Consider the following 72,089-nt stretch of genomic DNA (forward strand, 5'->3'; position numbering starts at 1 on the left):
CAAGCATCTCAAGCACCTTAGTCATCAGGCATGACAAGCACCTCAAGATTGGGCCGGGTTCCCACCTCAAGCATAGCCATAGCTTACCTAAGGTCAAAGGACTTTTAACACTAACTATTGGAGGTCTTCAATGAAGCTAACCCTAAGGTCTTTATGCTCCATTGGTTAGCCTTGCTCTTTGATAGACCATATCTCATTTGGGCCCCTTTACCATTGACCCTGTGTTGAGATAGATCTATAAGCACATGTCTATATCCTAACCCTTATTCCCGTTTATTATCCCACATTACATGATCAGTTTAATATGAGAAAATCATTTGGTTTGGTTAGATATTAGATTTTATGACATGGCGTATCTGTATGTTAGGACTTTACTTCTCCGCTCAATTGTAGGTCCAATTTTGTCGCTTCACTGTCGATCACTTGGTCTTTGATCCCTAGGCTCTTATTCTTCTGTTGCGAGGTGTGGATGATGAACCTCCTACGACTTGGACTGTGTGTTTGGCTTTGTGTAAAAGATCTAACTGCGACTCCGCCGATGGTAGTTGGTTGATCATCCCTAGGGCTTGCTATGATATTCTTGTTAGCACATGCCCTACATTCATGTAGGTCTTGTTCCTCTCGCTGCTCTTGAGATTTGCTTTGATAAGATTTTTCAGTAAGTATTCCCCAAGTCACAGCGGACTAGCCTTTGCTTAGCAAGCCCCATTGCCATGACAACTGCAATGTGCAGGTTGGACTCAATGTACCTTGGTGGCTTTTATACTTTCACGTGCTAATAAATGAGCCACAATGGCAGCTTCGTCTCTAAGTAGACAAGATCCTTATAAGTAAACTTGTGTCCCTGCTGCTTGACGAAGGCCTTATCGTTATTTATTGCTTATGTCTTCAACGGTAGGTTGTGATTGCCTAGAGGTAGATGGAAGGCTTGGTTGATTAGGTCGGTGGTGATTCTAAACTTTAGTGTCTATCCATCTTTATTTGTCAGGGTTGCCTCACCGTTGTATTGTATGGAACTAATGAGCACATGAGCCCTCTGGAAATCTGTGCCCCATGGAGGTAACCTTAAAAAATATCTATCTAAAGGTGCCTTGATCCCTCGAGGACTTCTCGTTGTTGATGCAAGGTCCATAGCTCTTTTCGAAATATTATTGTCTTGACCTTTGAACCATCAAACGCTTGGAAATTTCCAATAAAGATGTTGTCCGATATTTGGCAAGCTCTTCTTCTGAGATATGAACTTTCTTGCTGGAGGAGATCTCTACCACTTGATAGGGGGCAGCCGCCCACTGCTTTTTGGGTCTTCTGCGAGGCATTTTGGCATTAAAAAATCATCCAATTAGCTCCTAAATTTGGCCAAAAAATTGTCAAGAAAGTTAAAAAAACGCAAAGTTGACCATAAAATGAAAAATGAGCATAACTTGATCAAAATAAGTCCAAACTTGACCAGACTTCACCAATGCCTTTAGGACAACTACAGGCACTAGGTCACGTGGTTACAGGTCAGATTTGCCTCTGGGAGACATGGATTGCGATCCATGTTGGAGCACATCTTGGAATTCTGGTGGTACTATCTGATAAAGCGTGCTTTGGGGATGCCATGGTTCAATTCTTTTTGAATTTGGATCACTAGTTGGAAATTTATGCCACTTTTTTGAAAAGTTTTCTCAAACTTGGAGAAATTTGGCATTTTGGCTAGGGTTTTGAAGTTCAAATGACTTGCAACTTTAGGGTTAGGTTTTTCTTGGCATTTGAGACGATGGTATGACTTTGGCTTGGAAATCTCAAAAGGGGACATGGACCGTGATCCATGTTTGACATCCCTTTTGGGTGAAACTTGGGGTAGTGTTCCTATAACCTATCCTAACAAGCTAGTGAAAATATTTTCAAATTTGGACAAGTTTTTCTCAACTTTTTCCAATTTCCTAAGTTATGGCCCAATTTGGTCCGACTTTGCTATATTTGGATTTGGTTGGCATCTTTGATCTTTGATGGTGATCAATCTGCTTGACATTTTGACTATATAATGGTTTGAAGTTGAAGAAGTACCCCAATCCCAGCTGTCTGTTGAATTTCATCCTCCCAATTGGAGTTTGTTTGGGCCCTCTAGGCCCTCTGGCAAGTTTGGCTCTTTTTCGAGGAATTTTTGCTTCCATTGATAAACTTTAAACTTACTAACTCTTTTTGGCATCAAAACTTTGTCCAAGACCACAGTTTTTCCCATAGAAACTCAGAAACTGCTAAACTTAACAAATGAAGCACTTGACATGTCCAAACACAAAAAAATTGCCACATTCATATTTATTGACTTGTGTAAACAATTGGCATCCACTTTTTGGCAAATCTGCTTCAGGGGGACATGGATCGCGATCCATGTTTGGAACCCAATTTTGACCAAACTTTGTGATAGCATCTGGACATGATCCTTAAGCCATTTTTTCCTAGATTTGGGTCAAATTTTACAACTATGGGTGAAAATGACCATTTGGAGACTGAAATTCTAATATTCCTTGGTTTTTGGTGATTTCAAGGTCCATTTCACCCCAAATTTGTAGGGCACATTCCCCAAGGCATGGCCAAGCTATTGGGACAAAAATTGCTCTGTTCTAACATGTTGGGGCACGGCACGATCCATGTCCATCAACATTTTAAACATGTGATTATACCAGTGTATAAGCGCTTTCAAGGACAATCTTTGGCACAACTTATTTTTGCAAACTGAGGTTGGGTGACATGGATCACGATCCATGTTCCACCCCCTTTGGCAAAACTGTTTTTGCATGGCATAATTCTGCCCAGTGAATGGAGCTTTCCTATGAACTTATAAGTAAATTTGGACTTGATTTGCCTTCCCAAAAGTCCTCTGATAGTTTAGAGATTTCTGGGACTTGATTTGATTGATTCAATTTTTGTGATTGTTTTTGTGCACATTTGACCATACATAACTGTTCTTGCACTGATAAGGAGCATACTTGTGAAATCTACTGTGGTATAAGTGTCCAGGGTGACTGTAGCAGGTAAAAGTCCATCAGGGAGCTCTAGGTCAACAAGCTCTCTCTCTTTCTGTGTGTGTGTGTATGTATGTGTGTGTGTGTGTATGTGTGTGTGTGTGTGTGTGTGTGTGTGTGTGTGTGTGTGTGTGTGTGTGTGTGTGTGTGTGTGTGTGTGTGTGTGGCTGACTGCAAATGAAGTCTAATTTGCTCATTGTTGCCTATATGTGCCCGACTTACCCTAAGTGCAATGCATACTTACTTTACTTGCCCACATTTTTTGTGTCATACCACCTGCGGCCCAGACGTCTCGTCATTCGGACACCTGGTCGTTAATTGCCCTTCATTTTACAATTTTGGTCCATTGTAAGTTGACCCAAAATGTGACGTATGTCAAATCCTTTCACATTTGACATGCTCAAAGCTCTTGCTTAGTAGATTCGGTGTTTGCTTTCAGAACTTGAATCCAAATTTCCTGGCTCTGTTTATTATTATTTTATCATTATTATGTTAAAAAGAAAGAAAATTACTAAAAAATATTATTAATTGGCCAAAATTATTCCTCACACACATGTGCATACTTTCACACACATGTACATACTCTCACTCTAGGAATCTCGCCCATTTGTCAATATGGCTCACTATTATGCCTGATAAGAGAAAAATCTTGCTAAAAAGTCATTTAAAAGGTAAAAATTAAACAAAAAACACACACTTTATACATTGTACACATAATCTCTCATCATCTTGTAGCTTAAGATGTTGCAATATGCGGCTCCAATTTTTGTTACTTTGTTACTCTCCCCTTCCCATTCTGAGTTATCCCGGACGGAGGTTTGTGCAATGTGCATGGGCGCGAACAATGTGTCTAAGCAAGGCCGTGGAATGTGGCCTTATTATGCTTATGGAAGAGATGCATTGGGTAATATTATGATGTGCAAGATGTGGAGACTGAACAAATTGTTCAATGGTTTATGTTGATGAGGTTTCATCTAAACTGCATTTTCAAACAAAAATCTTTGAAGATGAATCGCCCATTCTTTGATGGTTGGTTTAGTGAGTATGATTGACCAGTTGATGATTTGACTTGACTTGGTTTTGGGTACCCACTTGAAGATTGGTTGTTGAGATTGTGGAGATGGTTGGCGGTTTGATTGTTTTGGTCTCCATTGCCATGATGATTCTTTGGTTGTTGTTGTCTTCTTCAACGCGAACTTGGGAATCCACTTGTACTTTGGTGAACTTGTTGAAGCTTTGGTTTCCTTTTTGGATCCCGTCCTTGGTTGAGGCTTTGTTAAAGGGTTTCTGGTGGCTTAGAAGCTTGGTTTTGCTAAGTTGGAAGATAGATTGAAAAGAGTGTCTTTGGGTAGCCATATCTGCTGTGTGGTCTTCTTAACCCAAACTTGCTTAACCTTTCTCCCATGGATGTCTGTAGTCCGTTGCAATCGGATGATTGGCTTTGTCTCCTTTGGTTTCGATTCTCCTGACTGACACTATACATTCCAAATGTGATATGTTTGTGCCCAGAGTGTAACATACGATGTACCCTTGAGGTTATACCTTAAAGTTTGTAGGGAGGGGTTGTAGCAAGACGTAATCGCAACCCACACAAAATTATCAAATCCGTGGGTCCGACAACCCGGCTAGGGCATGGAAGCACGAGCATCAGATGAATGGAATAGAGGATTCAAGAGATCAACTCTCCAATGTGAGTATAGATTAGCCATTGTAAGACTAACACTAAACCTACTCTAATCACTAACCAATTAATCTCCTACACACATCAAGCCCACCGAAGTCCGACTTGCCATAGACTAGAAACCCCAAGCACACTAATGATAAGCACACACTAATTACCACATGTCAATTAAGGCACTTCATCAATAGCTTACAGACACGAGGTGAATGGTGCTAGAGCTTCATAAAACCTATCTACACACACAAGCAAAGAATAGGGCACACACACAAATTATAAGATTAAGACCCAACTTAATCAACCTAATTTGTGATGCTAAATATCACAAATCAATTGCTTGCGAAGAGATAAGAGTGGCTACTAGCAAGAAGTACATACATCTCTCAAATCTAGAATAATGAAAGTGTAATACTATTTCATGACAAGATGAAATGTAGAGAAGAAGAGACTAATGAGAAAATAAGAATTAAATCAATCAAGAAGAGCTTACTCTAATTACAATGGTTAGCACTAGCCTCTCAAGCATAGACATTACGCTCAAGAGTCAAGGCTAGGCCATAGAGTGAACACTCTAGAGAGAGGGAGCTCTCAAAAGTGGATCCTCAAGAGTGGATACTCAAGAATGAAGCCTCCTTAACTACAGGTTTCCTTTTAAGGGCTTTCATCACAATCCCTTCTACTATGGGTTTAAGCTTGAGCCCTCAAACTACCAAAGACAACTTTGGAACTCCAAGTGAGCCCAAGACTTATACAAAGTGAGTGGAAATATTATGCACAACCATAGATCTCTCTCGCTTGATGCATATTCAGTGTAGCCTGTGTTAGCCGCTACTAACATTCCCCCCTTCTTAATTTGGCGCACGTTCTTGTGGGCCGGTGAAGCAAGACACGGTGACATGGTGGAAAGCAAGTCCATGGAAGAAATGTTGAGCTGTAAAACATAAGAACAAGTAATGAGCATCAAAGGCCAACAAGGATACAAAACATGAAGTACAATGAATAACATGCAAAGTGAAATTTTTTGCTTCTAAAAGATGGGTGAATCATAGTAAAAAACTAGACAACATAAAGCAAAAAAGATACCTATACTATTGTGAAGATTAAACCACTTGAAATTACAGTTTTTTGCATGAAACACAAGCAATCAATTATGACCCTAGGTTAATGCAAGTTCATAAACTTGCTAGCCTAAAAACTATGTGAACAGTCTTAATAAATCATTCAAGCCTATCATGTCTATGGGCTATAACAAAGCTCCTAATCTATTAGTACATTGTCAAAGATTTTTGAAGCACAATCACAAGGCTACCACCCCAAGGCAAGTCTAGGTGCGACTCTCGGCTCCTTGAACCCTCAAGAAGGTGTTCCAAAAGCCTACTAGCCTACCAAAGCGACGGCTAACCCCTATCAACCCAGGGCATCGGTTTAGGGCCTTGACCAAGCCGCGAGCCGAGGTTGATTCCCCTCGCCTGCCAAGTGCCAATAAGGTGCTAGGCCTCACATAGACACAATATAACATATAGATTTTGACTTTCATGTGTCTAGTAGCATTTTTGGTACTTTTTCTTGACACTTTTTTGCTTCATTGATTCATTTTTAGCACATTTTTATTGCTTCCAACATAAGATGTTTATGGCAATTGGACTAAAGGACTAAAGCCTAATCATAGCCCTAGGTCATGTTAAAAAATGAATAGAGTATTAAGAATATTACTAAGAGTTTAGGACTAATGAGAAATGAACCTAAATTAACCTAAGGTCAGGACCAATTACCTATGATTAGCACACATAAAACCTAATTTTTTGATGAGTTAATTTTCACAAAGCAAAGTGTTGAAACTTTAAAATGCCTAGCTTTTGAACATGAAAAAACCATAGCTTAGAAGCAAAATTTCACTTAAGCCAAGCAAGAGAATGAAGAGATGAACAAAAGAGCAGAAACATGGAAGGATTACACCTATTCATGCTCTTTTCAGCATCCTTGAGCAAGCATCCCCTTTGTAGAGAAGTCTCTTGACCTTTTTATTTGCAAAAGAAGCTAATTTGAAGCTAAGTGTAAACACAAGCTCCAAAATCCAATTATTGAAAAGCCGCACAAAAAAACATTAATGAATACCTAAAGCTAGGGTCTTGCATACCCGAATTTACCAAAGGGAAAAAACCCAAGGAAAACATGTTGAGATGTCGAGCTCTACACCTTGAGCTGGCATCCACTACGGGTCTTGGCCGCTTACGGCATTTACTCACTGGCGCGTTAGGTGACCGACACGGAGGATCTCTGCCAGTGATTCTACAGCTGGACTACACTTATAGTGCCAGCCTAGTACGCTTCTAGCGAGTTCACACTTAGTGACCGCATGTACATATGTGCTACTTTTCAGCTTTAGCACTTAGTCATTTTGTACTCTCTTTTCTGTGAAGAAGAAGAAGAAGCTTTCCATCTCTGTGTGCTTTGTGCTTGTCTTGTGTAGCTCTCTTGCATCCTCATTCTTTACATGGTATCAGAGCCTGGTGCGGGCAAGAGAGGCTAAGAGAGCAAGAGCATCACAATCCCTTCGTTCGCAATCCATGACCAGATGCCGAAGGCGCCTCGCGCAGCGAAAAAATTTTAGGGGTTTTTCACACAAGTTTCTGAACAGGTCTCCAAAGTGCAGTATACAGAGATTTACTGTACAAGTACAGTGGTTGTGAAACGCTTGATTGTGGACACTCGTTGAGTGTAGAAAGCGTTACAGGAACCACGATAGCAGGCTCAACAGATTTGCAGGTTTTTGCAGATTGCAGCTATTTTGTCTTAGTGCTTCAAGATGTCTGACGGTTTCAGTCAGATTGTTACTGAGAAGCTTGAGAAAAATAACTACCCTGCATGGAAGTTCAGAATAACAAATTTCCTAAAAGGAAAAGGTTATTGGGACTATGTAGAAGGAGACAATGAAAAGGAACCAGAGATTCCCGAGGCAAATGCTACAGCAGAACAAAGGAAAGCTTTGAGGGACTGGCAACAAGGCCAGAGCAAAGTGATGTATTGGCTGTCTATGAGCATCACAGATGGCATGATGGGCTATCTATAGGATGCTGAAACCCCCGCCATTGCATGGAGAAACTTAGGCAGAGTGTTCGAGGTGAACACCAAGGCCAGGAAGCTTCAACTAAAGTCGGAGCTAAATCAGGTTAAGAGGAACAACCTCTCCATCAATGATTATGCTTTGAAGATCAAGAGTATCATTGAGGCTCTTGGATCTATTAAAGTCTCAGTGGAAGACGATGACATTGTCCGTGCATGCTTGGATGGTCTAGGAGATGAGTATGTACATTTTAGGTCTTCCATGAATACAAGAGACGACATCCCCGTGTTCCAAGATTTGATTTCTATGCTTATTCTTGAGGAGAAGAACCTTGACACATCTTCTTCTCATGGCAGAAATAATTCTGAACAGGCCTTCTATTCTAACTCCAACAGAGGTAGAGGTAGAGGTCGTGGTCGAGGCCCAAGGGGTTGCAGGGGCCAATTTCTGGAAGGTCAATCAAATCAAAACAATACAGGTGGCAGGGGAAACCAGTCTCAAGGCAGGGGGAGTCAAAGAGGTCGTGGTGCAGGATCAAGCAGGCAGCAACATACTCCAGATAGTAGAGAATGTTGGACTTGTGGTGAAAGAGGTCACATGTCACGTGACTGTCCAAAGGGAAAAGCAAGTAGAAAGAGAGAACAGGGCAACTATGCATCTACTAGCAGAGATGCAGATGACAGCAAAAACGAGCGCATGTTTGTTATGCAGCATGTAATGAATACAATGACTGCAGAGAATTCCACCCAAGATGATGTTTGGTATGTGGATTCAGGTGCCTCTAATCACATGACGTCTCGTGGAGAGTGGTTTAGAGATATGCGCAAACCAGATGTGTCAGGCTATGTGCAGACAGGAGATGACACAGCTCACCCCATTGCTCATGTAGGGGACATACCTCTAAATACGAAGAGTGGGAAATCAAAGTACTTAGCAGATGTACTTCATGTCCCAAACATTACAAAGAATCTTGTTTCTGTTGGACAAATGGTTGAGCAGGGTTTGCAGGTTCGCTTCAATCCAAATGACTGTTATGTAGAAGATTTCCAGAATGGCTGTAAGCTGATCACAGAGGGCAAATGTGTGGGCAGAATATTTACGTTGAATGTAGACATGCCTGAGGTAAAAGCTGCATTATTTGCACAGGGCACAGGTGTTGTGGCTGATGTTGACATTTGGCACAAACGCATTGGCCATGTCAATGAGCAGAGATTGCGCAGCATGCAATCAAAACAGATTGTAAAAGGTTTGCCCAAATTCAAGGTGGATGGTATGCATAAAGTGTGTGCAGCATGCCAGTTTGGAAAACAGTCAAAGGGGTCATTTCCACATGAGTGCAATGTATGTAAAAAGCCACTTGAGGTGGTGCACACAGATGTTTGGGGTCCAACCGATACTGCAAGTATACATGGTTGCAGGTATTATGTCTCTTTCATTGATGACCATACAAGGAAAGTATGGGTCTACTTCATGCGTAACAAAAGTGAAGTGTTTGGTCACTTTCAAGACTTCAAAGTCATGATTGAGAAGGAGACAGATATGCAAATCAAGACATTGAGGTCAGATGGAGGGGGAGAGTACTTCTCCAATGATTTTTCAGATTTTCTGCGAATGCATGGTATACACAGGCAGTTTACATGCAGATATACTCCACAGCAGAATGGGGTCGCAGAAAGGAAAAACAGGCACATTGCAGAGGTTGCACGTGCATTGATGAATGAGAAGAACATGCCTCATCATTTCTGGGCTGAAATCGTAAATACAGCTGTGTACATTATGAACAGGACACCTACAGCTGCGGTGCATGATGTAACACCTGGGGAAAAGTTTACAGGTACAAAGCCTGATTTGGCACACTTGAAAGTGTTTGGCTGCATAGCTTACGTGCATGTACCAGATGAGTTGCGTAGGAAATTGGATCCTAAAGCAGAGAAATGTATTCTTGTGGGATATTCCCTTGAACAAAAGGGGTACAGGTGCTACAATCCTACTACACGAGAATTACGAGTGAGCAGAGATGTAGTCTTTGATGAGATGAGTAGCTGGTACAGTAATGCACATGGCACTATTGGGGCTGATGTAAAAGATGATGTGGTTGTACAAAATGTGAGGCCACAGTCACAGGTTTTGAGTGGACCACAAGAGTCCTCTTCTCGTGGCTCTGTTGAGAAACCATGGAATGGTAGACTACGTACGCAGGTTACTCCACCAACAGGTACAGGGAATGTATCACGAAAAGGAAAGGAAAAGGTTGATGAACCTCCCTTTATGGTTGATGCATCATCAGGTTTTTCACATATAGACATGGATTCAGATGGTTTTGAACAAAGTCTTGATGAGGAATTTGGAATTCCGGCTGTCAGGACACCTGGTGTAAGGAAAGTACAAGAAGATGCTAGAGGGCAAAGGAGTGACCCAGGACCGCGCAGATCTAATAGAGTCAGAAATCCAGTTCAGAAATTGACTTATGATGGGTATCTAGCGCATCACCAAGCCTACATGGCTAAGGTGATACAGGATGTGGAGCCCACATGTTTTGAGGATGCAGTTGGAAATGTGCATTGGGATGATGCAATGAATGAAGAGATGGCTGCATTGGAAGCAAACAACACATGGGAGTTGGTGCCATTGCCAAGTGGCAAGAAAGCTATTGGCTGTAAATGGGTGTATAAAACCAAGCATAAGGCTGATGGTAACATTGAGCGTCACAAGGCAAAGCTGGTCGCAAAGAGTTATGCACAGACGTATGGCATAGACTATGAGGAGACCTTTGCTCCAGTGGCAAAGATGACGACTGTGAGAGCTGTCATAGCAGTGGCTGCATCTAGAGGATGGATTATGCATCAAATGGATGTAAAGAATGCCTTCTTGAATGGTGAGTTGCAAGAGGAAGTGTATATGGATCAGCCACCTGGTTATGTCGATCCAGGTTACCCAGATTATGTATGCAAACTTCTCAAAGCTTTGTATGGTTTGAAGCAGGGCTCTAGAGCATGGTATGACAGGATTGCCAAGTATCTTGTCAGTATTGGTTTTAGGAGAGCTCATGCTGATCATTCACTCTATGTACGTGAGAGTGATGTGGAGATTGTGGTCATTACCATATATGTAGATGACCTTATTATTGTTGGTGACAATGCTATGGAGATTGACCATGTGAAGGGTCTTCTCAAACAGGAGTTTGAAATGAAAGATTTAGGCGAGTTGCGCTACTTTCTTGGCATTGAGGTGATCAGGACTCCAGAGGGTGTATGGCTATCACAGAGACAGTATGCTTTGGACATGTTGTCAAAGTATGGTATGGCTGATTGTAAGCCAATTTCTATTCCCTTGGATGTGAATGCAAAGCTGAGTGCAGAGAAGGGTGATGTTGTTGAGGATGTCAACATGTACAGGAAGATTGTGGGTAGTCTAATCTACTTGACTATCACAAGGCCAGACTTGAGCTACACAGTAGGCTTGGAGAGTCAGTTCATGCAGCTTCCGAGGAAGCCACATTTGGATGGAGTACGACGCACACTTAGGTATGTGCAAGGGACTCTTGACTACGCATTGTTCTATGCAGCTGATGCACCATTAGCATTGTATGGGTATACAGATGCAGATTGGGCAGGTAGCATTGTTGATAGGAGATCTACAAGTGGCTTCATGTTCTCTTTTGGGAGTGCTGCTGTTACTTGGAGCAGCAAAAAGCAGCCTACGGTTGCTTTATCGAGCACAGAGGCCGAGTACAGAGGTGCAGCAGTTGCGGCGTGCGAGGTAGCTTGGCTACGCACATTACTTGAGGACTTGGGAGTGCAGGTGGACCAGCAGATTTTCATCCATTGTGACAACCTCAGCAGCATGCAGTTGGCTAGGAACCCAGTGTTCCATGCTAGGACCAAACACATAGAGGTCCATTACCACTCCGTTCGAGAGCGAGTGTTGGCGGGCGACATCGACTTGGTCTACGTCAGCACAGAGGAGCAGATAGCGGATATCTTTACCAAGGCCCTCGGAGCTGAGAAGCTTCGACGTTTCCGGACTATGCTTGGACTCTGCGACATGCAGAGCTCGAGGGGGAGTGTTGAGATGTCGAGCTCTACACCTTGAGCTGGCATCCACTACGGGTCTTGGCCGCTTACGGCATTTACTCACTGGCGCGTTAGGTGACCGACACGGAGGATCTCTGCCAGTGATTCTACAGCTGGACTACACTTATAGTGCCAGCCTAGTACGCTTCTAGCGAGTTCACACTTAGTGACCGCATGTACATATGTGCTACTTTTCAGCTTTACCACTTAGTCATTTTGTACTCTCTTTTCTGTGAAGAAGAAGAAGAAGCTTTCCATCTCTGTGTGCTTTGTGCTTGTCTTGTGTAGCTCTCTTGCATCCTCATTCTTTACAAAACAGTGCCTTTGGTTATGCACATGGTGCTCTTTGATAGCAAATTTATGCATACATATCAACAATGAAAGAGATAAAATGCTTCTACATAAGAAAATTTTACAATTTTACCATCTCTCATGGACGATTCAAAGTAGATTAATTTCTAGCTCACTTGAAGTACGGAATTTAAAACAAGCCAAGAGCTGAAAATAATGCAACTTTGAATGAAATGAAGTGGCTCTCAATAGCTAATTTTACAATTTAAAGCTTTTAAAAAAGTTGGCTAACAACTAGCTCACATGAAATTTTTAATTTAAGAGCAATCTATGAGCTAGAGATGACTGCAACTCTTAAAGGAATGAAAGTGAATGGCTCTCAATAGCCAAATTATGTACTTGAAAGCTCAGAAAAGTTGGGTAAATACTAGCTCAAAATGAAAAAATTAACTTTTGACAAGGCTATGAGCTAGCATATACACAACTTTTAATCCAATCAATTGGAATGGCTCTAATTATCCAAATTTTGCAATATTGCAATGATGACCCCTTCTTGGATCATTTGAAATCACACTCCTGCCACACCCTTCAAAATGAGTCTCAATTGTTAGTGCTTTTTAGCATTTGAACATCCAATACAAGCATTAAAAATGCATGCTCAATCACGAGGCCAATATTTTTAATGCTATCTTATGGTCATCCAAACTAGCCCGATGGTTAGCATTTGTTAGTGCTTTTTAGCATTTGAACATCCAATACAAGCATTAAAAATGCATGCTCAATCACGAGGCCAATATTTTTAATGCTATCTTATGGTCATCCAAACTAGCCCGATGGTTAGTGCTATGCAAGAATTTTTCTTTGGAATTAAGCACTAAAAATTTATCAAGCAATGCACACTCGAGACCAAGTATTAATGCATCATTTGGTCAAAAGTGAAGCTTACATGCATGTAAAAATGAACTTGTCTTTTAGTGTAAAAAGCTCTTGATCAAACCAAACACCACATCATGCTCAATCATAATTCACTAGTCCCTTGAGCAATTTCAATGGTTAGTGTTATGTAGTGTTTTTTGCATTCAAATCAGACACTAACACGCAACAAGCTAATTAAGTCCAAGCACAAAGTTTCGATCAAACATGAACGTATCATTAGTGTAACTTTCGAATGATTTCATAGTGCATGCCAAAAAGCATTTGTCTTTTAGTGCAACAATAATGCCAATGAAACCAATCACTAAACCATTCACAAGCCAAAAATTTTGTGCAATGGAAGTTCATGTATGTATGGAAATGATTACAAAATCATAGCACACATTTGACGCCTACCTACTTGCTCTTACGTAGCAAATATGACATACATATCAGAGAAACGAGTTTAAAAAGCTCCCTCGAGTGCGCCCAATTAGTGATGTTTTTTGCTATTTCAAGCGTTTGTCACAAGATCCAAAAATTATTTTCTCTCCCTTGTCGACTCTCGAGGTTTGTTTCCCCACTTAAACTGCTGCATATATTTTTATTTTATTTTTTTGGTTTTCTTTTTTTTTAAAAATTTACTCAGTCCCAACGGGCTCGTGGCGAAGACAGGGTGGGAACCTAGTCTTCTTTGTTAAGCCAATTATATTTATTTGATCTGACGGTAGCTTAAAGTGAGCTGAGGGAGAGAAAAGAGGATAAGGCACATGGGATACATTTCAAGGGCCGCCAAGTCTGCAAGCCATTGAGAAGAGTCGGAGTCGGAGTGGGACCAGGAGTCAGAGTCGGAGTTAGGAAAAAACGGGGATTCGGTGTATTGATCGGCTGAAGTCACAGAACCTTGGTTTGATTTGGACTCTGATGAGTGTGAAGCCATGATGAGGTCAAGCACGTCAAGCACCAGGATGCAAATAATTAAAGCCGGCAATTTGGTAGTGCCATTGACTCTGTGTGTGAAATTTGTAGCATAAGTGGCACTTGTTGAGAATGCTCGGTAAAGGCGCATGTGAGGAATTAGGATCTACGCAACAGAAGCGGGCTTTCAAAGTTCAATTAGATCCGGCTATTATGCAAAAAACCAAGCAAGTGGGCAGTCCGTGTGTCTAGCTGAGAGCGACGGTCATGAGTGGGTGGGGTTGCTCTGTTTCAGCAATGCGCGTTGGCAAAATTAACATGAGTTGTGGACTGTAGAAAATACAAAGATTGTGTGTGTTTGTGATGACGACAGCTGGTGCGTATAAAGACTCACGAGGGCCTGCGTCGTGTGTATGAGAGTTTGGTTGGTGAGCGGCACCAGGCAGCAGTCGAGCAGTAATTGAGACCTCAGGCACTACAAGATCATGTTTGCGTGTGTGTGTTGATGCGCGCCATTCCAGGTAGCCCTTGTGTGTGTGTGTGTGTGTGTGTGTGTGTGTGTGTGTGTGTTTTGCTCAGTCAACGGGGTGGGCCAACGACTACATGTGAGTGAGTGAGTGTGTGTGTGTGTGTGTCTGTGTGAGGATGCGCCATATTCGCCAGCACTTGTAGAGCATCATGGGTGGTGTGTGAGAGGCGTTAGGGAGCTACGAGCAAGTGCATTCATGGTAGCAGGACGGGTTCTCTAGCCTCCAGGGCCCAGGCTCCAACGAAAAGGCCGACAAATTTTTTTTATTTTGTATTTTTATTTTTTGTTGAAAAATTTCCTCTAGAGGACATTCCCATGCACAATAACGATGGAAAGTATGAGAGATATTGGCGAGAGGTACGGCAAAGCTCGGTGTGTGTACGTGCGGTTGTGTGTGTGTGTAGTGCTCATATGCAAGAGAAAAAAGTAGTGTATGTGCTCATGTGTTCATACGACCCCATTTGAGCACATTGTCCTCAAAAAATCAAATCATCACTCAAAGTAACCACAATTTGAAATTTTTCTTCCTTGCACATTATTGAGCAATTGCATATAGTTCATTTTAAAGTTCGTGATTGCACTCATGACTCACATCCTTAAAAGTATGCAGGGTATTACTCAATTTATCGCTATTCTTCTTCAATACTGTTGGGGTATACAGCCCAATGTGGTCGCCCAGGTAAGTGGGCGGGCCGCCAAGTATGTACACACATTCTTTTGTTAAAACCTAATAAGAGCTCACTATGCTCTATACATTACAGTAGAGCGAGTTCACCATATCGTCGTGCTCTTCTTCTCACACTCTCTCTCGCGTCGCACTTTCGCTCGTACTCCTTCAAATATGTACTCAAAATTGGTGCTCATTTTCAACTTTATAATGTCATCTTGACGATGCTTGTTTGTGCATGCACAAAACACATGATCCAAAAGATTGACACACAACATCGATAATACAAATGAAACATTTCCTATGTATTTCCATATTCAATTGACATTAGCAGGAATCACAATGGAAACACACAATAGTTCTTTCATTTCAACTTAATGAAGCACTTGTTTCTCAATTTCGATTTAATGCATGGTGCACAAACAACTTAATTAGAACCTACATATGTCCAATCAACCTCTCCCATCAAATCATAATGTAAGTTCCAATGACATTAAAGGTGGTTGTGGCTCAAGCATTACTTACACACATTACATAGTATGCCGATTCTCTCCTTTGCATAACCAAATTTTCAATCATTGCAACTTATGAGTTTCTAATTAGGCTTGTCATCACATGGCTACACACTTTTGATTTTTATGGTATTCACCAATTACCATACCCCATTGGCATACATAGCAATAGTAATTCATAAAATCATTTTCAATTGCGTCAATTGAATCATCTAAAATCAATCAATCAAATACACACCGATCTTTAAGGCCAAATTAATCATCATAATTGGTAAAAAATACCAACTATTCATTCAAGCACCGGGTTGCACATGCCATTGAGTAGGCACACACACCCAAATTTAGGCCAAAATTTTGTAGAAATTACATCAATTCCACATTGGAATGCACAAGCTGCAAAATCAATCAAGTATAAGTGAATGCATGCATGCGCAATTTCTAAAAAATTAGCGCTATTTTTACCCAATCAAGCAATGCACACACTAAAAAATTAAGCACAAATGATCGAATTTTTCTCAATTGGCAATGAATTTAGGCTTATACCTAAGGATTGCACACACTTTTCATGCAAATTTCATAATAAAAAATCCTTTAGGTGCCCTAATTGACCATCAATCATAGAAAATCAAGTGGTCTTAGATAGGTACACACACTCAATCTTTGCCCAGTTTTTTGGCAATTAGGCTTATCCAATGATTGAATTAGCCTAACATACACATCATTTATATGACTGCATACCCATGTATCATCAATTCCATCACTTTATATGCATGCACATACTAAATATTAGGTGCACACACACTTGAAATTTTTTACAGTTTTTTTCCTCTTTTGCACACACACAATGATTTTTATGCACACACATGATTCTTGATGAGAATTAAGCATTATTTGGATACACACAAAGTTCATTAGTCACAATTTGACTATCAATTTTATTCCAAATGTATCAAATTAGGTGCAAAGTGTAGGTCAATTTGTGTTACACACTTAATTTTAGAAAATAATTAGCAACATTGAACCTCATTAATCAATCAAGAATTAACATAACAAGTGAGTGCACTTACATCGTAATTACACTCCAAGCTATTCCTTTGCTCCACGTGAAGTCGTATCATTGCACACACAAGTGTGTGCACCATCAATTCGGCTCCAAAATTGACCATTTGTAGGTCAAAATCAAACACTCAAATCATCAAATTAGGCATAAATTAGCACGATTAACTTTGATTAGAGTGATGATTCCACCTCTTGCAAGGGGAATTCACATACTTTACACTTCAAAGGTTAGTGGTTAGGTTAGAAAGGTTAGTCAAAATTAGTAGAAATTAGCATGAAAAGAAGTGAATTACCAAGGATTAGCATGAAATTAGTGAAATTGGGGGTTTGGGGTATTCATAACTCAACATTAATATCAATTTCTTGTACTACATCATCAAATCAAACCAAAAAATGAGTTACCCACTCTCAAAAAACCAACAAAATTAGTAGTGAAATTACTCTATTCTACACATCTTAAGCTCAACACCTTAGGTTATCGATCCCTGGCAACGACGCCAAATGTAGGGAGGCATTGTAGCACGACCTAATCGCAACCCACACAAAATTATCAAATCTGTGGATGCGGCAACCCGGCTAGGACATGGAAGCACGAGCATCAAATGAATGGAATAGATGATTCAAGAGATCAACTCTCCAATGTAAGTAGAGATTAGCCATTGCAAGACTAACTCTAAACCTACTCTAATCACTAATCAATTAATCTCCTACACACACCAAGCCCACCGAAGTCCGACTTGCCATAGACTAGAAACCCCAAGTACACTAATAATAAGCACACACTAATTACCACATGTCAATTAAGGCACTTCATCAATAGCTTACACACACGAGGTGAATGGTGCTAGAGCTTCATAAAACCTATCTACACACACAAGCAAAGAATAGGGCACACACACAAATTACAAGATTAAGACCCAACTTAATAACCTAATTTGTGATGCTAAATATCGCAAATCAATTGCTCGTAGAGAGATAAGAGTGGTTACTAGCAAGAAGTACATACATCTCTCAAATCTAGAATAATGAAAGTGTAATACTACTTCATGACAAGATGAAATGTAGAGAAGAAGAAACTAATGAGAAAATAAGAATTAAATCAATCAAGAAGAGCTTACTCTAATTTCAAAGGTTAGAACTAGCCTCTCAAGCATAAACATTAAGCTCAAGGCTAGGCCAAAGAGTGAACACTCTAGAGAGAGGGAGCTCTCAAAAGTGGATCCTCAAGAGTGGATACTCAAGAATGACGCCTCCTTGACTAAAGGCTTCCTTTTAAGGGCTTTCATCACAATCCCTTCTACTATAGGTTTAAGCTTGAGCCCTCAAACTACCAAAGACAACTTTGGAACTCCAAGTTAGCCCAAGACTTATACAAAGTGAGTGGAAATATTATGCACAACCATAGATATCTCCCGCTTGATGCATATTCGGTGTAACCTGTGTTAGACGCTGATAACAAAGTTTCATTGTGTCACTCTGGAATTTCTTTATAAGTACGCATCTAGGAAACTCCCAAGATGATTTCTTCATTGAGACCTGCATCTGCCATGATCTGGAATCGATGCGGCAGTGGCTACCATTGATGTTGATTGAGACATTGGCTTGGCCTAAATTGACCATGGTTCCTCTATTAGCTACCCTGAGATCAATCTTGGTGGGTTCTATCATGGAGTTTGATAGTTTGAGGTATGTAGAATACCACATGGCATTAACTTGTGTGCCAGTATCCACAAATGCTCTTTTTGTTGTTCCATCGGTGAGTTAGACATTGATGTTACGTACATCCATACCTTCAAGTCAATTCTGCTCAATGTGTATTAATGTGTTATTCAGTCATTATTTTCACTTTAAAATATGTGTCTCCTTTGCTTGTACTTGTATTGCTTGAGCTTTCTGCTTCCTTTCCTTTACTTCATACATCTTCTCCGATATTTTCGCGGTTTAGTATTTCTCTAGTGTGCAACCATTGATCCAATTAGGCATCTCCTCTCCCTCTAATGTTACAAGCTGTATGATGCCACTTGGTGATATGTCATTGATCAAAATGGTCCATTACTACGCTTTTTCAGTTTCTAAGAGTGTTGCTTCAAGGTATATACTAAGACATAGTCTTGCTTTTGAAACTCCTCATTGATCACGTGTTCATCTTGAAATTCTTTCATTTGTCATTTTTGCACATAGGTGGCTGTAACAGATCTGAGCCGCATTTCATCTAACTTGGTTATCTGTTCAAGTCTGCTAGACAACTTGTGTTCAGTCCATCCTAATTCTTGTGCAACTCGTAGTGTAAGAATCAAGAATTCCACGAGCAGTATGGCATTTATCCCAAACACCAAATTGAAAGGTGTCATATTCAGTGGCGTTTTGTATACTACCCTATATACCCATAGAGTTGAGTGTAATTTCATATCCCAATTAGCTCTTGATTTATTTATAATTTTTGTGAGCACTGTGGATAGAATTTGTTTGTGCTCTCGGATTGCCTATTTGCTTGAGGGTGATATAGCGCTGAATTTTAATGAAGCACCATAAACTCTTGCAATAGATAGTCAACCATATCTTGATGAAGTGACTCCCTCTTATCAATGACTATCTCAATCGGTAACCCATATCTAGTGAAACTGTTCTCATACAAGAACTATGCGGTTGTTTTGGCATTGCTCTTTTGTGTCACCTTAGCTTCTACCCATTTGGTCAAATAATATGTGGCCACTATGATGTATTGAGCATGCATGTGAGATGTCGGTGGTAAGATAGGTCCAACAAAGTCTATCCCCTATTTGGCAAAATCCTTTGCACCCATCATTGGTCTTAATGGCATTTCATCATGTCGCATAGGTACTTTTGTTCCTTGGAAACCATCATATCATTTGACATATTGCTCTCCATTCATGTACAGAGTAGGCCGCCTCTCCTACAAGAAGTATCATTTTTGTGATTTTGTCGGCCAAAAAGTGGACCTCTACTGGTTCGGCATGTGGACTTGTACCTCTCTAACTTTGGTGGGTCTTGGAAGAGTGACAATAACTTGTATCTCCTCAAGATCTATGGAAATGCCGTTTTTAGACACAATGTGTCCTAAAATCTTGCCTTGTCTTACCATGAAGACACAGTTTTTTGGGTTTAGGTAGATGTAATAAGTTTTGCACTTCTCAAAGATCTTCTTCAAGTGTTTGACATGTTCGTTTCTTTGTAGAGAATGCACACACAAGTCATTCGTATAAATCTCCAAGAAGTGTCTTAGATATTCCTTGAATATGTGACTCATTAGCCTCTAGAATGTGGCAGGTACATTGGTTAAGCCAAAGGGCATCACCCTATAAGAAAATAAATCCCATTCTATTGCAAAGATTGTTTTGTGCTGATCCTTTGGCTTTATCGTGAGTTGATTGTAGCTTGAAAATCCATCAAGCAAAATGTAAGCTTCCTTGCCCATGACACTCTTAATCACATGATCTGTCATGGGTAAAAGATAGTTATCACTTATCATGGCAGCATTTACTTGCTTGAGATTCATACACACTCATTTACCATTCTTTTTGGGTACTACCACGATTGGTGACACTCACTCCGTGTGTTCGATCTCATAGATAAGCTTCATCTCTCTAAAATAATCTATCTCCTCTTTGTTTTCTTTGCAAATGTTTCATTGTATGTATAGGGACGTTGTCTCACGGCTTAGCATCATCCTTAAGGGTTATAAATGTTGACATATGCTCAGATACACTCCCTTAAGATCTTTGTACGACCAAGCAAACACATCTCTATATTGCTTGAGAGTAGCAATCAGTAGCTACTCTTCCTCTTCCGTGAGATCCATGGCTATGTAAGCCAATCGTGGTTCTTTCCCTGGTTTAACTTGCTCAATTCTCTTTGCGCTCTCAGGCCCATCATATGATGTTTCCGGTTCTTTAGGTTCTCTCATTAGTTTCTCAATCACAATATGTTGGTCCTGAATGGTGTACTTCTTGTAGTGAGAGGGTGCGTCGAGTTTTTCCATGTTGGAATCCCCTTCACTTTCCGTTTCAGTTATTCAAACCTCTTTCAATGTTTGTTTTAGCTTTTGGTACTTGCTCTTTTGTACAGTTTGGACATTTTGGTTGATGTTTTTACTGTGTCCGTGGGTTTCTTTTTTCTTTGCTTCTTTGGATTTGCTCAAAAAGTCGTCAATTTAATGGTTTTCTAGTGATTTTGTCTAGAACAACACAATCATCTATTTCTGCGAGCATGAGATACTGTGTTTTAGTCAGCAATATAGGCATTGGTTTCTCAAATCAGTTTTGTTGCTTCATCACTCGTCTCATTTGATATCTATTTTGTCACCTCAATTTTTGGTTAGGAAACTTGTAGAAGATTGGCTCATCTTGTTTTGGCGCAGTTTTGTTTTCTTAGCCACTGGAGAGATCCTTTAGCATCATTCTTGACGTCATCACTCCGCAAATCATGGAATTCGTCCTCGTCATCGTCGCGCTAAGATCTCAAACAGAAACTTCGTCCACTACTCGTTTGCAATCGATTGTCTTGTTGGCTTCCATTGTTTCAATCTCCTCTTCTGGTTCCAAGATATCACTTACCATCGAGAAGGGCATAATGTCATAACCATCTTTGTCGAAAAATGCGGTGGGGATTATCTTATTCACACAAACATCAAGAGTTGCCAGTATCTGCTCCCAGCCAAAGGGTTCAAACAAATCCTCTGGAAATGGATCCTTTACATAGTAATTGTCTTCTATCGATCGCTCGAGGATACAATCTTCCTTTTTCAGACTTCCACACTCTGACGCTCTGCACATCCAAAAATGTGTCCCCTTCATCAACCAAGCAGGAAATTGTGTTCCGAAATCTGTAGTTACAACAAAATCTTTCACTGGGGTTTGATTTATGTCTCTATAACTATGGTCCTTTGTGTTGATCTTGGTTGTGATACCCTTATGTCGTAAGTAGAGATGGTCATAGCTCCAATCTTGAACCATTTTGAGTTGACACATGAATGGCCATCCCAAAATAACCTCAGTTGTTGCCTTTTCCAAAGTCAACTACAGTAAAAGCGTGCTCGTACTCTATTTTGCAAGAGGATATAATAATTTGTTCCAGCATTCCTAAGGGTAGGGTCTCTCATCATATCCGTCTACTAGTTGCAACTTCATATATGTTTTCTTAAGAGCTGGTCTTCCCCATTTCTCCCAAATCTCCTTTGTAGCAATGGCTACTCCAACCCCACTGTCTAGTATTGGATCATGTTTTCTCACTTGTACTCTAACGATAAGGTTGTGTTCCATTCTTTTCCTTCACAATAGTCACCCACCTTATTTATTGGTACACGCTTTGCTTTTGATCTCTCCAATTGATTTGTTTCCATGATTTCATTTACAAGTTTATCCTGTGGATGGATTTTTAGTCCCATTTTTTTCAGGGTTTTGCTCATTTGTCCCCACAGATGTGGTTTGATTTTTAGAATTTTGACGAGAGTAATGGTGCCTCTTATAGGGGATGACATCAAATCATGTAGGCTTTTTGTGTCCGTCATCTTTAAAATTGGATCCCATAGAGATGTCCCAACCCTCACCTCGAATTTTGTCTCATGTTCCCCTACAAAGAAGGGTAATGTCCTTAAAGTCACTAGTTTACTCTCTACGCATACTTTTGTCCCTGCATCTCCGTACAATGACTGTATATCCCCCATCTAAACTCAGAATGGCATTGAATATCAAGACAACTGATGATTGCCACATCACAAACAACCTTAGCTAGTCAAGACTCAACTACATTAAGCTCCTCGATTTTCACACTGCTCTTAGGAGGGTCAGAATTGACAATGGATTTACCCTTTTCACGTTACAAAGTGTGACAATCTTTCTTCAAATGGCCTTTCTTGTGGCAATGATATCATTCTACATTACGCAGGTCATGTCCACGACTCTTGTTATAAGCATTCTTTTTTAGCGTAAGCCAACATGTGGCACCACATAGGAAAGATCCCTTGTCTACTATGATAGATGAGAAGTGTTAAGTATGGAGCCTAATTTACCCTTGTAATTTTCTGTGGTAAAAGCGCACATTTGTAAGGCCCCAATTATGAGGAGAAGCCATCGTGCGTGAAGGAAAATCACTCGCCGGAAACCAAAATTTTCACGGCCACTTTTATTTCCCTCGCCGAAATATTCCTTTTCGCCGAAATATTATGGCCGGACGGCGGCCGGAAAGTGGTTGGAAAAAAATCGGTTGGTTGGCCGGTGGCCGGTAGTCAATGGCCGGTGGTCAGAAGTCAATGGCCGGTGGGTCGGTGGCCGAATTCAATGGCCGGTGGCCGAATTCAAAAGCGGACTTGTCTTCTCAAGGATGGCCACACATGGGCGGATTGGAGGGTCCGATTTGGACTTATCTACACAAGGGCGGCTACACATGGCTGCCTCTCATGAGAGAGGACAGCCCTTTTGGCCTATAAAAGGAGGCCATTTCTACACACATTTCATAGTGTGAAGTCGATGCAACAAGGTGACTGTGAGGTGGTGAGAGTGAAGCAAGGCGGGAGCTCCATTAAGGGTATAATCCCTTTGTAAACTACTTCTTGTTTTGAAGTACTAAAGCCATTGAGTGGCTGCTTTTCCGTGGACATAGCCCACATTGGGTGAACCACGTATATCGTGTGTACTTTCTCTCTCTCTCTCTACTCTATAATCTCTTGTGTGTGAAATCTATCTCTCTCCATTAAGTAATCTACTCAAATATCTATTTAGCTACGTCTTATTTCCTAACAACTGGTATCAGAGCAAGGTTTGCTCGTAGCTAAATTATCTCAAGGAAAGGATTCCTTGAATTGAGTGGGAGTTATGGCAGAGGAAGGGAAGCTCAAGATTGAAAAGTTCAACGGCAAAAACTACCAACATTGGAAGATGTAGATTGAAGACTATCTCTACCACAAGGACCTCTATTTGCCACTAGGCGGTCTTGCGAAGAAGCCCACAACAATGGAAGATGAAGCATGGATTGTCCTTGATCGAAAGGCACTGGGAACAATCCGGTTAAGCTTGGAGTCAACGGTGGCCTTCAATGTTTCGAAGATGAAGACCACGGAGGACTTGATGAAGTCACTTGACGACTTCTACGAGAAACCATCGGCATCCAATAAGGTATTTCTTATGAAGCGCTTGTTCAATCTAAAGATGGCAGAGAATGGTTCAGTTGTAGAACACCTAAATGAATTTAACACAAACATAAGTCAACTTCGATCGGTGAAAATCAATTTCGATGACGAAGTGCGAGCTCTCCTTATACTATCATCTCTACCGGATAGTTGGGACATCTTTGTGATGGCTGTAAGTAATTCTATCTCTGGTACAAATACTCTTAAGTTTGATGATGTTGTGGGTGTTCTCCTAAGAGAGGAAATACGAAGGAGAAGCATAGGAGAATCATCAAGTGTTGCATTGTTAGTGGAAACAAGAGGAAGGCCTAAGGAGAGGTTCAAAAGCCAAAAGGGCCGTGATCACTCAAGACGGAGCAAGTCAGGCACAAGGTCAGTTCTTGAATGTTGGAACTGCGGCAAGAAGGGCCACGTCAAGAAGGATTGCTGGTCCAAGAAGAAGAAGGAGACTGAGTCTCAAGACAACAAGCCAACATCGGAGGCCAATGTGGCAGGTAAAGTAGAGCAAGATGCTCTAATTCTCTCATTAGACAATGTGTCTAATTCCTGGATAGTAGATTCCGGGGCTTCATTCCATGCGACACCACACAAGCAACATTTCCAAGACTACACCAAAGGTAATTTTGGGTATGTATACTTGGGAGATGATGAAGCTTGTGAGATTGTCGGCAAAGGTACAGTTTCTCTCAAAACTGATAACGCAAATGAATGGAAGCTTAAAGATGTTAGGCATGTTCCTTCTCTTCGCAAAAATTTGATCTCTACAGGACAATTGGACGATGAAGGTCACAACATTGCATTCAGAAACAAACGGTGGAAGATCTCAAAGGGATCTTTGGTGGTTGCCAAGGGAGAAAAGGTTGGTACACTTCACTTGTATACTGTTAACACGCAACCTTCAGCTTGTGCAACAACTACAGAAGTTGACAGTGCGGTGTGGCACTACCGACTTGGGCATATGAGTGTCAAAGGAATGCAAATCCTTCAAACAAAGAAGCTTCTACCTGGTTTGAAAGAAGTAGATTTAGAGTTCTGTGAAGATTGTGTTTATGGTAAACAAAAGAGGGTAAAATTTCAAAAATCAGGAAATGAAAGAAAACATAAAAAACTTGAGTTGGTTCATTCTGATGTTTGGGGTCCTGCAAGTACACCATCACTTGGTGGCTCATTGTACTATGTAACATTCATAGACGATGCGACTAGAAAAACATGGGTTTATGTCATGAAGAATAAATCCGAAGTATTTTCCATATTTCAAAGGTGGAAAGCCTTTGTGGAGAATGAAACAGGTACCAAGGTTAAATGCCTCAGATCCGACAATGGAGGCGAATATTGCAGCCAAGCTTTTGAAAGCTTTGTGCTAGCAATGGCATTCGGAGGCAAAGGACAACCCCAAGGACACCTCAACAAAATGGGATTTCGGAAAGGATGAACATGACAATCATGGAGCGAGAACGAAGCATGCAGCTACATGCAGGACTACCGCTTGAGCTTTGGACGAAAGTTGTAAGTACGTCTGTGTACTTAATCAATCGGTCACCCTCAATGGCATTGGATGGGGTAGTTCCAGAAGAGGCATGGACATGTAAACCGGTGAATTATGCATTTCTCAAAGTATTTGGGTATGAGGCTTTTATGCACATAGATAGAAGCCTAAGAGCAAAGCTAGATGCAAAGTCCAAAAAGTGTTTCTTCATTGGCTATGGAGAAGGTGACTTTGGGTATCGCCTATGGAATCCTGAAGATGGTAAAATCTTAAGGAGTAGGAATGTAACTTTTTAACGAACAAAATATGTACAAAGATTACTTGGAAAGAAAACAAACAAAAGAAACAAGTGATGAGTACATGGAGCTTGAGGATGGTGAAGACTCAAGGACTGCAAACGGAGACAATGTGCAACAACATCAACCAAATGAGGAGCCTCAACCTATTCCCCGAAGATCTACAAGAGCAAGTAGACCTCCAAAAAGGTTTGTTCCTTCCTTCAACCATCTCTTGATCTCAGATTCTGGAGAGCCGGAATCATACGAAGAAGCTATGCAACATGAATCCAAAGAAGAATGGACGAAGAGTATGCAAGTGGAGATGGACTCACTACATCGCAACCAAACATGGGAGTTGGTTGAGTTGCCTAAAGGTAAGCGGGAACTTCAAAACAAATGGGTGTACAAGGTGAAGGAAGAAGAAGGTGGGAAGAAAAGGTACAAGTCTAGGCTTGTGGTAAAAGGGTTTTCTCAAAAGAAAGGTATTGACTTCAATGAAATATTTTCTCCCGTTGTAAAAATGAACTCAATTAGGCTTGTCTTAAGCCTTGTGGCTACTCATGATCTAAATCTCGAGCAAATGGATGTAAATATGGCATTCCCTCACGGTGACTTAGAGGAGGAAATCTACATGCTTCAACCAAAGGGGTATGAAGTAAAAGGTAAGGAGAAAATGGTTTGCAGATTAAAGAAGAGCTTGTATGGTTTAAAGCAAGCATCAAGACAATGGTACTTGAAGTTTGATCGATGGATGTTGGATCATGGATTCACAAGATGCAACTTGGATCACTGTGTCTACACGAAGAATTTGGGAGATGGGAAATTCATCATCATAATGTTGTATGTTGATGACATGTTGATTGCAAGTGCTAACATGCAGGACATCAAAGACCTAAAAGAGGAGCTGTCTAAATCTTTTTCAATGAAAGATTTAGGTGCTGCAAAGAGGATACTTGGTATGAAAATATCAAGGGACAGGACGAAGAAGACAATAAAGCTATCTCAAGAAGATTACATCAAGAAGGTACTAGAAAGGTTTGCAATGCAAAATGCAAAACCAGTTTCTACACCTTTGGCTGGTCATTTTAAACTAACGAAGGATATGTGTCCAAAGACACAAAAGGAGATAGCATATATGTCTAAAGTTCCATATGCTGCAGCGGTAGGTTCTCTAATGTATGCTATGGTCTGGACAAGGCCAGACATTGCACATGCAGTGGGATTTGTGAGTAGGTTCATGGACAACCCAGGTAAAGAGCATTGGCAAGCTGTGAAGTGGATACTTAGTATCTAAAAGGAACAACAACAAATGCTTTGTGTTTTGGAGGAACTGATATTTTTCTAGAAGGGTATGCTGATGCAGATATGGCAGGTGACAAAGATACTCGAAGGAGCACTACTGGCTATGTGTTCACGGTTGGAGGCACAACAGTAAGCTGGGCTTCAAAGCTGCAGAAAGTGGTTTCACTTTCTACCATGGAAGGAGAGTATGTAGCAATGACGGAGGCAAGCAAAGAAATTCTGTGGCTTCACTGATTCTTAGAAGAGCTTGGATTCAAACAAAACAATTGTGTCTTGTACAGTGATAGCCAAAGCGCTATCCATCTTGTGAAGAACTCAGCCTTTCATTCAAGGACAAAGCACATTGAGGTGAGATATCACTTCATACGCACTCTTTTGGAAGAGGGACAGCTAAAGCTAGGAAAGGTGCATACAAGTGAAAATCCTGTAGACATGTTTACAAAGGTGGTCAACAAGGATAAGTTGAGCTTTTGCTCATCTTCAATCGGCATTCAAGGATAATAAGCCAGGATGGAAAGCAGTCATAGGTTTGGTTTGGAGATCAGTCTCCAAGTGGGAGATTGTTAAGTATGGAGCTTGATTTACCCTTGTAATTTTCAGTGGTAAAAGCGCACATTTGTAAAGCCCCAATTATGAGGAGAAGCCATCGTGAGTGAAGGAAAATCATTCATCGGAAACCAAAATTTTCACGGCCACTTTTATTTTCCCCGTCGGAATATTCATTTTCGTCGGAATATTATGGCCGGACGGCGGCCGGAAAGTGGTCGGAAAACAACCGGTCGGTTGGCCGGTGGCCGGTAGTCAATGGCCGGTGGTCGGTGGTCGGAAGTCAATGGCCGGTGGCCGGTGGCCGAATTCAAAAGCGGACTTGTCTTCTCAAGGATGGCCACACATGGGCGGATTGGAGGGTCCGATTTGGACTTATCTACACAAGGGCGGCTACACATGGCTGCCTCTCATGAGAGAGGGCAGCCCTTTTGGCCTATAAAAGGAGGCCATTTCTACACACATTTCATAGTGTGAAGTTGATACAACAAGGTGAGTGTGAGGTGGTGAGAGTGAAGCAAGGCGGGAGCTCCATTAAGGGTATAATCCCTTTGTAAACTACTTCCTGTTTTGAAGTACTAAAGCCATTGAGTGGCTGCTTTCCCGTGGACGTAGCCCACACGGGTGAACCACGTATATCGTGTGTACTCTCTCTCTCTCTCTCTCTCTCTCTCTCTCTCTCTCTCTACTCTATAATCTCTTGTGTGTGAAATCTATCGTTCTCCATTAAGTAATCTACTCAAATATTTATTTAGCTACGTCTTATTTCCTAACAAGAAGATGACATGGTCCAATAGGAAAAAGGATGAAACCTCTCTAGCCAATGGATGTAAAATACCAAGCCTATTTGAGAGGCTCTTTTCTAATCAATCTTTGCACTTTGAGCATTATCATTGTGTCTATACTTTCTACCAACAAGAGCTATTCAAGTCCACTGCTTATTGCTACCATGCCAGGGCTTGCGGCTCTGTCAACGAAAGGGAACGATTGGTACAAAGATCTCTAATCTTCCATGTTGCTCAAGCCTCATTAGTGCACCATCACCATCATCCAGCTCTACCTGCGCTCAATTACACTTGTGCAGTTCAACCCCGCCGGGGCCCGGCCACTGCATATCAATCACCTGCTTGTTGTTGCAATTTTGCAACAAGCCAATAAACCTTGCACACTCTCTACTGCCCCTTGCGCGCTGGTGGTGATCATCCTTCCTCTCAGCCCTGACTCCAATCCCCGCCTTGGCCCATCTCCTGCTCGACAACAACTGGCCACATCACTGACTGCCAATTTGTAGGCCCTTTTCTCATGAGAGTTGTTCTCCAAAAGCCTCCAACACCCAAATGTTCTAGAGGCCCTTGACACCAAATATTTCCAAACCCTCACCATAACACTGGGTGTCATGTGCATTGGGTGTATTCCCATGAGCTCGAGCACTAGAGATTCTTTCCATGGTTTCACCTTTTGCCTAAAAGGCTTAAAGCCCTTTTTCAAATCAGCTCCAAAGCTGTCAAATGTTAGCATTATTTCCAACAAGGCAGCATGTCACACACAACAAGAGAGATTATGTAGTCCTTTTTTTTATCTCAGGCAAAAAGACTAGCTCATCAGAGTTAAGGGGGTGTGAATTTGCACTCATCTTAATGGCAACACATGCCATGATTGAAATGTATGCTATATTTGTGATCAATAGCACCATGCAAAAAATTACAGGTAGGATTTTTTTAGATCGTGAAATTTGTGCCATCAAACTTCTTGATATAATAATTCTTCTTTCTAAGAAGTTCCATCCATAATTGACAAGATAAAATACAAGAGAGTGAGACTAGGACTTTATGGAAGATCTGTTGTGTCAATAGAACCTATGATTGTCCCTATGTGTGTAATGTTGTATATGAGAGCTAGCTCTGAGAAGCTGCATAAGCAATCAGAGAAAATTGGTCTCTGAAACCACAAAGAACATACATCATGGCCAAGAACGCATATGGCAATCCAAAGCTCCTCTCAAAAATGCATAGAAATACTAATAATGGCAAGATGTAACTTGCCTCCCACTATCGACAACAAGGTCTCTCCATGTCTCGCTCCCTACGATGCTAGAGAGCATGTCTGATCCAAAGAAGACGATGTTGAGAAGAAGATGTCGAAGGTAAGCTGTGCAAGACCGTTGATGGCAAATATGTGATACGAATGTCATTGTCGGAGATGCCGAGTGGATGTCAATGTTTGACAAAACGATGTGAGTCGATGTTGAGATCGGAGAATATGTGTGTGTGTGTGTGTGTGTGTGTGTGTGTGTGTCCGATGCCAAAAAAGGGGTCGCGCAATATCGAGTGTGTGTGTGTGTGGGGATTGTGTGTGTGTGTGTGTGTGTGTTTTTGGGGGGGGCGGGGGGGGGGGGGGGGGGGGGGGGGGGGGGGGAACACATCTCTGTCTATATTCTCTCTTCACCTCTCTCTCGCTCTACCAAGGTGGAATCACCAATGCTTGGTGTGTAGGCCACGAGTTTCCTTCCCTCTCTTCTCCCAGTTGCGTTGTGTGTGTGTGTGTGTGAGACACACACACACACACACACACACACACACACACACACACACACAATTTATTTCTATTGATCATTGTCATGTGTGTGTGTATAGAGCATTGCACACACTCTCTCCCTGTTGCGCTTTAGAGAGTAAAACTCACCAACGCTACTGTTTATTCTTCATAGTTTTTTCTATATACAACGCTACTTGATTGAATTATTCAATGCTATCTCTTTGCTGGCACTACTATAAGATCTTCACAGCATTAGCCTTTAATTTGCACAGCTGCACTATCCAAGGCCAACCAGCGCTTCCTCTTGTTTCTGAAAACGCTGCCTTAAAGGTTTCCAAGCTCGTCAAAAAACATTCTGCAGACTGACGAGCTCCTTAGCATATCAAAGCTTTGCAAGACCTTATGCTCTTCTTGAGCCCTGTGCAGGCAAGATGAAGGAGACTATGTCAATGCGCCTCTGGCCTGGGCTCTGATACCACTTTTGAAGTGTGTGTGCGCGGATGCATGCGTGCTCGGAGCGTTGTGCGAGAATGGACAGCGTAGAGTTAATTCAGTGAGGATAATACTCCTCTAGCTCCTTATTCTATTGACCGTAAAGAATAAGGTTATTAATGGGTTAGAGCACTTATTTAGTTAAAATATTTAGTCAACTGGCCGAACGCCCATTAATAAAATATTTAGTTAAAATTATTTTAAATGTTTCTCAATCTTATTTAATAAAATCATCCTCTTGTACATACCAAGCAGTGCTAATCCTTCCAAAATTGTGCACACTTTCGATATTTTTCAAGAGCTATCCCAGTTGTGATAGGTAACCATATTCTCAAAATAGTATAGCCAAAACGACTTTGGATGAACACGATTATCATGACCTGTTGTGTTTGCATTTTTTTATTTTCGATAAAAGTTCATAAGCATTTGATTTCTTTATTGAGTTGTTCAATCAAATTTTGCAATAAATTTTTCTTACACTTGGGATCGTTGTCGGCACAACATCCATAAATTTGACAGGCAAGTACTCGTCACTCATGTCTTCAGGACTGTTGGAGAACAAAAATATGTACCCGGTTATGACTCCCTTCGTAAGGGGCTCGCCCTTATCCAATCTTTCCTTGCTAACTTCTGGCATCGGTCTTTTGGAGCCTGTCATCTCCATGAAGATTTCACTTGTGTAAAATGCCCCTTCTTTCAGATTCTTAACCTTAGTGTGAGAGCCTCAACACTAAGTAACACCTATATTTAATGTGGGGAGAGTAATGGGATCGACGGCGGGGAACTTCACGCACGAAGATCGAAAAGATCGCAGCCACAGATGTCTGCTCAAAAACTAAACCTGGATACGCACTAAACTTGGATTGCTCAAAAACTAAACCTGGACAATGTGTGCAATGCACCCCGAACTCATAATATTACAGCGTCCATTTGGGATACACAATGTGCGCGCGGGTGAGGTGGTTAGCCCATGTGATCCTAAATGTGGACCTCGAATTCACAGTTCAAATCTCGACAGTGCGCCTCGTTTTTCGCGTTGGTTAAGTTTAATGCCGTCTATTTTTTCGACGACGCGCCTCGTTTTTCGCGTTGGCCAGGTTTAGTGCGCCTCGAGATCCCGCCCCCCCAAACCCCACCGTCGATCCCATTACTCTCCCTCGCATTAAATATAGGTGTTACTTAGTGCCAAGGGTGTGCGAGCCTCAACTATGCTTGACACGCACAAATAAAGGGATCGATGGCAAAAAACGATGCCATGTTGCACCCGTTATTGGGAAACAAAAATTAGTTGTCCAAATGGTACGGTCGGCCCTCTGAACTATCCGAGGCTGACACCCCTCCCCTTTAAATGCCACGAGGTCCCAACCATGGCATCAATGGTCCCAAGTGAAAGATCAATCTGGACCATCGATCTGCTAAAACTAAACTCGAGATCCCGAGTTTAAATTTTTCAAAACTAATCTCGGGATCTTGAGTTTAGTTTCTATAGGCCATGAGGGGACTAATCTCGAGATGCCCGTGCTTCCCCAGCCGAGATTTGAACCCTCACCACTAGTTTGAGAGTCCGGGTCCTTAACCAACACACGCGCATGCGCTTGCTTGAAATAGATGTGTTTTTTCATAAACTTAAACTCAAAACAATAGATTTCGACAAAAAAAACTAAACTCAGGATCTCGAGTTTAGTTTTTACACATCGACGGTCGAGATCTGCAAACGCCCTTGATTTTGCACACTTAAAGCTGAGAGAGAGAGAGAGGGAGAGAGAGAGAGAGAGAGAGAGAGAGAGAGAGAGTAGTGCAGATTCCATCTCTTATTAAGGTCGCCATAACTGGCTTATTACAGAGAAAGGTGGAAGCGAAGAAAGAGGGAGAGATGAAGGTATGACTCGTTGCTCCCAAATGCACCATACACACATCAATAGGCAATGCTTCGTTGGAAGCTCTCCTTGATATCTCACTGGTCATCCCGCTCCTTGCAAAACTACGGATCTAAGCATGAATGACAAAATGGTGATGCGACCATCACTTATAGGTCGATGTCGTTGAATTACATCTTTGCAATGATGGATGCACGTTGTCGTGCCCTTGAGAGGATGACCGTTTGTTGGTTGACAAGATAACTGAATATGTAATTTCAAAGCTCCAACGGTGTGACAGTGGCAAATGTAGAGGAGTGATTAATTGAAGGTTGTGGTGGATAGAGCAAAGTGGCATTCATCCATTAAGCAAATTGGAGATTACCAACTTAAATACACACTTGATTAACTTAATTGAAATGGGAGAAAGATCAGCTTCGATGCTCGAGTTTTGGATATGCCCTCCATGTCCGTTCAAATCTACTCTAATCAGCCCCACTCATCTAGCCATCAACTATGCTACTTGTCCTACCCCTTGTATCCATAATTGTACCATCAATGTCCCCACCTTAACACTAGTGATGAAACAAGTGGACATGTCAACCAACTTCCCCACAACCTCCACCTATGACATTGTCCAACTGCCTCAACATTTGCTCTTTTGGTCATCAAAATGGGAACATCAATTGTGCAGCAAGAGGAGAGGGGGCTGCTTCAAAGCTTACGGTATATCTTTTCCTTCTTCACCTCACCCTCATTAAAGGACTACATTCACAAGGCTTGACAAATGTCTACTTTAGAGAATGTTTGTGAATTTGACAAATACACGAAACATGAGCAAGCAAGGATGTTTTCAAAGGGTTTGTCAAAACACGGCAATGTTTTCTTGCTGAGCGAAGGCAAGAAGATGTGGTCTTCCAACTGTACATACAATTGCTTGAAGACATAAACCTTGCTAAAGTTGACTTCTATGAGTGCCCTCTCAAGTTTCCCCCAAGCTTGTAGGATGCTTGGGTCCGAGCTACTACGCTCAGCCACGTTTGAACTCTTAAGTTTCCCCCAAGCTTGTAGGATGCTTGTGTCCGAGCTAATACTGCACTCGGCCACGTTTGAACTATACCTCATACTAGCAACTACACAACAAGATGCCTGGAGGAAAACTTTGCTTTAGATGCTAATACCGGTGCCCTTATGATTAGGCATTGCAAGAAAGGTTCGATCTTATATAACTAATGCCATTGTGAATGTGTGACAAAGAAACCCAATGTGAAAATGTTTCGTTCAATGAGACAATTTGTTGATAGCCAGACAATACCGATGAACAGATCACCTTGCATAGTAATGAGCTCTGGGCATAGAGAAGATACGCATCTGAAAGCACAATTCATCAAACCAATAGCATGGCAAAATTGATACACTTCATTACCTTATTTAGTTTAAAACGATTGAAGAAACAATTATACTTCTAGTAAGGTACATTTTCTAATCGCCTGATCAAGCAATTCGCACTATACAACATTCATAAGAAGCAATGTTGGGGAAAAGTGTCTCAATTCACATTGTCCCTGCTAGAAAGATCAACAATGCCCCTTAGAGCAAAAGATAAGATATATTCCTCCTCAAATTTACCGCACTGGGTAATAATGTGAGAAAATAAGTCAAAGTTCCAAAATCTTTTCTAGGAAAGAGGATAAAGAAGAACCGCGTGGTTAGCAAAAGAATTTTCCGTGAAGTGTAATGAGTTAAAGCAAAGCAAGTTTCCATCAATATAGTCATTAACTTCAGCTGTATCGCAGCTTCCTCTGCTCTATTAACATTTTAGTTCATCGATGTGGCCTATCATGGTTAGATGGTAAAAAAGAAAGAACACATACATACTCGAAATCATGACTGGGGACCTCCCCTTTGGATATGAGGCAACCTTAATCAACTCTTTGGTCCAACAATCAACCATAATCTTATCCATACTTTTGGGACTGGCGCTCAAGCACCACCACAAGAGGAGCTTGCACCACATAATCTGATATACAATTCCCCATGTATATAATCACACAGGACTTTTCAAAACTTCATAATCAGTAGTGGGATGCCAGGCCTTCCATGAACTACTATGTCCTGCATCCTTTGGTGTCCCCGTTGATGATGATGACAAGGTGGAAGCATGCTGCATGGTTTAGTGCTTCAAGATATGATTGAAGAGTTTGAAAAATGTTACAACTAGCCGGGCAATTTCCTTTAAATTGAGCTACAGATATGGTTAAAATACCAGGTAATCCAGAGGAGCGCTGTTTTTACAAGCACACATTGTCAGATATTTGACAAAGAGTAACCAAAATTTCATCCACAAGGAGGCTGTGCATTGGTTGAAGTCCTACATATGTGCGGTCAATTTCAATAAACATGATTTGATGCGGTGCCATTTTCAGCATGCCCAGGCATATAAGCTCTCTTCTTGCCAAGCCAAATGTAGTGAGGAACCTTCAAAAGAGGTACATACGGGATACCACCCCATCCATTTTCTTCAAAAACTGTCGATAAAAGAAAACCAAACAACCCTCTTCAAACCCAGCATTTTTATCATGTCGTTTTAAGAAATTTTGCAAAAATCCATTAACTACAGACCTTGCTCTAAATGGTGTTCAATATACTGCCTGCGGGCAGGCCCCAAGTCTATGTTGTCAAGGTCAAAAATAGCTCGCCAAAACCATCTAGAAAGGAATCCATGCTGCCGGCTAGGTATGTCATGTTTGAGCGATGTGTAAAAGTCTGCTATACCAAAAATCCCTCTTTCTTGATCCAAATATGAAAGCGCTTTGTCCACAGCCACCATAAAAGGTGGGATCACTGCAAGCCATCTCTCTCTCTCTCTCTCTCTCTCTCTCTCACACACACACACACACACACACACACACAAATTAGTAATGAAAAAACCCCTGGAGATATAATAGGATGGGCCTGTCCTCAAGGGGCATAACTTCTAGGGGACCCTACAACACATAATATATAACTATTAACTAGGCCATAGGCCATGAGCAGACTACAAGCCAAGTGCCGTTTCAATGTGTTTCAAACAGGAAAGACACTGTGGCCCCGATCCGGAATGCATAAAGGCACAGTTTTGGTTGTCAACCGCCCGTTCCAGCTTAAAAAGCGGCCAAGGAAGAGTGTTTTGCAGGTAATGTTCACCCAGGTTTGGGCATTTTTCAGGGCCTTGTAGCCATCGAAGCCTAGCTCCTCAACAGTATCTTTATTTTTTCAATCTCCTCTAGACTTGACTACCTCTCCTATTCTTGTTCTTGCTCTGCATTCCATGTTTCTATACCAAAATCTGGAATAACTATACATACCACACAACTGGAAAAGGCCAAAGACGAAAGGCTAAGAACTGGAGGAAGCTAGGGGAATAAACCTGGAGAATGAAAAAACTATACACAAGTGAAAAAAGGCCAGAGGCCAACTGGAAAAGGTTAGGGGAACAAACCTAGAGGAAGAGTCTCAGCAGCCTCTTCAAGATAGGCAGCATGAACCAGCTGACCAAAAGCACCACCAGCCAAAGTCACATGGGGATAGGGGACTTTACCCTAGGGAGGCATCAACCCTGTGTCCGGAACGGGGGGGGGGGACACGATGGGACGCCCAGCCAGACGGGTAAAAAGTGGGATCACAGGGGGGGCGCCCTGGGATGGCAAGCTGTTGGGGACGGCAGAGGGAATGCAGAGTCAAAAAATAATCAAAAGGTTACAATTTAGATCTTTTTTCCCCCATTTTTGGGCTCTCCTAGCAAGGGGTGAGAGCCACATTGTAGGCACTCTCCATTTGCCTATAAAAGGGAACTGTCTCCCCCCCTTGACACACATGCACTTCACATATGAGTGCACAAGCTTGGAGCTCCCTCTCCTGCTGTCTGTGCAATCTCCCTCTCAAGTCTTTTCCTGTAGTTATGTAAAGCTCAAAATTTCTTTTTTAAAGTCTTTTTTGTTTTGCCGTTCCATGCACTGACCCCGTTTCCTAACTTCAGCCATCCCGACCCAGACCCGACCCCGTTCTCTGCCCCGGAAAAAGTAGGCAGCCGTTTAGAAACCCCTTTTTGAAGGTAAACCACAAAGCCTCCTTGGACTATAGAAGATGACAGTGGGAGGAGTGAACAACTAGCAAACCATGTAAACTGCAATCGATGCCCGACAAAAGTAGAGATGACCAGGACTCACCAATCTAGACACATAGAAGGAACTCCCATAACAGCTCAGCCCATGCTCCCAGAAGCTGCTAAAGGACTGCCAGAGGAGAAGGAGGACAAAACAGGTGAGGCAAAGGCAACATGCCAAAAGGGAATCAGCTGCAAAGTTCTAAAAGAGGGTCATCAACCGAACCCAAAGGCGAAGAAAGGAAAGCCAAAAGACCTAGAGGAAACCCGTTTGTCTAGTGTCTGCTAGCAAAGGTGGGAACTGAGTAGGAAACCGGGCAGAAAGAGTTGTGGTAGCGGATGTCCTTACCAACACACACACAGTTTACTTACCATAAGGCGAGGCAGCCTTGTCCACCAACAGGTTAAGAAACAAAGCTGTCTGGACCAAGAAAATAGGGACTTCCCAGAGAGAGGGAGCAAGGGGAACAGGTTTCCTATTCAAGAACAGCGTTCCAGGGCCACGTTCCCTGTGTCCCCTGTAAACACGCCCGCGCGCGCACACACACGTGTGTGCACACACAGAGGAAAGACCACCTGCTACTCAACAACAAGCGCTAGAAGCACCATGTGGTTGGCTTGCATGCCTCAAAACAAGAAGACACCCTCAGCACAAACCCAGACACACACATCTACACAAAGGAGACAGAACAGAACAGCCCACATGCACACCACAAGCTGGTAGCAAACATCCCCAACGCTAGAGCAAACAACACATACACACACACATACACAATCACACAAGTATCCCTCGAACGTCCACAGACACCCACCTGAAACATACATGCATCTCAACGCATGCAAACACCCCCAAACTCACGCACACTCTTTTCTCTCTCCCCTACATGAAGAAAGAAAACCCTGCACAGAGGAGAAAAAAAGACTGACAGAAAGGTGGTACGAGAAAAATGCCCCCACAGGGCAGGGCAGAAAGACATGGATAAGGGGAGGGCTGGCTGCACACTACCGGCAGCTGCATGATAGATGTAGTGCATTAAATAAGATGGTCAAAATTAATGGTAAAGCATTAGAGAATGCACACAATCATCAAAAAGACATTCTATAATGAAAACAATGCATGTACAGCAGGCTTTTTCTATGTCAAATGATCAAGTAGCTGATTATAAACCATAATAAAGTCCCTTTTCCAAGGATCACATACTAAGGAAGTCCCTAAGGTTGATCACATACAATCTGTACATGTACAAAAACGTACGCTACCAATCAAACTACAAAAATTATAATGTACTATGGATGTTACATACGATAAGAAAATAGAAGACTTGTTAATTTGCCATAGAGTCTAGTCTTCAAAGAATAAATATAAGGGAAAAGAGCTTACTGGGATAAAGGGCTAGAGCCCAACCACATGGAAAAAGCCCAAAAATGCAGCCCAGAATGTTCAAAAACGGTCATTTTGGCCGGTCTGCAGAGGCCCCAATGTTGACCTGAAAACTGCCAAACGAGCCTTGAACAAAACACACTAGTTCATGGTATAAACCAGAACGTACAAGTTGTAACATCTGCCTATGTTGTCTACTCGTTTAATATGGACACTCCGTACTCATGGTAAGGCTTCCAAAAAATCTCAAATAGAGCAACAGAGGTATTTCAAACACTGACTTCTCAATGGTCATCTATTGGATAAAGCATCTCATGAAACATTAGCATTACATTCCTTAAAGAAGAAGAGACATACTGCTGAGGGAATAAGAAAATGTGACGAGAGTGGCTCGTATGTTATCCGGGGCAAATTCGCAAACATCTGCTTCCACTATTTCCACATTGGTCCATCCCAGATCAGTGGCTTTCCTCCTTGCTACATCACAGAGGGGACCACAGATATCCACCACATAAATTTTCTGAAACTTTGATAGATCCATGTACTTTGACATAAACTTCACATTTTCTGCTGTCCCCCCCCCTAAATCAACCCAAACAAGTTCACCATCATCTCCCAATTCAAGCATCTTCCTTGCACATGCTCTAAGCATGCCCTCGCGACCATGAAGAAAGCGGGATCTAAACTGATCATCTGTATTGACATTGTGCAAAAAAACAGATTAGTCATAGACTATGGACTCAAAAATGATCCATGCACCGGACCACCCGAGTACAGAAGAAAATGGCAACTCATATTCAAGGACAATGTTAATGCGGAAGCTTGATTTCTGACCTACTAAGTATGGTTATACACACAACATCGAACAAATGCATACACAGATTAAAGCAAGAAAGTGTAACAGTCCTGGTTTTCAAGGGGCTAGCCGCTGCAATACTATGCTAACGAGTCATGAAACAGAGAAGTAACTCCGCAAGCAAAAAGACAAGGTGTCATTCATAAGCCAACATCATAATTCCCTATAATCATGAAGTACACACGTGGACATTCAGTGGCCCTTCCAGGACTAATGAAGAAAATGCAGACATGCCAACATTGCATATACCATCCAAAGACTTCAAATGACTATAAAAACAAGCTTTGCAGATTTTCTGGATCTGTGATCAAAAGCAATGTCGGCCAAAGAAATGCAATCATGCCGAAGCATAATCCACTGCAACCTCTAATGATCACAGTGAATCATCGCAAAAACAAGCTGGCAATACACTGGCCCTGTGAATGAAATGTCGATTTAACCAAAATAATGTCTTGGTGGGCCGGCAGCATAGCAAGGTCAGTGTTTTGAGTCTTGACCAAGCAATTCCTAGACATAACCAGATGATTTTCCATGCAGATGTGAACACGGGTACAAAACACACACAACATCCGTGCATGTAAAAGAGCTTGCATTTTCCATTCTCAGGGGCATTGCAGTCAAGTAAAGACACGAAACGTAGGCAGACAACGAGCAATGGAAAACATGCTTACAAGCGTGAGCCTGAGGGGCGTAGAAGCTCTCGAGGCGTTCTTTGTGTGAGTCCCCGGTGATGCGAGGGAACCACATGTTTTTGAGCACCTGCAGGTCTTGCCATCGCTCTTGCAAGGAACCCACCGCCATGGCGCAGCTCTGCTTTTCTCCACTGAGTTAGATTTTGATCCTACTGGTCTGCTTAATGAGCGTGTGCGCCGTTCTTAAAGAATGCGAATTTTCTTGGGCATATACGAACGATCATTCCTCGAAAATACCCACAAACCACAGCGATATCTAACACGGGCATGCGGAGATGGGATCTAAGGGTGGCTTCACAAACGTCCGCGGACATCGTGCAGCTGGTTGTGCTTGCAAATGATCAACCACTACCTACATCAGCGGACAACTGAAACAGTGCTACACATGTGCACAGCTTGGCCATGAGGTGGTGTTGATTGGTGCTCAAACGACCTTGCTTTTGGGGCGATAGTCCCCTCTTGCCCAAGCTGCGAAGCCTACGGGACAACCACCAAAAAGCTGACGTTGCTCGATTTTCAACGATTAGCAATGAGGACATAAATTTTGTCCGTAGACATTGTGTGCAAAGGCCCAATGACCAACCCTTTAAAAAGTCCCTTTTGTAACTGGACAACAAATGTTTGTAACTGGACAACAAATGTTTGTAGATTGCATGTCTGCGGACGTTTGTGAAGCCATCCTAAGGCCCGCTTTGTTTATTTGACTCGAGGTATTCCCCAATCTCTGAAAAATAAAAAGCTTTTCAAAACATATTAAGTGAATAAGTGAAGGGTGAGTTTAGGAAATGAAAAGACCCATGAAGGTGGAAAGTCAAAAAACTTTTTGTGTTCATATAAAGAGGGTGGTCCACTTGAATTCACATTGGTACATTTGTGTTTTTCTTCTCCTTTATTTTTCTTGTAGTGTTTTTGTCTCTTTAAAGTGTCCATGCACTACGTACTTGCACTATGTAAGTAGTGTATAGTGGATAGGTTCAGATACAAAAGATGACAATACGAGGTGGATCTATACTTCTAGGTCCAACATTGATTGCTTAGGGGAGAAACAAGGAGAGAGAGATACCAAAATTATAGAAATTTGTGTGTGTGTGTGTGTGTGTGTGTGTGTGTGAGTGTGAGAGAGAGAGAGATCTTGCGCTTATGGTCAGTGTGATACTATCCCTGGTACATTGCAATAATAATGTTTCGTATACAATACGAGACCTCGCAAATAAAACGTAAAGTGGGTTAGCATTTTTGTACTTTAATGTGTTTAATCAAAGTTTGAACAAAAAAAAGTTGTTGTATGTTGATCCATTTTATAATTAGAAAATAACAAAAAGCATGCAAGTCTCCTTGCACAGGGTATTTTGCACAATCCTCCCCAATTTTTCATAAAATGTGAAAATGTGTCATTCCCACGATAATACTTATATTTCGACGCATTCATTTACTACTTTCTCAACGTTCAATAGCAAAATGTAATAGTCCTTACTCACTGCATGTTTTGATGGCCTTGTCAAGCCACATAACTTGTCTTTGACCTCTCATCTTGTCTCAAGTTTTGCAACAAGAAAAAAACACTCTAAGAAATTTTTCAACTTAAACTATACAATAAATATTCACAACCATGTATCATCGTGCTATGAAACGAAGAATAATTGCTTGCAAGCAAACAACATATGTAGTAAGGAGAAGAGCACGTGGAAGGGTAGGAAAGCCCTCTAAAACTCAAAAGTATTTGAACTATCGAACTACTACTACTACTAGGGTAAAGGGGCCCATAATGGGACAGCCACCTTTTCTGAGACGAACACCTCCCTATAATTTATATTTTATACGTGCCACTTCTAGTACAACAAAACTCTCATGGCGAGTTGATTACCGCCAGTATCCAGTAATCTTATTGGCTCGCTCATAGTTCGATCCTATGTGGCATCAATTTCCTTATATACCCGCCTTGGTCGTATTACTTTGGAGCCCGATTTTTGTACACGCGAAAATTTTTGCGCCTACCGCGCTGACTATCAAAGTCGCCATGGGAGCTTGAAATTCTGCAGCACCTAGGCCTTCGTCCTAGCTGCCCTCTGTGTTAAACAAAACTCAAAATGATGCAATAGACAAAAAATGCGCCCGAGCACCGCTTAAAGGTTCTTAAACTGGGGGTTTTACCCTACTATGGTCCACACAAAAGGAGGCTTGCCAAGATGAGCAACTTATATTACCAAGGTATAAGGTTATATGCTGGCCTTCATGCTATTGCATTGCTTGAGGACCATGCACTTTGCATATAGATTTTGTTCCACAAACCTTCGCTTGACGTGCCCATATTGATGTAATGGGCAGATTTGAAAGTATGCCAATGTGGAGCACACCACACCAATTTTGCCTACTAGTGATAGGGATGTCGATTGGGAGCATAAAGAACACGAAGATTGATCAATAATCGATTGTTGGGATCTTTAGAGCGTCAAAGATAGGTTTTGCTTGATTATTGAGAGAGAGAGAGAGAGAGAGAGAGAGAGAGAGAGAGAGAGAGAGAGAGAGAGAACCTTCGCATTTCCTAGAAAGAGTGAGCCTTTGTTAAAAAGCTCATAGGCTATTGGAGAAGAAGGATGTGTGCACACTGATGGGGAAGAAGAAAATCCCTCTGAGATAATTTAGGTGTTGGCCCAGTTTTCAGACCTTTTGAATATTCTGGCACACGTCAAAATACCTCTTCCCCTTCCATGAAGGTTACTTGCCGTGGTTTCTCATACTATTTGTATCTTTCATGTGCTTGTCAAACATTGTGACAAGCAAGTTTCAACAATCCAACCATACATAAGCATAAAAGGACTAAAACCAGTCGTCACATGCTTGCACTATTATAAGCAAACTCTCGAATAGGGAGATAATCTTCCCAATTAGATTGCTTTTAGTTAATGTATGCTCTTAGCATATCCCCTAGCACTTGATTAACATGTTTAGTTTGACCATCCATTTCTAGATGCTTTGCAGTACTGATGGTGAGTTGTGTGTCCAACTGGTCGAACACAACCCTCTAGAAATGACTGTTAAACTTGGGATCACGATGACTCACCATATTGTTGGGCAATCCGTATAGTCTGTATAGATTGTAAACAAACAGCTTTACTAACTCTAGAGTTTTAATCGTAAACTTGGTTAGAATAAATTTGTAAATTTTATTCAACAAATCTATTATCACCCATACTGAGTCATGACCTCGTATAGTGGTTGGTAAACCCACAATAAAATCCATATACTCTCCCATTCACCATTGGGAACCTCTAAAGGATGTAAGAGACCTCCTGCTTTCAGGCGCTTTGCCTTATTAACTTGACATTTTTGGCAATGCAAGACATAGTCTTGAACATACCCATATAAACCTATCCAGTAAAACTATCATCGTAAGTACGAGTGCATAAGTTTTCTTTATGCCTAGGTGTCCTGCACTAGGACTATCATGACATTCATAAAGAATTTTGTGCCAAATGTCTGTGTCCATGTTGGTACACAAACTCTCCCCTTGTGGAGTAGGTACCCATCATCTATGGAAAAATTGTTCCATCTCTGCATCTCATTACTTGAAAGAGGAGAACTCACTACCCACATTGGAGTGAGAAGGATCCTTCAATTTCACAAGGCACCACACCATAGAGTATGTTTCATCATGCTCATATTTTCCCTTTAAAGATTCCAAAAACTCACTTCAAAGCTCGGTGAAGAGAAGAGAGTTGATCTCAGGCATACGGCTAAGAGCATCAGCTACCACATTGTATTATCCTTTATGGTAGCAAATGTGAGGGCCTTGCCAAGGACCGCCGGCTGCACCATCTCCAAATGAATACACCACGATTCTTGATATCCCTCCCGCTTGAGACCGACACCAAGACATGACTCCTCCTGCTCTTCGACGCCAACTCACGGGGGGTGATAACATTCACTTTTTCTCCCAAAATATCTTTCCTTATCGATTCAAAACTTTTCAATCGAAGCTATCATACTAAATTTGAACTCTACCTTCCAGGGTTAACTTGTGAGAAGTCTCTAATTCACCCTTGGTTCAAGGTCATTGACACTTTTTTCTTGTTTTTGATCGAGCACAATCGTCAGTGTGTTCCCCTAAGATGAGTGTATTTACTAACTACACGAATCCCACGTTCCCAAGTTTGATCCCCACTGCGTAGATCGGAATCCCTTTCCCTGTTGGTGACTTAACTTAATGGACAACATAAAATTTGTTCAACCTTCCAGCCAACAAATTAACCCTCCGAAATCCACCCTCCCATCGAATTGTTTGGTAAATGCACCTTTCTAAGGTAGTAAATATTTTACTTTTTTTTCCTTTAGTATTATTAAATTTATCTAGTTATCTTTCAAGTAATCACATATAATCCTCCAGGTATATCCCTATCCTCGTCTCAGGACTCGGGTATCATGTCTCCTTCGCTGCATGTGCAGGTGACGCCTTTACACAACTTCCAATTCTTAATTTTCTTGATACTATTTGGGAAAGGCTTACAATTGATCTCCCTTAGGTTCCTTTTAAATAAATATTCCAAGAAGAAGAGCAAAGATCCGGCTGATGAGGACAATTGCAGGATATCCCATTTAGGTTCCTAGCCTTTCGAAGGTTCCTTTTTATAAAACAATTAGAAGAAGTTCTTTAATTAAATCACATCCTCCTCCCTTATCCGATCCTTCATGGAATCCCTTTTTCCTTCCTCCTTTTTTCGTTAGCATCAGTCCTACTCGGACTAAGCCAATTTCTAGATACATCCGTAGTCTCACCACCAGTCAATACACACTCCCACCCAATCCCAATTTGAGGGCCTTGAATGAACCCAGGCTCAAAATATAGACCAACGGTTATCAATCCTAACCAGAAAGGACCATCCCTTGTTGCATCCCACAGGAAAACACGTGCACTAGCCTTTTTCCAAACATGTAAGACAAATTTTCTACTTAAATTCTTTATGTTATGCTAGGGCTATCCACATCAAATCTTTTTGGTGAAGTTTTTAATCCTATTTGGAATTTAGAGTGAGGTTTCTTGAGTTATAATTCCTCAGTTCCTATTTTCTTTTAATGTCTACTCAAACAAGACCTTAAGAAAACAATGAGTCTCTTGGGAGTTAAGGTTTTGTCTTGACGTAAGTTTCAAGTTAACCCCGTCTTGGACGAATCCCATTTTTTTTTCTTGCACCTTTTGCAATCCATGGGGCATCTCCATGGAAGCGATGGGAGTTTTATGTTCAAGCAACATGGTCATCACTTCCGTGAAGCTATCCCCTAACTCCCCCCATATTGTAATTGCTTTGCACATTATTTATACAAAATCAAGAAAAAGTGGTGAGCCTTTCATGAAAGCATTTATTTTGGAGAAATTATAATTCCTTTTTTTGAAAAATAAAGTTAGTTCCAAAAACAATTCCATTACTTATTTGCCTTTGATTTATGGCATTTATCTTTATAAGAGTAATTTATGTAAGAGAATAAAGTAAGTTAGAAATAAATAAAAATGTTTATGCGAGAGATTAAGGGATAATTAAAGATATTAGTCACTATTTCATCATGCATACTATCTAAGTAAATATGATCTCCAGTCACCTATGGTTAAAGAGAGTGCTTTCTACTCTATGCCATATTAATCTGGTAATCTAAAGAACTTGAAATAATGAAACTTGAAATAACGTCATGATTAGTTGTTTTAACAAAGTGATTAGTTATGATTAGTAATGAATCATAATTAGAACGGGACAACAAAATCAAGAAGTTGTTCATTTTCCCAAGCAAACAAGGAAAAGGCTTGCTTGCACCAAGACTATGCATCTACTATGCACACATTGGTAGCCACTATGCAAAATGGTAGCTACCAATCCAGTAAATACTTAAACATGAATTTAAGTAAGCATGAAAGGTAAATTACTTTCAAGGAAGTGCAATAGCATAAAAAGAATAAGAAAATGTTACCTTAGTGTGTGTATGGTATAGTGTTCTCCTTGTTTTGGACGTAGTCAGCTCTCTCCCTCTTCACCTTCACTTGAAGACCACCAATGTCGCTACTTGGATTGAGAGAAAAATCGAGATGAACGAGATTCAAGCTATGGAAAGTTGGAGGGTTAGGAGAGAGGATAGGGAGAGTGTAATATGAAGAAGAAGATCAAGTTTTGACAAACCTGATTAGGGTCTTGGTCATGGCTTCTCTTGGAGAGGAGTGTGTGTATGAGGTGCTTGTGTGAAAGAGGCTTATCTATGAATTTTGCAAGCTTACTCTCAAGTTTGCATGGTGAGAAAATGAAGAAGAGAAGTGTAAAATGAGAAGAGAAACTCTCTTTTTATGCACATTTTAGAGAAGTGCCTTCATTTATCTTGATAGCTTATCTTCTTTGTTGATAAGTTCTATCTACTTATCTTGATAACTTATCTTGCTTTTTAAAACTTCTTCAACAATTTACTCACCTTATCCTTATTTTTTTATTTTTTTTTCTTATCTTACTTTTTCCTTTTTCCTTGTCTTTTTCTTTACGCTAATTTTTCTTGAAATGAAAAGCTAATTTTCCATGCATTGGTTATGCCCATGTTTGCATGGTGCAAATCTAAAGTGTCTCATGAGTAAACTTTGGAGCTTGGATTTAGCCCGAATTCATCTCAAATTTTTTTAATTTTTTTTTCTAAGAGTTGATGGTTTAGATGCGTCGGTCAAACGTAAGGTCTAGGAGGAGGCCCTTACAAACTCTCCAACAAAAAGAAAAAGTTGTCCTCAACTTGGAACAATAAAGGAAGACAATAAATTTTCATCCGTAAGTTACACCTTTAACTTTTAGGTAACACTAATTTGTTCTTCTCTAGTAGGCTCATCTATATGGGATCTATATAAGGTGTAATCTCTCCTTCTTTCTTGTAGTATTCTTGCCTCCATCTTTCTCTCTTCTTTCTATCTTCCAGCCAAGAGATTCTTAGGATTATCTCTTTTAATCTTTTTCGATGTCTCTTTGCTCATTTCCTTACTTTATGGACCTGTGGTGGCGGGAGTTGTTTTTATCTAGTGGCCATTCCTTATCTTCAACAAGCAAGTGAATCTGTAAGGAGAGATTTTGTGGAGCGATGTAATGGAATTGGCCTATTTAATTTGAGAGTAGCGGAAATTAATGAGAGTACTTTTGAGAAATGAATTTGTGAGCATAGCGGGTGAACATAATTGAAGATAGCAACATAATCATAGCAATTAGTTAACTTGGCATGAACAATACTTTTGCAAGAGAGAGAATTTAGAGAACATGACAACAATTGAGGACCGGATTTATGTGGAGCCGGTCCCCCCTCCAATAGGCATTTGTATTATGATTTCTCCCATTAAGAGAGACTTGTTACAATACAATCTTTGTGTTCCTTGTGACCTAGGTGATGCAATGAAGCTGGAAAGATTTATGCATCACAAACATAACATAAACTTGAAGAAAGCTTTAACTATCCCAAGCCTCAGTCCCAAGACCTCAAACACCTTCGAAGGTGGAGAGAGCTAGCAGGGAATGAGGGTAGGGAAGAGGAAGAAGAAACATTTCGTAGGAGAAAGAATTAGTTCCTCACTTATCATAACTCTTGTTGCTAGCATACATAATAGCATAGTAATTAAGAAGCAGGAGATGACAAGTTTAAGCATTGAAGCATGGCTCTTGGTTGGATTTGCACTCCATATCCAAGAGTGTTGGTGTAGGCTCTCAACCTCTACTTGCTTGGAGAAGGAGAGGGAGCTCTTGCACTTTGCATAGCACACCATGAGAGTGTTTGTGAGTGTGTGGATGAGTATACCCCCTAAGCAACCCCCTAGCTTGCTTGGGTCGTCCCCCCCTTGTAGCTCATGCTTGAAGCTCATTGGACCCCTCTAGGCCTAGCCAATCACAAGCAGGAGGCATTACAAGCAGTAAGGGTAGCCTTGAGACAAGTGTCCCCCTTTCCCCTTTGAGAGAGAGGGATAGATAATTGATAAATCAATTAATTAAATCTCCTAAATTATTATTGGACCCCTTGGGTGGCGAACCAATAGGCTTCAGGCACACCATGAGGGCAACACGAGGAGGAACTTGACAAGTGTCCCTTTTGCTTTCTTTGTACCATGCATGCCTTGTGTGAGTGTGTGGGTGTTCTCTCTCATCCCCCCTCATGTAGGGCTCGCCCCCTCCTTGTAGGGATTGAATCTTTGACTTTTTGACACCTCAACCCCTCATGCATAGGCCCAGTTCCCACCACAAGCTTGGCTCATAAGCACTTTAAGCTTGGGCTGGGTTCTCACCTCAAGTGCAACCCTAGCATCTCAAGCATGTCAAGTACCTCAAGAATCTCAATAATTAAGCACCTCAAGCATCTCAAGCATCTCAATCATCAAGAACCTTAGTCATCAAGCATGACAAGCAGGACAAGCACCTCGAGCTGGGTCGGGTTCCTGCGCCTCAAGCTCAGCCCTAGCTTACCTAAGGTCAAAGGCCTTTTACACACATTATTGGAGGTCTTCAATGAAGCTAACTTAAGGTTTTATGCTCCATTTGTTAGCCTTGAGCTTTGATAGACCATCTCTCATTTGGGCCCCTTTACCATTGGCCCCGTGTTGAGATAGATCTATAAGCACATGTCTATATCTTAACACTTGTTCCCATTTATTCTCCCACATTAAGTGATCAATTTAATATGAGAAAATCATTTGGGTTGGTTAGATATTAGATATTAGATTTTATGACATTACCTCTCTCTTGAAATCATAGTTGTCCTCGACTATGAGGTGGAAGAGATAAAACCTTAGTCATTAGTCAATTTTACTTAGCGGGTAGAGGATCCCTTTTTACCCTACGACATCTTTCCAAGATGGAAGACTAATCCATTTGGTGCTTGGGAGACATGGCTGCCGCAAGCATGTCTGCTCTTTAGTCCATTTCATTCTCCCACAGTAGAGTGACAAATTCTACTTGGTGTTTGAGAGACGTCGTCATCACAAACATGATTCTAAGCATGCATACTAGTTAAATTTGTGCACAATTAAAAAGAGGACTAGTCTTATAAGAAGAAAAACATGAGTCATTTAAAAGAAATTTGTACATTTGCTTACTATAATATAGCATTGTAAGGATTGACAAGGTTCATACTATCCTTAAGCTGTATTCCTTGCATCTATCTAGCATCTTCAAAAGGATAATTTTTGAACTTAATAAGATATCGTCGGATAATCTTACCATGTCGTAGTACCTTGTCTTCATGCCGAAGAACAGCTTCGGGTTGTAGCACCTCTTCTTGGTCTTCAATAATTGGTTCAGTTGGTGGCTCTCCTTTGTAGGGCTTCAATAGGCTTACATGAAAGGCATTGTGTATGAGACAATGGTTGGGCAACTTGAGTTGATAAGCCATCTCATTGATGGACTTCAAGATTTGGAAAGGACCATAGTATGTTTTTGCTAGTTTAGCATAATACTTTTGATGGACCGTAGAATTTTTGCCCGTCGTTTGCCTTAATCGAGCCTTAGGAAACTTGAGTAAGACCCAATCATTTTCTTTGAACATTAAGGCTCTTGTGTGCTTATCAGCAACAACTTTTTGCCTTTGTTGAGAGATGGATATAGCCTCCTTAATCTTTTGAAAAGATTCTTGTAGGTCAAGGCTATACTCATCGGCGGCGGCGAAGATCTTCCCATGTACTTTGAGTAGCAAGGGACTTTTAGGTCTTCCCTCAATGATCTCAAAAGGTGCTTTTCCTGTAGAAGTATGTACAGTATTATTGTAGGCATACTCTACAAGAGGTAAGTACTTTTCTCATTGTGAGCGTTGATCTACTTCGGTAACATAAGTTTTGAGTAGATCGAGTATCGTGAGATTGGCTATCTCACTTTGGCCATCCGTTTGTGGGTGATGGGCCGAAGAGAAATTCAATCTTGTTCCTAGATTTTCAAAGAGACCTTTCCAGAAATTACTGGTCATTCTAGGATCTCTATCTGACACGATGGATGTGGGTAATCCATGGTGCTTGAAAATCTGAGATATGAAGAGAGTTGCCATTTGATGTGCCTTAATAGTCTTTTTGACAGGAATAAAATGTGCTTGCTTGCTAAACCTGTCAACTATTGTCCATATTCCTGTATTCCCATGGATAGACTTGGGTAATCCAAAGATGAAATCCATGGATATACTCTCCCATGGTGAATTTGGAATAGGCAATGGCTGGAGTAATCCAGGTTGCTTCCCTCTATCATACTTGGTCTTTTGGCATACTACACATTTTGAAACATACTCTTGTATGCCCACTTTCATGGTAGGCCAATAGAAGTACGTCTCTACTCCTCGGAGAGTAGGTTGAATACCTCTATGCCCCGCATATGGAGGAGCATGGGATTCATACATAACTTTCTCACGAAGGGAATGGGTGACACATAACCTATTTCCATGGAGAAGATAACCATCCTGCAAGGTGAATGGTTCCTCTTTCTTCCCCAAAGCAAGGGCTGACATTATGTCTCTAAAGTCAGGGTCAGTAGCATACTCATCTATCATAGAGGATAGATCATTGTGAGTAGCTATAGACACCGCATTAACTTTGGGTCGTCGTGAAAGTGCATCCGCCACTTGATTGTGCTTACCAGCTATGTGAGCAATATGGAAATTAAATTGCGAAAGAAAATTTGCCCACCTCATTTGTTTGTCGAAAAGCTTGGTTTGCGTCATGAAATACTTGAGACTTTGGTGGTCGGTTCGTAGGATAAATGGAGTCCCCAATAGGTACTGCTTCCATGTGTCTAGGGCATGTAGAACAGCTAAAATCTCTTTCTCATAAATGCCCAAGACTCGTTCATCAATATTGAGCCTCCGCCTCTCATATGCTATGGCATGCCCTTCTTGAAGCAAAACTGCTCCAAGGCAATCACCACAAGCATCACATTGGACCTCAAATGGCTTTGAGAGATCCGGAAGCACGAAAACTAGTTGGGAAGTAAGCTTCTCTTTGAGCTTTTCAAAAGCATTTTGCTCCTTAGCAGTCCATACAAACTTAACGTTCTTCTTAGTTAAGTCGTGTAGTGGTCCTGCTACTTGAGAGAATTTTGCTATGAAGCGTCTATAGTATGCGCACATACCAACAAAGCTTCTTAGCTCATGTAGATTTCTTGGGTTAGGCCATGCTTTTATTACCTCTAGCTTTGATGGATCCATTCGGATACCGTCTTTAGAGATAATATGACCTAAGTATTGAATCTCTTGAAGGAAGAATTCGCTTTTCTTTTGGTTGAGAAAAAGCTTGTTCTCCCTCAATGCTTGAAAAATCACTCGGAGATGTTGCTTATGTTCCTCCAAAGACTTGGAGTAGATGATGATATCATCAAAGAACACTCCAGTGAATTTGCGCTATGGTCTAAAAATTTTCTCCATCAAATGATTGAACGTAGCTGGTGCATTAGTCAAGCCAAAAGGCATGACTAGATATTCATAAAGACCAAACGTTGTGTGAAACGAATCCTTTAAGATATATTCATCCACTATCCTTATTTGATGATAGCCACTCTTAAGGTCAATCCTACTGAAGTAGGTCGAGCCTTGTAGCTTATCAAACAGATCTTCTACCCGAGGTACGGGAAATCTGTTTTTGATAGTGATATGGTTTAGTGCTCGATAGTCCACACACATACGGTATGTACCATCTTTCTTTTGCACTAAAAGGACTGGAGAACAAAAGGGAGAGGAACTAGGCCTCACCATCCCTTGTACTTGCCTCATGATCTCCTCTTGTTGAGCTTGTGAGACTCGATAAGGAGGCTTGTTAGGTGGTGAGCTTCCAGGAAGGAGCTCAACGCGATGGTCATCATCCCCTCATTTTGGAGGAAAGTCCATAGGGATATCATCGATGAACACATCTTGGAATCATTTTAGAAAATTAGACAAGTCTAACTCTTCTTGATTCCTACCATTTACATTTGATGAAACATTAGTATCTTTTAGAGACTCTTTGACAAAAATCATGTACGCAGAAACTAAGCTCTTTATTGACTTATCAAAAGCAAGAGGATTTACAAGTGGAATAGTGCGACCACGCTCACTAGCATCTATATACATGTTCTTTCCCCTGTAGGTGTAGATTCTCCTTTCAGGGAACTTCATGTTGGCAGCCATGCGATCAAACCATGGTGCCCCTAGGATAACATCCTCATGTTGGAGAGGAGAGATGAAGAAGTCTTCCTTGTCGACATAGCTTTGGACATGAAGCCTCAACTTCCCAATCAAGGGAGTAACGGAGGCTTGTTGTCCCTTGAAAGCTGCATCAGCCACTACTATATCTCCCATCTCAAAATCTTGAATGCCCAACTTGGTGGCCAACTCCGTTGATATGAAGTTGAGAGTAGAGCTAGGGTCAAACAAGATGAAGGCATCATACTCTCTTACCTTTCCCCAAGCATAGGAAAGTGATGATCCTTTGCAATGAGCATCCTCTTTTGGAGCTTCGATGGTGGAAGCCCTAGGAGTCTCATTGTGAGTATTCTTCTTGGGGCAAGAACAATAGCCATGTCCTTGCTCCCCACACTTGAAACACTTATGGTCCTTGCGAAAAGCTTCAAGCTCTTCAGGAGAGAGTTTGTTTTCACCTTTGTAAACTCCCTTCTCCTTGGACCGATTGTTGTTGTTGTTGGAATTGGCTTGGGAAGTATTTTGAACATTGGTTTTCCCCTTTGCATCATTTTTGTCTTTGTTTTCCATGGGCTTGACATTACGTCTAGCCCCTTGATGGAAATTGATGCATGAAGCAACCATGGTGTGATGGATTACTTCGCTAATAGTACCAGGCCATTGAGAGTTGATGTATTCGGCCATCTCTTCAGGTAATCCCGCACAGAATTGCTGCCTTTGCTCGGCAAAGTCTATCTTTTGAAAGACAGTAGCCTTGAGATGTAAATCCCAAAACTTGTCTACATATTTGTGGATATACTCATGGGAGAGGAGCTTCAAGCTGCGCCATTCGGTAAGCACTTTGTCCTTTGCATCGCTTGCAAGGAATTGCTTCATGATGGAAACTCGTAGAGTTTTCCATGTCTTTGGGGCTTCACCATTTCCACGAAGGCTAGCCTACCATTGACGAGTTGATTTTTGGAAGTGCATAGCTACATGGCGTAGCTTGGAGGACTCTGTGACGCCCTCATCTCCAAAGACCGCATCAAATTGCTGGATGAAGGCCAACACTTTGTCGGTAGCACTGAAGGTGCCATCATAGGTGAGAAAAGAGATACTCTTTCCTCCCTCCTTGAACTTCTTTAGCTTTTGTGACCTTCACCATGCAGGAAATGATTTACGATGTCCTCCCCTCTTGTATTCTCTAGGAGAATAACCATAACTTTCGTCAGAAGAAGAGGAAGGTGAAGAAGAAGGAGAAGAGGGTGACCTATTCCTAGCCCTTTTCTTCCTTTGTTTCCTCTCTTGCCTTTCAGAGTGATGAGGAGAAGGACTATGTGTTGATCTTTTCCTCTTGGGAGGAGTGGGCGATTGTCTAGACCGCCGTCTTCGTGGAGCCACATCTTCAGAGGAACTTAAACTTTCATTGCTTTCTTGCTCTTTGGATTCCTCCTCTCGAATGGGAGAGAGTATTCTTTTGGGGGTCTCTTCAAGAGGCCTCCTAAGCTCTCTCTCCTCTTGGAGAGGAAGGGAAATTCCATAAGCACGAAGTTGTTGAGTAACTTCGGCTTGCAAAGCAAGGTTGCCCATAGCTTGTTGCAACCTAGTGACGAGATAATTCACAAACATGGGAGCATCATCATTAGCACCTTCATGTGCAAAATCAAAGCTATCAATGTTCATTCTACTCTCTTGATTATTGTCAGCCATGTTAACAAAATTTATGTATGTACTTAGTGTATGCTTTGGCAATTCAAAACCTTAGTTGCCACTCCTCTTAGCCTTTGAAAATCGGCTCTTAAGTATCTACACCCACGGCTCAAAGTGGTTAATTATAGAGAGTAGAGGAGTAGGTCTAACATAGCAGAGTTGCCAAGGGCTAGCTCCTTTTGAACTTCTTATGGCTCAATAATGGTAAAGCCGTAGGCAAGTCTAAAAAGACTCCATTATTAAGTCCAAAGCTCCCGAGGTGTGCACCATCCCCCACATAGTGGGCTCAACAAAACCGATAATAGATCCCAGCTCCACTTACCCTAATATAATTAACAACATCAACCATTTATAGGCTACTTAAGGACCTGTCTTCTTAAGCAAGAAAAGAGAAACCAAATGCTCTAATACCAATGTAATGGAATTGGCCTATTTAATTTGAGAGTAGCGGAAAATAATGAGAGTACTTTTGAGAAATGACTTTGTGAGCATAGCGGGTGAACATAATTGAAGATAGCAACATAATCATAGCAATTAGTTAACTTGGCATGAAAAATACTTTTGCAAGAGAGAGAATTTAGAGAACATGACAACAGTTGAGGACCGGATGTATGTGGAGCCGGCCCCCCCTCCAATAGGCATTTGTATTATGATTTCTCCCATTAAGAGAGACTTGTTACAATACAATCTTTGTGTTCCTTGTGACCTAGGTGATGCAATGAAGCTAGAAAGCTTCATGCATCACAAACATAACATAAACTTGAAGAAAGCTTTAACTATCCCAAGCCTCAGTCCCAAGACCTCAAACACCTTCGAAGGTGGAGAGAGCTAGCAGGGAATGAGGGTAGGGAAGAGGAAGAAGAAACATTTCGTAGGAGAAAGAATTAGTTCCTCACTTATCATAACTCTTGTTGCTAGCATACATAATAGCATAGTAATTAAGAAGCAGGAGATGACAAGTTTAAGCATTGAAGCATGGCTCTTGGTTGGATTTGCACTCCATATCCAAGAGTGTTGGTGTAGGCTCTCAACCTCTACTTGCTTGGAGAAGGAGAGGGAGCTCTTGCACTTTGCATAGCACACCATGAGAGTGTTTGTGAGTGTGTGGATGAGTATACCCCCTAAGCAACCCCCTAGCTTGCTTGGGTCGTCCCCCCCTTGTAGCTCATGCTTGAAGCTCATTGGACCCCTCTAGGCCTAGCCAATCACAAGCAGGAGGCATTACAAGCAGCAAGGGTAGCCTTGAGACAAGTGTCCCCCTTTCCCCTTTGAGAGAGAGGGCTAGATAATTGATAAATCAATTAATTAAATCTCCTAAATTATTATTGGACCCCTTGGGTGGCCAACCAATAGGCTTCAGGCACACCATGAGGGCAACACGAGGAGGAACTTGACAAGTGTCCCTTTTGCTTTCTTTGTACCATGCATGCCTAGTGTGAGTGTGTGGGTGTTCTCTCTCATCCCCCCTCATGTAGGGCTCGCCCCCTCCTTGTAGGGATTGAATCTTTGACTTTTTGACACCTCAAACCCTCATGCATAGGCCCAGTTCCCACCACAAGCTTGGCTCATAAGCACTTTAAGCTTGGGCTGGGTTCTCACCTCAAGTGCAACCCTAGCATCTCAAGCATGTCAAGCACCTCAAGCATCTCAATGATTAAGCACCTCAAGCATCTCAAGCACCTCAAGCACCTTAGTCATCAAGCATGACAAGTAGGACAAGCACCTCGAGCTGGGTCGGGTTCCCGCGTCTCAAGCTCAGCCCTAGCTTACCTAAGGTCAAAGGCCTTTTACACACATTATTGGAGGTCTTCAATGAAGCTAACCCTAAGGTCTTATGCTCCATTTGTTAGCCTTGATCTTTGATAGACTATCTCTCATTTGGGCCCCTTTACCATTGGCCCCGTGTTGAGATAGATCTATAAGCACATGTCTATATCTTAACACCTGTCCCCGTTTATTCTCCCACATTAAGTGATCAATTTAATATGAGAAAATCATTTGGGTTGGTTAGATATTAGATATTAGATTTTATGAAAAGCGATATGAGCACCTGCTTTTCCCTCACTTGGAAGTTTCAGTAGCACAAATCAAATGGTGGAAGTTCTGAGGCGTAACAAGGGTGACACTATGGGGTCGGGATCACTTTTGGAACAATGTTTACTTGGCTATGGTTATTGAAGCTATGGGTTTCGGTCATCGATATTACTGCGTGATTAGGTCAATGCATCGAGGATTTTTTGAACCAGCCTTTTTGGTTGCACAATTCTTTCCTCATCGACAAATATATCTTTACCCTCACTTTGGTTTACCTCTTAGAGGACCCTCTAACTTCTCACCTCATACTAGAGAGATCAGTGCAACAATTTCACAGAGAATTATTCCTATGGATGAAAGGCCTAATATGTGCCTTGTTTGTGATAGTTGCTTTTGTGATTGTGTGATGGATATGCTTATTAACTTGGTAAAAAATATATCTTCATTGTATCTTTTAACAAGCTCATCATATATTAAGACCTTGGTTCTTGTCTCGAGTCATTCTTTCTTTGATTTTTCTTGACAGACACGATTAAATTCATTCTTGGCTTTCTATGTCTGCTATTTTGTAGAAGTCCTTGAGAGAATTTCAAAAGTAACTAAATCTATTTATATATTTATTTTGCAATTGCATACAGCGACCCGAGTTACAAGAGTTAAAAAATAACACTAATCTTGCTATTATTTACCAAAAATAGTTGTATTACAAAAAGATGGCATTACTTGAGTGACACAAAGGTAACAAGATGGAGCTTGTATTCATCGATTCCATCGTAGGGAAGATTAACAGGATCACAAAAAGGAGAAAACGCATTACAGAGGGTGAAGAAACTGAGAAATAAGACATTCCTAGTTCTCCAAGGAAGCATCTTTTGTGGGATGACCCTCCCAATGGACCAACACCTTCTGAACCATTTTGTGTAGCAGCTTCAGCTACTTCTCATGTCTAAAATTTACTCTCGCTCCATCCTCAGACTCATCCTTAGTCTCAAGAATGGAGAATTGTTGATTTCGGTCATTAGTATCCAAGGCAGCATAAACATTGGCTTGTTCATCTAGCTCATCCTTTACTGAAATGAAGTTTACGGTTGCTGATCTAGGTGGGTTGACGGTTGGCCCTTGAGCACAAAAATGAGTGGTAGGGGGATTTTGTGATTGGGTTAGGTTTCTTCCTCTTGCTCCAAGGTTTTTGAGTTGTTCCCGTTGATTGGAACGATTTTGAAAGTTAGTAGGGGTAGCCAAAAAATTGAGGTTATTTCCTTGTGGGCATTCGGCCTTCTTATGGCCAAATTCTAGGCATTTATAACAGTGAAAGTGCCTTCCACTTTGAGATCATTCACATGAACAAAATGCAGTGGAGACTCGGGTTGTACAATTAGCTTCAATATAAATGGCACTTTGGGTGCTTTGGAGGGCTTATTGGGGTAGGAAGGGAGATCATGCTTCCTACTTGTTATAATACCTGTTGGAATTAGGGTTGCAAGAAAACACACACAGCTTGGAGAAAATGAAGGAAGCTCAAGGCACACAACAGAGAGTGCATTACTTAGTGTGCAATGAAAAGATAAGATAGCCCTAGAGTGATGGGCGCATATACAATGCACGTAGGAAAAAACCTCCTAGTAAGGGAAAAAATGCCTCAACTATCCTAAGTTTGTTCACTGACCTCACTACCACATGTATATGGTAACAAATCCCCCCTGGGAGTGATGCGGTGAATGAGAGTTGGCACATAGAGAATAGGAAAGTGCCATGTCCTAAGGACATGATCAATCCACAAAGGGGAGTAAGCCCAAAGCTTTGCAAAAAGCTTTGAACTTCTCACGAGACAATGCCTTTGTGAAAAGATCTGCAAGGTTTTCCTACATTGGCACATAAGCCAAGCTAATCTCTCCTGCTGAGAGCCTCTCCCTGACATAGTGTTAATGTACCTCAATGTGCTTTCTGCGAACATGAAAAATTGGGTTCCTCGCAACTGCCAATGCGCTCTGATTGTCAGTGTTGATAGTGTTCCATTTAACACCCAAATCAGCTATAAGGCATCTGAGCCATACACACTCAATCGTAGCTAAGAAGACTACCCGCTACTCAAGCTCACAACTAGAAGTGGCCACAGTAGGTTGCTTCTTGCTCAACCATGATATGTATGAAATGCCGAGATGAAACAAAAACCACTCATGGACACTTGCGTGTCAAAACAACGAGCCCAATTTGAGTCAAAAAAGCGTGTAAATTTGGTGGCAATGATCCCCCTTGAGATAAAACAAGCCAAGATGTAAAGTGCCACTCAAGTAGCAAAATCCTCTTGATAGCCTGCCAATGCTTAGACCCTGTGCCATGCATAAATTTACTGACATGTGAGATTACAAACTAAATATCGGGCCTTGTGTTGCATACATAAATAAGGTAGCCAACAATAGTTTGATAAAGATTGACATTGCAGCACACCAGTATCCTGAAGACACAATTTCAAACCTGTTTCCATGGGAGTGGCAATAGATTTGCAATCCTCAAGTCCAAAATTACATAGCAATGTCTCTATGTAACTTGTCTGACACAAGGCAATACCACCATCACATTGCTTAAATTGTATACCCAAGTAATGATGCAACAACCCTAAATCTTTCATGTTGAAAGTAGCATTTAAATCAGCCTTAAATTCAGCCATATGTCTCTCATTTGGTCCAATGATCAGCAAATCATTCACATAGAGAACCACAAAGAGAAGTATGTCACTCTCACGCTTTACATACAATGTGCTTTCTATTGGACTGTTACGAAATCCTTGTTTGAACAAATGAGTGTTAGCCTTCTCATACCAAGCACAAGGAGATTGATTCAACCCAACCCAAAGATTTCTTACATCTGCACACTTTATCCTCTTGTCCTTTCTTGACAAAATTGCGAGGTTGTGCTACATAAACTTCCTCAAATATGTCACCATTCAAGAAAGGAGTAACGATGTCAGAATGATGTACATCCAAACTAAAATGAGCTGCCAATGCACATAGAAAATGCACAGTAGTCATAAACAAGTGGGAGCAAAAGTCTCTTCATAATCTATGCCTTTCTGTTGTGCATAACCCTTTGCAACAAGTTGAGCCTTTTAGTGATCAGTCTCACCATCCGGCTTGAGCTTCAATTTGTAAACCCACTTCATACCAATGGCCTTTTTTCTAGGAGGTAAATCACATAAAGTCCATGTGTCATTTTCTATTAGTGCATCATGGCAATCATCCAATTTTTTGAATTTTGTGCTTCATCAAAAGACAGAGGTTCTTCAAAATCACATTAGCTAGACACGTCCAAAATATAACAGTTTGATGGATAAGATGCATGGCGAGAACTTGAACAAGTACAAATAGACAAAGGTACATCCAATTCACTGTCACACAAAGTATGCACTAGCCATTTTGGCGCACCTCTAGCTTGCTCATTCTTAGCCCTTTCTTTATCAAGTACATCATGTACATTTGCATCAATAATAGGCTAATTTGTAAAATTTTCAGAAACCCCCATAGGCTGTACATTTGCCTCATTGGAATTTACATTCAAACTTTCACCATTGAAAAGAGGAAACAGAGTGTCATAAATGTCCTATGAGCTTACATTATAGTCTCTAGTACATGACATCAAGGGTTGAACAGAAGCTTCCACAACACAACATCCCGTGAAACCAAAATACACTTTCTTTGCGGATTATACAACCTATAACCTTTGCTTTTAGCACTATAACCAACAAAAATACATTCGGCATTCTTCTCATCCAGTTTTTTGCAATGTGTTTATGGCACGAAAGTATATGCCAAACAACCAAAAACACACATGTGCTCAATAGAAGGCTTTCTATCAGGCCATGCTTCATAAGGAGTCATAGATTGCAAAGACTTTGTAGGACACTTGTTAAGTACATAAGTGCCACACATGATGGCCTCAAGCCAAAACAAATGTGGGAAAGCTTGAATTTTGACCATACATCGTGCCATTTTCGTAAGAGACCTGTTTTTCCTCTCATCAACACCATTTTGTTGAGGTGTATATGACATTCTACATTGGTGTTTTATCACACGACTCATAAAAATGAACGAAGGGTACCCATATTACATTTTGAGACATTTTTAGTCATAGCCAAGAATTTCTTGAAGCACAAAAACACTTCGGACTTTGCCTTAAGCGGATGCACCCATGCATTCCTGGAGTAATCATAATGAAAGTCATGAAGTAAAGGTAATTGCCCAAGGATGGATTTTGCATGGGCCCACAAACATCACTATGCACAAGTTGCAAGCTGCATGTGGCCCTAACTGAACCATCCTTTGGAAAATTTGAACGCTGCATCTTACCCAAAATACAACCTTCACAAACATGTTTGACATGTCCTTCAAGAGGCGGCAAAGAAGCAACGGGGGGGGGTTTGCTATGTATAAATTGTGTATACTCATGCTTTCAAGGACTATTTAAAACTCCTTATCTGTGAATTTGTGACAAATAAAATACACCCTTTTCCTTTTCAATATGTTAATTTTTCTCCCAATTTTCTTTTAAAGTACCCTTTTGTATGTGAAATTGTGAGAAAAAAGACATCAATGCCCTACACAATATTCCAAACACCCTTTGATATAAGGAAATGTTGAATCATATAAGCCCACATAGGGTAATTTTCCCCATCCAATCTATCCTCAGCAGCAACAACAAACATCTTGAACACATCTGTGTTGTTGTCAATCATGACAAATGTTGCACCTCATGTGAAAACTGCCTGAAAAGAGGAGAAACAAAGCGGGAACAACACGTGCTGTAAAGCACAAACCGTGGAAGACTACAAGGGACATGTTATGCAAAAAACAACACTGATAGAAATTCTACACAAAATGACAAAATAGCATGTGCAATACTGCTTATAGTGGAAACGGAGGCCGAAATGAGCCCAAATGAAAATTTTGAGTAGACCAAAGCTCCACAAGCTTTCTTGAAGTATTTGTCAACTTGTTGATGCTTGTCAAAGCTCACAAAAATTATAGTTGTGCAGATTCACACGTGTGGTATTTTGACAGTGGTGCTACAAAGCATACTACCTCACATCGTGATTTGTTTACCTCTCTTGAGTCAGTCCCTCATGAGAATTCAGTCACTTGTGCCAACAACGTCTCTTATCCAATTCAGGGAGCTGGAAAGATTGTGCTTACTGCTACAAATGGAAATTCTTTCACACTTGTTGATGCATTGTATGTACCTTGGATCAAGAAGAATCTTTTGTTTGTATCTGCACTTGATAGACTTGTTCTTGTAGTTAAATTTGTGGATGACATATGTATAATACATGATCTCAGTTTTGGTGATGAAATTGTTGCATCTGGCATTTTATGCCATGGGCTTCTCACTTTGTATGACAAGTGTGGCCAAAATTTTGCAAATGCTATTGTGGATTCATTTGTGCTATGATTGTTCAGTTGTACTTTGATGCGAACGTCCATTCCATCTAACCATTCATCATCTGTTGACACTGCATCTTTCTGCAATTCCCATAGTCGTTCATCTAGTTCCAGAGTGTTGATGGGAATAGGTATTTGTTGATTCTTGACAGCATCTTTTCTTTTGAGTACCCAAAGCCGAGCTTCCTCTTGGGCTTCATCAATAACCTGTTGTTGTTTTATATTTCGTTGCTTAGCTGTATGCATCCTTTCTAGCAATCCATTGGCTAGTGGCAAATTGTACTTCTTTATCGAGTAAATGTAGTCAATTATTCTACGTCCAAGAAAGCAAGAAGTCAGTCTTTGACAGCAGGATAGCGACTATTAAAGGATGCAACAAGAACCCAACACGAACATTGGGAGTAGTCAACTTAAATGTGATAGTACATGGATGTTCATGCCCTCATCAATTTGTCTGCTTACCAGATGAACACATGAATGAGACAATGATTCTTGGAATCTCATGGATGCGGACATACAAGGTAGTACCAAATTGGGATACCAATCAGCTCAAGCTATCACCTAAAGGTAGACAACTCATTGTTCCAATTGCACCAAGCAAAGAGGAATGGAAAGGAGGTTACCAATAGATCAAACCACAAAGCAATCAATTCCATCCTATCCACAAGAAAATGCTACAAGTAGCATGCAAGGAGATATGCAAATTTGGGTACAAAAATCACAGCTTAAGGACAAGCCGATTCGAATCTGGGTGCCCAAAACATCATCTACAGTACCAAAGATCGTTACAAGGTTAAAGACACAAAGAGGAGCATCTTCAAATAGGGAACCTAATACAAAATGGATCTGGAAGAAAAAAGAGCACTTATCTTCTCTGCAAACTGTAAAATCGATGAGGCAATGGAGAGTTAAATCTCAAAAAACTCTACCAATACATTTGGACCAAAGCAAACCACGATACCAATGGCGGGAAAAAGCTCGACAACAACCATTATTGATATCAACAGCTCAAGAAATTAGCATGCCAAAGCATCCTAATGGTACAATCAAGCGAAGACACACAAGCTACAAGATTTTCTCTTTGGAAGACAGCAAAAGAAAACCTCGACATCAGAAACCCTTGAGTTAATTACTCAAGATCCAACTCTTGCACACCATAATGGTTTTAACTGCATTGATCTTCAAAGCATGGTAGAACCAACCAAAGCTATGCATAGACAGGATTGTTCAACCCATGCACACAGTCGTCCCGAAGTACGCCATTTAGGAGGGGTGGAAGGAACTAAGTAATTAAGGGCAATGTTTGAAGAGGGAGGAAAAAGTTTAAGTTATCGTGTGATTTTTTGCAAAATTACCTAATAATGCCCTTACAAATCATCAACAGGGGAATTTTAACTGATAACATCTCCCCAATGAGTGTAAATAATGTATATACTATGATAAAAGCATTAAAAAATGGTATATTAGGACTTAACACTAGGTTGGTAACCTAACAGGACATAAAAGTGTCATTTCAGGGTTTTGAAAAAAAACCTCCAATACCATAGTAGATCCACTCATTTTGTAAAATCCTTTCATGAGGTTATAGTTCAAGGCCTACTACACATGGAAATAATAAGAAACTTGTAAAAGTTCTCATCTTTTGGTCACACCAAGCCTCCAAAGTTGATGGACCAGTGCATTTTCATCAAAATAGTCATTTCTTACGTTTTGTTGCATAAAATTAAGATTAGGGATTTTTGTAGGACTTGAGATAAATTCGCGACTTAACTTCAATGGGTTGGTGATCAGAACATATGGTTGCTTCTCACTCACTATTTTTTGTTTTGCCAAAATAAATAGGTACAAAAAAGTTGAATTTTTATCATTCTGCAAACCTATCATCAAACTTGTTTCTATAGCCACGCTCAATACAAATAATATATGCATGTTTTCTTAGTTCCCTATTGTCCTTTATGTTCATAAGAAGCCATGGAGCATGTCAAAAGAATAATACATTTCTTACCAAGGGGAATCTTGGGGACAAAGATGAAGTGTTAAATACAGCAAACATGAAAAAACTGGGTTCAACATTATGAGTTGTAGAATCCATAGAAACTATTCAATCTAGCCAAATTTGATCCTTATGACTAGATATGGTTACTACCTACAAAATGCATGTAGTTGTCATAGGAAACTAACAATATTGAAAAAGCTATGCTTGATATACTAGAATGTTTTGTCTTCTTCTATAATTGAAAAAATCAACCATCGTTGTGTACTATGCAAAATAGGGTATTAGGTGCCCCAAAACTCAAGGAATATTAGCTTTATGTTACAATATGCAACATAGAAAATCAAAAATGCATTTGGATATCATGAAATCCACCAAAAAAATCTTAGAAGAGCTAAAATTGGCTAAAAAACAGGATTTTACAATTTTTGTAATTTGGTCATAACTTACAACTTTAATATTTATTTCTCCCTAGAAGCATCAGGACATGTTGAGGACTACTAAAGATAGTTCTCTAGCATTATAGACCTCACAAACATGAATTCTAGAGTGGTATAGTTGCAAAAAGTTGAAAAAAGCCAAAAACAGGACCCGTTTTTTCACACAGTTTAGGTTGTGAAATGTTGTGCAAGGACAATGTTAAAGATGGAATTGATATTCCAAAAAAATGTCGAGTAGATAGCACCTCAAAATCCATTTTGAAACTCTTGACATAATTCAAGGAAAATGGTCACTTAACAGGACATAAAAGTGTCCCAGGACATAAAAGTGTCCCATTACCAACCTAGTGTTAAAAATGGAGAAATCCAACAAAAAAAAATAAAGCTGTGTTTTTCAATAGAGTTTCTTAATTATTGTATTTTCACTTTACTTTTTTAGCGCATTTTGTTACTTTCTTTGTTTTTTAATAGACAGGTCAAAAATTAATAATAAATAGCAAATGAGCTCAGATGGAAAAGCCGGCACTGAAATTCGAGCAGTAGAAGGGTGGCTAGGCTCAATCCAAATTCATTTAGGCCCCTCGCTAAACTTCATAAGTTGGTGAAGAGGGAAAACTGAACACATGACGACACCAGATTAATTTTCTGGACTCATCCCAGCGTGGGGTGTCCATTTTTGAGAGAGAACGCTATTTCTTCTTCATTAAATGAACTACAATGTGTGAGTAGTGGGTGCAGGTGGCACAAGGGGTACTAGGTGTTGGGGTATTGTGTCGACGACAATTACGATGATGATGACGATGACGACCAACTCGTGGCGACCTGGCCTTCACTGCTGCGGGTGAAACTCTTGGCTATCAGTCGGTTCACATTGGCCATACAAGATACGCTAATGATAAAATAGACAAGGTGGACAGGCACAAAAAATTTCAATCAAATTGGCATATGGAAGCAGGAAGCTAAATTAGGCGGCCAAGGCCTACTTTTGCAGAATTCTTGCAGAATGAGCTACAGGAATCCAATTGAGGAAATTTTTGAGTCTAACATTGATTTCACGGCCTAGTAGGACTAGTAGGGGAATTTGGGGAAAAATGGTTCAGGAAGCCCGAGTATAGATATCCAAAGTAGTCTAAAATCACCTCATTTCCACTTGGCACCCTTGGAGAGAGAGCTTTTGACCTTCTTCGCGCGTGATTTTTGGAGTCCATAGTCGCTCGTCTCACACGAGACATGAGGGGAGCAATGCAAGCTGCGGAGAAGGCCAAGAAAAGGGTATCCCAAAAAGAAAAGCTGCAAGAGTTGCCACCCTACCAACTGGACCCCAGTTCAGTAAAGATAAGGAATGCAACATATTTATCCAGAGAACAGCTTGAGGAAAACAATACAACAAATTTCACAGGCAGGTTCAAAAGTGAAGAAGGACATCAAGTAGAGCTGCAACTACTACGGAAAGAGATCTATGATGCCGCGGCAAAGCCAAACACAAAGGAGGCCAACAGAAGGCTCGGCTCGGCCTCAGAGAATTCTACAACGAGGAACCGTGTGGAGTTGACTTCCAGAAAGCCTATGAGATCTTGTCTACCATTAAGGAAGATGGATCAGCCCAAATTACTGACCAACAAGGGCAGAAAGACAAAGTAGTGATCACAAAGGAAATTGTGACCGAGGCTCTCAAGTTGCCAACAGAAGGGATGACAATGAGGACCCGTGACAGCAGGCACCTTCACCAAGGAGATTGCTGCAGCAACCTTTGCTGACCTCATGCATAAGCAAGTGGAAGGACCAGCACGGTTGTATCACCAGAACTTTCACTTTCTAGCAAAGAGACCACCAAGGTACACAACACCTAATCATGCAGTTGCGACTACATTCACACAAGTGTTGAAGTCGACAACCAGGCAGCCGATTGATCACGCACAGTATGTGCTATCAACACTAAAGGGCACCAAAAAAGAAGGTAAAATCACGTATTTGGGTTCACTCGAGGTATTGACAAGAATAGCATACCATGCTATTGGCATGGCAAGCAATTTTCCGCTTGCCCCAGATCAGAACACATGGATTGTGTCTACACAGCCATCTCCAAGAACCACCCGCTCGACAAACAGAGTTTACAAATCTGATGAAGAGTCTGCAAAAATCTCTCATAAAGCACATAGTAATGAAATCTCAGACAATGTGGAAAGGCGAGCCAGAATAGAAGAGATGAAGAAAAAAGCAGTGGCTGCACACCAAGAGGAACCTCAATAGAAGAAGGTGAGGTTTGAAAGAGAGAAACATACTTACGAAAGAAGGCGCCAAGCCGCAGGTGAGGACCCGGAAAAGTGGGTTCCTAAAGAGATAAGGGGTCCCGGAACCAAGAACCCTGCAAGGAAAGAAGCAGAGGACCCTGCAGATTTTCTTGAAAGATTGTATGTAGAAGCAGAAGCACTAAAGCTAAAAGAAGCTCAAGAGGTGGAAAGAAAAGCTCAAGAAGATGCAGCAAAATAGCAAAGACAAGCGGAGGCAACGGAACAGAGTGAGACACAACACGACCAAGTAGATATGTCTCCAAAGCACACCTCACCTGCTACGACCACAGACCACCCAATGCCAAGCCCTCCCCCTTCACCAATAGTTAGACTCACTGAGGGCGAGGAAGCCAAAAAAAAGGAGCCTGAACCACAGGAGGTAGCAAGTTTTGAGCAACCCAAGGCAAAAGAAATAGAGGCCACCCTTCTACAACCACCCAACAAGAAACGGCACGAGCATCCACGAATCCTCAAGAAGCAGAAGCAACCAAGGCAATCGTACAACCTCAAGGAGAGGTAGAAACCTCGACGCAACCACAAGAAACCACAACCCACCCAAGGAGACACACAAAAAGACTGTTGAAACATCTAAATAACCTATAGAGCATGAAGATTGGTAGACGAATGACAAAGTCATCCTGCAAGTTAATGAATATGCCAAGCAGATGAGGGAGATGACTGAGAAAATGTGAACACTTAGCCACAGTGCTAAGGCTAGAGAATTGGAGATGGTCATCGACGCTCTCCAAAGAGAGCTAGAGGATAGGATGAATGTCATCACAGATCTGCAAAGACAAATCCAAGAGTGAGAACTGAAGCTGAACAACACCAGTTGGCCAAAGAGAAACAACAAAAGGAAATGGAGGAACTGGGTGAACTTCTCATGAAGTTATCAGGTGCCTGCAAGACCAAAGACCAACAACTGACAAAGGTAACCAATGAACTCTTAACCACAACTCTGTCAGTACAAGAGATCCAAGTGCAGCTAAACGTAGCGAATGCTTCACTGCAATATTCAAAGCAAAGGATCAATGATCAGGCAACCTTTTTGCGACAGATAAGGAAAAATCCCGTAGTTACCTCGATCAAAGGTACAAATGAAGTATAAAAGGCTTTAAAAAAGAAGAACAAGGGTCTCGAGCTAGAGCTAAAGCTAGAGCAGTCCCAATGAAGAGACCTTGTAGTAGTGCGGGTACAAAGAGAAGAACAGTTGCTCAAGGAGATAGCAGAGCTAAAGAGAGCCAATCAACTGCTGCGAGACAGACAGTCAGAGACACAAGAAGAAGCTGGTACCTCGGAGCAACGAAGCATTGAAATCCACTTAGTCTCTTTTGCTGAGATGGAACCACAGCCGACAGAAGGGCTAGGACAAGAAGAAGACTTTTAGGTACCACTAACGGATGCTGAGCAAGTGCCAATGGTCCAGGTATCTAAAGCTCAAGAAGATGCACTTAAGGAGCAGGTTGCTCAAGAGACATATGAACAATGGAAAGCAGTGATGGATTGGGAGTTGAGGGTTCTCCATTCAGTCAACATCACTCAACTCACTCCCAACCAAATGAATGCACAATGGCATCAACAATCATTGCCATATCATTTGATGAAGGTAGAGCTGCTACAAGTCAAGGAAAGATTATACAAATACATGCAGACAGAAGGCACATAGGAAGTCCACCCCAAGTGGAGAAAGAGCTGCCTGAATAAGCATCCACGATATTTGATTCTATTCACAAGAGCACCTGCGGCCCTTCAGAAAGACCCAACCTTTTGTCCTGTACCACAGGTAAGGACATGGCAAGCACATAAAGCACTGAATAAGAAGTGACCTACATGGCTCAACTATCCAAGGTTTCCAGCACCAAAAAAGGGAATATTGATAGAGGAATACATGGTGAAAACCCTAACGGGTGCCATGACATTCTTCAAAAGTCTCCCTGATCTCTCATGTGCCATGCCCTACAAAATTTGCCGAATGCTGCTCACATGCATTGAAGCTTTTCACGAGCCAAAGTAAGCAAGAGCACTGTGGATGTCATTCCTCAAGGAGAATAAGGGTCTTTGCTACAACCTAAGCAGCCAACCTTCCGAAGAAGTCCTTTATGGCTTCTACGCTTGATGCATGTTCTTGCCTTCTAGCAATATGTTGCGTTTGAGGAAGCGTTCTATACAGGGTTCTTCACTTGGCGAACGAAGATTTTTGGGCTAGTGATCAATAACCTAACCTCCAAATTTGTTGGCTACTCAGCCATTGAGCTCAAAAACAGGGTCACCATACAGTTCTTGCAGAGAAAGAAGACTCAGATACGAGAAGGCACTCTACGCGCTTAAAGACCGCCTCACCAGCCGTCAACCCGAAGATTAATTCAACCCATAAATCTGTGTCAAGGGACGACACAGGCGAGGAGGGGGGAAAATTAGCAACAAGCTAACTCGGATACCGTTTTTTGGAGCTTTCATTCTAAAAATATTTTTTATTTTGATGAATCGGGAATATTGTAACTCCTATCTTTTGGATAAACTTTGTAACTGATGAACCGTGACTACAAGCTTCCCAATTGTATCAACATGTCTTTACTTAGAGCTCCCAGATTATTGGTTTTGACCACCAAAAAACCTTGGTTAAGGTATAAAAGTCAATTTTTGTGAGTTTTTCATAAGTTTTGGATAATAGAAACAGAGTGTGAGCTAACGGCACTCACTTCTCTCCTTCTTGCACTTCCTACTCCCTCCCCGGTTGTCACATTGCAGTTGTGTCTATTGCGTTGCAACCGTAGGCAAGAGCTCTACGCATTGACGTAAGCATTTCATGATATTTTGTAGCTTTTGGCGTTGCCGACCCGCGGCCTAATTTCATCATAAGTAGGAATTTACACTTCAAAATCAAAAACTAAGTATAGGTGGGGTATTGGGGCATCATTGCTAAGCATTTAGATGCACTCTTGGTCGAAAACAACTAGGTTAAAAACTCATTGATGTTAATAATCGTGATTTTTGCACTTGACCTAAAGTGAAACTTGAGACCATAAGCATGTATGCTTCGGTCTTATAAACATGTCCTAGAAGTTTCGTAACATTTGGATGTCATTTGATGCTGTAACGGATGTGATTTGTTTGCCGATGAGCAATTAGCTTTTGGTTATTTCAGTCATTTGAGTGTAGCTTGAGTTAGATGCAAGTTATTTTTTGTTTTCCAAGAGATTGACAACCTCGTAGCCTCTAAGTACAAGTCAAGTCAGCTTCGTCCCATGGATTGACAATTATATTCGTGGTTCTCGCTATGTCTACAATAAGATAGGAGTGAGGTTAGACACCTGTCCCACATACTGCTTGAGCTTTGGGCGGAAGCTATAAGTACGTCTGTATAATTTATCAACCAGTCACCCTCAACGACATTGGATGGGGGAGTTCCAGAAGAGGCATGAACAGGTAAATCGGTGAATTATGCATTTCTCAAAGTGTTTGGGTGTGAGGCTTTCATGCACATAGATAGAAGCTTGAGGTCAAAGCTAGATGCAAAGTCCAAAAAGTGTTTCTTCATAGGCTATGGAGAAGGTGACTTTGGGTATCACCTATGGAATCCTGAAGATGGTAAAATCTTTAGAAGTAGGGATGTAATTTTCAACGAACAAAATATGTACAAAGATTACTTGGAAAGATAACTAAGCAAAAAAAAAAAGATGATGAGTACATGGAGCTTGAGGACGGTGAAAAATTAAGGAGTGAAAATGGTGACAACGTGCAACAACATGAACCAAATGAGGATCCTCAACCTATTCCCCGAATATCCACAAGAGCAAGTAGACCTCCAAAAAAGTTTGCTCCTTCCTTGAACCATCTCTTGATCTCAGATTCTGGAGATCTAAAATCATACAAAGAAGCTATGCATCACGAATCCAATGAAGAATGGATGAAGAGCATGCAAGTGGAGATGGACTCATTACAACGCAACCAAACATGGGAGTTGGTTGAGTTGCCTAAAGATAAGCGGGCACTACAGAAGAAATGGGTGTATAACAAAAGGTACAAGTTGAGGCTTGTGGTAAAAGGGTTTTCTCAAAAGAAAGGTATTGACTTCAATGAAATATTTTCTCTTGTTGTAAAAATGAACTCAAAATTAGGCTTGTCTTAATCCTTGTGGGGACTGCTCATGATTGAATCTTTAGCAAATAGATATAAACACGGCATTCCCTATGATGACTTAGAGGAGGAAATTTACATGCTTCTACCAAAGGGGTATGAAGTAAAAGGTAAAGAGAAAATGGTTTGCAGATTAAAAAGAGCTTGTATAGATTGAAGCAAGCATCAAGATAATGGTACTTGAAGTTCAATCGATGGATGTTGGATCATGGATTCAGAAGATGCAACTCAGATCACTGCGTTTACACAAAGAATATGAGAGATGGGAAGTTCATAATCCTAATGTTGTATGTTGATGACATGCTGATTGCAAGTGCTAACATGCAGAACATCAAAGACCTAAAAGAGGAGCTGTCTAAATCTTTTTCAATTAAAGATTTAGGTGCTACAAATAGGACACTTGGTATGAAGATATCAAGGGATAGGACAAAGAAGACACTAAAGCTATCTGAAGAGGATTACATCAAGAAGGTACTAGAAAGGTTTGCAATGCAAGATGCAAAATCTATTTCTACACCTTTGGCTAGTCACTTTAAACTAACCAAAGATATGTGTCCAAAGATACAAGAAGAGATAGCATATATGTCTAAAGTTCCATATGCTACAATGGTAGGTTCTGTTATGTATGCTATGGTCTGGACAAGGCCAGATATTGCACATGCAGTGGGAGTTGTGAGTAGGTTCATGGATAACCCAAGTAAAGAGCATTGGCAAGCTGTGAAGTGGATACTCAGGTATTGAAAGGGGACAACCATGAATGTGAGGTACCCACCCCGTCATCTCAAACGACGGTTTTGATGGTAAACCTAGTGGCCACTAGATCTATAGCGGAAGCAAACAAAGTGGTTTAAGGGATCAACTAGCGGACGAGCTCTCATCACTAAGTGAATTGAGTCGAGCCTACTAGCAACAAGATCAAGTTCCACCTCGCAGGAAAAAGCGTATCTAACCAATTATCGGTCTTAAGACTCACCTTCCAGAAGGAGAGAAATCTCGAGTGCCTTTTTTCCCATTGCTTTCAGAGGCACGTACACTTGGGACTTCACTACTTTTGGTGTAATGAGCAATTCTAACATCATTTACCGTACTATGGGGACAGAGAGTTCCCGACCAATTGGGACCACCCTTCTCATAGGCATTGGCAACCCGAGCCAAGCCCCCACTTTCCACCCCCATACTCACACTTTGTCTTGTGTGTCCTAATTACTAACACATTTATTGTTCAACATATATATTCATTGATTAATTCCGATTCACAGGTTGTGTTAAGAGAGCTCTTCGAACAGTTTTTCAAAGTGGCACCAAAACAATCTTTCTAGTAAAAATTCACTCAAACTCATTTCATTTAAACTTCCAATGCTCTGGAGGCACGAAATCCCCCAGTGAGTGTTAACTCCACCCGTTGTCACCTAGTTGCCCATACAACTAGATTTTTCCACCACATAAAAAGCACGACATGGACATCCCACCTCAAAGAACGCAAAATGTGGGTATCCACCGCAAAGAATGCAAGATGTGGATCAAAGCCCTAAGCTAGGTAATCCTAGCTAATACGAGAACCTCGCAAGCTGTGGATCAAGAGAGGGATCATGACTAAATCAACATTGGAATTAAAAATGAACTGGCCGAGTTAATTTTCCCTAGCAAACAGTCCTTCCTACACGAGACAGTATATCCCGAAAACATTCTTTCCTACTTGAATTTAAATGCATCAATTAAAATGCCGTGGTCTTCGTTGGATCTTCCAAGATGTTTTGGGGTAATGTTACTTTCCTACCTTACCGAATGCAATCTTATTAAACTGTACTTGAATTAAAATTAGACCTACCTCAATAATCTCCTCTTGATTGCTTCGTGAGATGGCCGGTGCTTGCTCGATGATAGGAGCCTTTCCCTTTCCGTTCGTGTTGCTTGTTCCGGCCTCATGGTCGTGAGATCCACCAAAACGGGTCCTCTTTGGGGCCATTATACTCACTACTAAAGATGATGAATTTCGAAAAGAATTAATGTCCAATATCACCATAACAACCACAAACGGTCCGGATACAACATGATTAGCCTTATCAAGCAACTACTCTTATACGAAAGGATTAGATTAACTTCAAGTATGGTTATTACTCTTCTATCTATTTTTGGGTAAATATTAGGTGATCCAAGTCGTAATTACATCAATTTAGGATAGCATCTTCTCCTGAACTTATGAAAATTGACTCTGAATTAAGGTTCTTAGCTTAGGCAATTGGAGAATTCAGTTCTTACTTGCTTAATAAGAGTGGTTAAATTATGATTTTAGTGTACTAACTCCTTCTCAAAAATGAATGGAAAGATGCAGTTATGTCTTATGCATATGCGGAAGAAATTCCGTTCTCTAGTGACAAATTAATTTTTGAGAGGGGGACTTAACTCTTCTAATTACACATGAATCTCTTGCAATATGAGTTTAATCCTTTAATTGAAATCTTTCCTAATGAAATGAAAGATTGGGGTTGTTTAATTAGTTACATTGCTAGAAATT

The 72,089-nt window shown here is 41.1% G+C and overlaps 1 protein-coding gene across 3 annotated transcripts; it reads right to left on the minus strand.

Moving 5' to 3' along the window:
• Nucleotides 1-34,283: 34,283 nt before the first annotated feature.
• Nucleotides 34,284-39,654, minus strand: LOC147424709 (uncharacterized). Of its 3 annotated transcripts, XR_015186397.1 has the most exons (5): nucleotides 39,403-39,654; nucleotides 38,233-38,568; nucleotides 37,876-37,981; nucleotides 34,973-35,194; nucleotides 34,742-34,878 (listed from the first exon to the last, which is right to left on the minus strand). XR_015186397.1 is itself a non-coding variant. In XM_086499782.1 (4 exons), the coding sequence occupies exons 1-4, from the start codon at nucleotides 39,530-39,532 to the stop codon at nucleotides 34,742-34,744; spliced, it is 747 nt and encodes a 248-aa protein (XP_086355908.1). In that variant the 5' UTR covers nucleotides 39,533-39,648; the 3' UTR covers nucleotides 34,284-34,741. The 3 variants fall into 3 exon arrangements, 2 of the variants coding, with proteins under 2 accessions (XP_086355908.1, XP_086355907.1); XM_086499782.1 differs by lacking the exon at nucleotides 37,876-37,981 and having other exon boundaries at nucleotides 34,284-34,878; nucleotides 34,973-35,116; nucleotides 39,403-39,648; XM_086499781.1 differs by lacking the exon at nucleotides 37,876-37,981 and having other exon boundaries at nucleotides 34,284-34,878; nucleotides 39,403-39,642.
• Between the last annotated feature and the right edge of the window lie 32,435 nt (nucleotides 39,655-72,089).

The sequence above is a fragment of the Adiantum capillus-veneris genome, chromosome 25 (assembly GCF_014529385.1).
Source record: "Adiantum capillus-veneris isolate H3 chromosome 25, ASM1452938v2, whole genome shotgun sequence".
NCBI lineage: Eukaryota > Viridiplantae > Streptophyta > Polypodiopsida > Polypodiales > Pteridaceae > Adiantum > Adiantum capillus-veneris.

What these genes read in the sequence shown, in the direction of transcription:
- LOC147424709 (XM_086499781.1), bottom strand. Translation starts at nt 39,532, where the DNA reads ATGGCGGTGGGTTCCTTGCAAGAGCGATGGCAAGACCTGCAGGTGCTC. An exon ending in CGCCCCTCAGGCTCACGCTT is followed by an intron (nt 38,569 to 39,402) that starts GTAAGCATGTTT and finishes ATGTCAATACAG; the next exon opens with ATGATCAGTTTAGATCCCGC. An exon ending in ATTTTCTTATTCCCTCAGCA is followed by an intron (nt 35,195 to 38,232) that starts GTATGTCTCTTC and finishes GATGGCTTGCAG; the next exon opens with TGATCCCACCTTTTATGGTG.